The 72,089-nt window shown below is 33.3% G+C and overlaps 3 protein-coding genes and 1 long non-coding RNA gene across 34 annotated transcripts; 2 read left to right on the forward strand and 2 right to left on the reverse strand.

Moving 5' to 3' along the window:
* Window positions 1–3,030: 3,030 nt before the first annotated feature.
* Window positions 3,031–7,421, reverse strand: LOC118051831 (uncharacterized). 3 transcript variants are annotated; one of them, XM_035062570.2, is made up of 8 exons: window positions 6,876–7,416; window positions 6,639–6,789; window positions 6,345–6,524; window positions 5,969–6,103; window positions 5,714–5,796; window positions 4,561–4,654; window positions 4,360–4,462; window positions 3,031–3,546 (listed from the first exon to the last, which is right to left on the reverse strand). In XM_035062570.2, exons 1-7 carry the CDS (start codon window positions 7,241–7,243, stop codon window positions 4,373–4,375), a joined length of 1,101 nt encoding a protein of 366 aa, XP_034918461.1. In that variant the 5' UTR covers window positions 7,244–7,416; the 3' UTR covers window positions 3,031–3,546; window positions 4,360–4,372. The 3 variants fall into 3 exon arrangements, 1 of the variants encoding a protein (XP_034918461.1); XR_012171157.1 differs by lacking the exon at window positions 3,031–3,546 and adding an exon at window positions 4,793–4,832 and having other exon boundaries at window positions 4,437–4,462; window positions 6,876–7,421; XR_012171156.1 differs by lacking the exon at window positions 3,031–3,546 and having other exon boundaries at window positions 4,407–4,462; window positions 4,561–4,832; window positions 6,876–7,421.
* Window positions 7,422–9,634: 2,213 nt separating this feature from the next.
* Window positions 9,635–18,008, forward strand: LOC118051834 (uncharacterized). 28 transcript variants are annotated; one of them, XR_012171232.1, is made up of 5 exons: window positions 9,635–11,282; window positions 11,375–12,002; window positions 12,299–12,399; window positions 13,253–17,767; window positions 17,849–18,008. It is a non-coding gene; the product is annotated as an uncharacterized lncRNA (long non-coding RNA). The 28 variants fall into 28 exon arrangements; XR_012171230.1 differs by having other exon boundaries at window positions 9,636–11,497; window positions 11,587–11,627; window positions 11,934–12,002; window positions 12,299–17,767; XR_012171229.1 differs by having other exon boundaries at window positions 9,636–11,282; window positions 11,375–11,627; window positions 11,934–12,002; window positions 12,299–17,767.
* On the reverse strand, window positions 15,380–31,971 carry LOC118051832 (MADS-box transcription factor 23). Of its 2 annotated transcripts, none has more exons than XM_035062575.2 (9): window positions 31,845–31,971; window positions 31,202–31,444; window positions 17,791–17,869; window positions 16,993–17,054; window positions 16,626–16,725; window positions 16,499–16,540; window positions 16,332–16,412; window positions 15,861–16,027; window positions 15,380–15,760 (listed from the first exon to the last, which is right to left on the reverse strand). In XM_035062575.2, the coding sequence occupies exons 2-9, from the start codon at window positions 31,381–31,383 to the stop codon at window positions 15,742–15,744; spliced, it is 732 nt and encodes a 243-aa protein (XP_034918466.1). In that variant the 5' UTR covers window positions 31,384–31,444; window positions 31,845–31,971; the 3' UTR covers window positions 15,380–15,741. The 2 variants fall into 2 exon arrangements, with proteins under 2 accessions (XP_034918466.1, XP_034918464.1); XM_035062573.2 differs by having other exon boundaries at window positions 31,202–31,456; window positions 31,845–31,955.
* A 9,311-nt stretch (window positions 31,972–41,282) lies between these two features.
* Window positions 41,283–43,759, forward strand: LOC118051837 (L-type lectin-domain containing receptor kinase IX.1). The gene has a single exon (XM_035062579.2). It carries the CDS (start codon window positions 41,527–41,529, stop codon window positions 43,594–43,596), a length of 2,070 nt encoding a protein of 689 aa, XP_034918470.1. The 5' UTR covers window positions 41,283–41,526; the 3' UTR covers window positions 43,597–43,759.
* Window positions 43,760–72,089: the final 28,330 nt, after the last annotated feature.

Genomic DNA, 72,089 nt, shown 5'->3' on the forward strand with positions numbered 1-72,089 from the left:
TGAAGGGTTTGCCTTTTCCATTGCACTCATGAGAACACTCGGTTTCTAGCAACTTTTTGTTTGACTTATGGTGATCAGAATTCCCAGTTTATTTCATTGATCTTTGTCTTTCTTTTTAGCTGCTCTTTTTAATGTTGTTTTTTTTCGATGCACATAGGTTGTTCATTTAGTTATTGTTGATCAAAATTGCCTGCTTATTTCATTGCTCTTTGGTTTTCTTTTCATTTGGTGTTTTTAAAGTTAGTTTTTTTCTTCTTCTTCCTGGTTTTAATGGACTCTTCATATGTTTTGCAAGGCTGTTTTTTTTTTCATTGCACCTTAGACAATACTGGATTTTGCTCGATCCATTTTGGTTTAGTCTGTGAATAATCTACACTACCAGGTTTGTTTTTCACTTCTGTCGAGTTCTTTTACTTTACAGACAATAAAATGCAAAGTTTCAGGAATCAGTATGTAAGCATCCAGCTACGCCTATATGCTGCTGGATTTTGCAAAATTGACCTGTGAACTTAAAGTCTCAGGAATCATAGAAAATATGTAGATAATTAACCATGGTTACGAGACTTAGTCTGGCCTGGTCCTGTAAGTTAACATGGTGATTATTAGGGGTGTTCAAAAAAACCGACCAACCGATTAAACCGAAAAAACCGAGAAAAAATTAACCGAAAAAACCGAACCGATAGAAAAAACCGAATAAACCGATTAAAAAATTTAAAAAACCACTAGGTCCGGTTCGGTTTCGGTTTAAGAAGGCTTAAACCGATTAAACCGGACCAAACCGAACCAGTTTAATTGAATTTAAAAAAATATATAAAAAGAAACACTAAACCTAATAATAAATTAACCCACCCCCCACTAAACCTAATAATAAATTATTCCCCCCTCCCCCCAAAACTTTCCCGCCCCCCTCCCCAAAACCTTTCCAGCTTTTCCCCATTTCCCTTTCCCTTTTCCATGATAAATTAAACCCCCCCCCCACCACCACTAAACCTAATAATAAATTATCCCCCCCTCCCCTCAAAATCCCTTCTCTTTTCAGCAACCCCACCCATCCCTCCCTCCTTGCTCTCCCCCCTTCCCCGCTCTCTCCTTCCCTGCTCTCTCCCCCCCATTTTTCTTTTCCAGTGGCCTTACCCTTCCCTTTCTCCCTCTCCCTCTCTTCTGTGCACAAGAAAGACTTAAAGCAACTCATTTTCTCTTATATTGTTGCCTTTCTATTCTCTACTTTACGGGATGCTATTGAAATCTTTGTTAACATGTAGTTGTTTTAATATGGATAAATTCAGTGATTATGATTCAATTAAGGGAGATTTTTCAGATCTCAACCGGAGAGCTTGGATTCAAAGGTTTCAACAAGGATTTTTTTGAATGTGATTCGGCCAAGTTTGTCAAGTGATTGTGATTGGACCAAGTTTTCTCTTATTTAATTGATTTCGGTTTTTCTGGTTTCTAAGGCTAAAAAACCGAGCCGAACCGAACAAAACCGGTTCGGTTTGAACCGGTTCTCGGTTCGGTTCGGGTTATATTAACAAGTTATAGTATTTTCCGGTTCGGTTGAATTTTTATGTTAAAACCGGACCGAACCGGACCATGAACACCCCTAGTGATTATTGACTTATGACCACGTCCGACAGATGAAAAATCTTTTTTTTTTTTAACCAAAACGAAGCTGTTTTAAGTTTTTTCCAGGAAAAAAAATAGACAAAGGTTAGGTTAATCCAAAGTGCTTTTTATATATATCGCGCGGACATGCCGCAAGATATTTTTGTTTTGTTCCTATTTCATGCCTCTCTATATAAACTTATTTTTCAATGCTGTATTTTACAAGTTTTAATCCTGCATTCCTACACTTTTCCTTATAAACTCTTAACATTTCTTATAATATCTTAACATGCCAGCTCTGTTGTTTATATTTGATTTGAGATGATATTGATTCTACACCAGCACTTCCAAAGAAGCAACGCCTCTTCATTTCATCACCTGAAAAGGTTTGCATCTACGGTATCATTTAGTTATTTGTATTGCTCCATCATCTCTTTGTTTAACAAAAATAATTAATTCAATTAAAATCAGCTATATCATTCTCACTTTCTAATTGCCTTTTTTTTTTTTTATGAACTTATACACTTAGCAACAATTACATCTTTATTTCTCATTTCTTATTTATCTTCAAAAATATTTGATGTTTATTGTGTTCGGAAATATTTATAGCTTACAGTTACACTTATTTTTTGTTGTAGGAAAAAAACTAGCATTCAGTTAATCAATGCTTTCTTATCCAACATCGCAAGCTGATTGGACGTTAAAAATCATAAAATATTTAGCTGTAAACACTTTTATTTTACTTGGATTTAACTTTCTTTACTTAACTGTTATAATAGCTTTTATGATTTACCAATAACTTAATGAATATCATGTTTTTGCTGTATAATATTTTTGATTATCTTATCACTATTTATTATAATAATTAGAATCACATTTTACTTAAAACGTATGAAGCATTGCGCGGGTATCAAAGGTAGTGAAAAACTAAGCCTTGTTTTTTTTTTTTTTTTTTAAATTTAGTGGGCCGGGAATGGAGTCATACATGTTCTACGTTTTATTTCACCTTTCATCGAAGCCTGAATATCGAATTGGTTCTCGATAGGTAAAAAGCTCTATTATTGGGTCAAAATAGGCCTAGGTTTTTTAATCAGGAGCTTATTGGGCTTAGTGTTATTTGTTGGGACACTGATTGAGTTGCTAGATGAGGGAACATGATTGAAGAGGGACGATAATGGAAATATACTAGATGAGATATTGGGAATAAATGAGATAACTGCAAATACTAGATGATAATTAATTTTTGTTAACCTTGTCTTTCTCTACAACTCATCCTTCCTTTTCTTAGTGATGTTGAATTAGTGATGTTGAATATGACAATGGTTGTTTTTTTAAAATATTTTTCGTCTAAAAATATATTAAAATAATATATATATTTTTTTTTAATTTTTTTTCTAATATCATCACATACATCAAAATGATCTTGAATTGACAAAGCCAATTATATTGAACAATCTAAAGTGATCAACACATTGTTTAATTGTTTCCACTTGCAGCTACTGATATATCTATTCGCATGTTGCATTTCAATCTGGGAATGCCTCGTTCACAGGAACGATTCTTGCTGGAACCATCAACCTTGCAGCGGCACTGTGGCTGTTGAACTCCATTGAGAACCTCTGCCAGGATGATCTACTCCCCGCTGAGTCCTTGGACATGCCCAGGTGACCGAGTCTTCTTCAATACTTCTGTCATATGGGGTTCGGAGGGACCTAAGCGGATCTTTGGAACACTTGGAAATTATCAGGCCATGAACTGGTTTTTCCTTGGAGGTGCAGGACCACTTATAATTTGGCTGTTGCAAATCATTCCCCAAGCAATCTTGGATTTCCTTGGAGGTGCAAATGGTGAACACTGTTAACTGGCATCTTGTCCAACAGCCAAGGGCATAATAGTTGATGGTTGTCCAGTAAACTAACTTTGTTGCTCTTCTGATGCAAGTTTCTGTTTAAAAAGTTACAAGGGGTAGAATTAGCAGGTATTCAACAACATCCACCAAGCCATAGTGGCAAGGTCTCGTGTATTATAGTTTAGTTAGAAAGCCAGCTTCATGAGTGCATTGTTTTTAACTAGAAATATATTAATGCAAGTCTAGAAATATCCAAATAAAATTCTAGCCCAAGGAAATGAATCATTTCTGAATACCTTCAGACAAAACCATCTCACTTCACATTGAGTCACTTGGAATTTGGCCAGGATGCCTTTTTGGCACACTATATTAGACTGGTGGAAGGAATGACAACAAAATATTGTTAATGCCGGTGCATGGAAAGGTGCATTATACCTGGCAGATGTTTCCTATCATAGTGGAAGCCATGCACAGCATTGACACTAAAATACACTCATGCCCTTGAACCTGGTATGTGATAATATGCCACTCCATATTTTTATCAACTTCATGCCACCCTATAATCAAGGACTATTTAGCTTGATTTGACTAAATCTATAGCCACACATAAAAAACCAAGCCATTCATAATGATAGACACACAGAAAAATGCTGAACCACAAGTGACTAAGCTATTTCATTGAAATAACATGCATGTTTGATGTATGGATACCCTTCGCTGTTATGAAATAACTTGCATATGGTATTATCGTCATTGAAATAACATGTATATGGTGTTATCGAGAATAACGTAAAATAGATAGAAAGAAAGTGAAAAGGTACATGGAAATGTTGAAGGCATGATATTTTTTGTGCTTTAGCAAACTTCAATTGACATAATGATCAGAAAGTCCTAATTCTAAATCATACCAAGTGAATGTGATCACGATGCATTAACTGAAAGCCACTGATTGTACTCATCCATCCTTATTATAAAGGAACTGGAACTTGGTGAGCCACCTCCTCCATATGCCTTCATGTTCAGAAAGCCAAAGAAAAATCACTTTGAATGTTCTCCCAAAACAGTCAATACAGGAAGTAAGAAGATATTCACTAGTCAAAATGCACAACCTTTGCAACTTCAGAGGTATCGGTAGCACTATCAATGCTCCTCAGGCACATCTTAAGATCATTTCGTAGCATGTACACAACAGCTCCTATGGGCCTGAAATCATTAATGCATACAGCAAAGATGATGCACAGTTTTATTATAATTAGCTACAAGCTCAGGCAACCTTGTGAACGAGTAAAAAAAGCTTTTCCCATGGTAACTTGGCCAACATATGGAATTCTTATCACTCACTTAATGTCATGATGATGTATTGCATCACCGAGTTGTTCTCCTAGTCACAACATTGTCAAGAAAAAGCCAGTTATATAACATCATTTTACTTCTATCCATACCAATTTTTAATGCAAGAAATTCACTTAATGCACATCTGATAATACGCCAAAGAAAATCTGCAGTGTTTATACAGCTATCCTTTTTGAAAAACTTGTGTTGCTTAAATAACCCAAGGTTGAGCTTATTGTGTTAAGTTCCAAGAACTACCCAAGAAAATTATGCTGACACAAATTAACACATTCCACCCCCAATCCACCAATCATTCTCAAACTAGGGCCCAATACTATGATGTCCATCAATTGTGAAAGTTCCACCAACTCTTCAAAATAGACCTTCTTCTAACTTTGTTCACTTCAAACTAAAGGACAGATTTCAAGGTCAACAGCTGGTGACCAGCTATTCATCAATGCCACTTCTATCCAGTCCAAAGTTTTTGACAGCACATGATTGACAAACTAAAATTCATATTGTTCAAGAAATCCATAACATCTCATAGAAACTTTTAAAAAATTCTGAAGGAAATTACTTTCAACACTTGAGTCCATGACAACATGAGATACCAAATCAGGGCCGTGGAATATGGAATTCATTAACTTTGAAACTACAGTATGCCGAAGAGAAGGCAACTAAGATGGTCACAATCTTGGGCAGAAGAGACCTCTTGCACTGCAAACCCTACCCCCCAAAACCACCCCTTACCCAGGAAAAGACAAGAGGTCCCCAATCAGCTACATGAGCAAAAAAATACTCCGGATGTTAAGTCAGGTTCATGTTTAATATTTTAACCACCATAGTAGAAAATTAGAAATACTACTCTATATCTAGAAGATAGTGCCAGAGTAGAAGCGAATGTCCACATACAAACTACAGAAAAATTACCTAAGACCAGCTGCAGCACTTTTTACACTAAGTTCCTTGCCGATTTCATCACTTAAATGAGAATTGCCATCTGCTCTAACTCCCTACAATAACAGAACAGAAGCTGATTAGGCCAAAAAAACTACTGAGATGAGAAACTATAGCCTTTACATTTCACGTCAGTCAAATCATCAGTTGAACCCCAAATCCTATAAGATGAAGTAGAAAAAGTACAACACAAAAAGATTTATCTGAGAAATGATGAATTCTGATTACCAGGCACTCTCCATAAACTCCTCGACCCAATCGAACTTTAAAAACCTTATCCATCAACTTACTAGCAGCAGTCCATCGTGATGAAATATATGAATTTCCTTTCTCAATTATATCAACAGGACTTATCTCCAGCAGCTACTACAAATGCAAGTTAAATAAAATTCAGCAGTTATCATCATTTAAAGGAAGTATGAATGTGAGGTAAGAGCAAAGACAAGAAAAAGGCCATTTTAGTAATTCAAAACATCTTCTAACAATCTTCAAGCTTTAAACCAATGGCAATAAAATAAATTATCTCAACAATTACAACACGGATTCGAAACACCAAAACAGCAATCCACGACAAAAACAAGATGCCAAAATCCAAAGCACAAACCTCTTCAAACATGTACGGGTTGGTGACATAATTAAACTTGGAGCGCCATTCACCAATTCCAACATTAAAAGCTCTAATATCCGGTAAAATCCGCCGTCGAAGGTCCATATCTTCAATGTACTTGAGAACCATTTCAACACGATCTTGATCTTCCGCTTTCAATAATCCCTCAACTCCCCCCTTATTTTAATCAAAGAAAAACAAAATCCCGATCTCAATAATCAAATTAACCCTAAAATTATATTAAATTGATAATAACTGAAATCACCGCTACCACCTACTGCTACTACTTACATTGTTATCTAGAATCTTCTTCGAGAAGTACTCGTAGACAGAAGTGGAGCTACTCTTCTCAACGTCAACAGAAAAACTAACTTTCTCTCCACAATCCTCTTTCGATTGCACCCTTGAAATCACCGATTTTCGATGATCAAAACAAATTACCCTGCCAGGAAAAAAAAAAAGACCTAAAACAAACCAATTCACATTCTCGATAAAAAGAGAAAAAATCAATGCGCTATTTTAGCTTACTGGCAATTTGATTGGCGGGAAAGAGTTGAAGCAAATCCACGTGGACCGATAAAATCAAGAAGGTAACATCTCTCAAGCCCTTCAATTCTGAAATCTTCAACCCTGAAGGGTTCGACGGATGAGAAAGGCAAGATGAGGCAAGGGAGATTGAGACGAGAGTGAAAAAGGTGAGCAAATAAAGCGGAGAAAGCACCGGAGAAAGAGGGGTAGTTATAGAGCACAGCGATTGGGGTTTTTTCTTCATTTGCTTTTGATATGGCTTCTAGAGCCGCATCTGAACGGAATTCTCGAGCTGCGGATGGTGAAAGAGGAGGTAAGCGTGAAGAGGAGAAGATAAATCTCCATGTTTTCCGGAGTAAGAGAGCCATAATTTTATGTCAAATATTGGAAGAAGGAGAACTGGATTGCTGCAGCAGGATTGTTCAGTTGTTGCTGTGCCTGTTGTCTGTTGAATCAGCGTTATGACCGGGGTGCGCTTGGTCCGTGGTGAGGTAGAAAAGTGGCCGTTAGGCCGACTTATTTATAGGGTTTCAAGGCTTGAATATGTACTTGAATGTAAAGAATATGTTAGTAAAAATTTAAAAAGTTTATGTGCATTGACATTGACGGTTCGAGCTCTATGTTTTAACTCATTAGAACCCAGGAAAAATATGTTGAGATGCATGCAGGAGTTTAGAATTTTTAGGTGTTACTACTTGGAGCCGATGTGGAGATTCACCCGGCTGCTTCGTTATAAGTTATATGGATTGATTTGAGTTAACTTGAATTATCCTGAAAAAATTAAAAAATATATTTAAAATTTTAATATTTTATATAAAATTTATTTAAAAAAAATAATCCATATGAATATAGACTATACATATTATTATTTCAAAATATTTTTTATACACATTGAAAAAATATAATGTTAATATGTTATCTTTTTAAATTAAAATATTTGAACTAAAAATATTTTTTTTATTTTATATTGAAAAAACATAACTTTTTTATTATGAATTTAAAGTATATATACTAAAAGGCTTCAAATTTCACATTGAAAAATATAATTTTTTTTTTGTGATATAGAGTAATATATTAAAAGGCTTCAAATCCCGTATTAAAAAAATAAAATATTCTTCTAATATTTATATGGTAAACTTTGAAGATGATGAATAACCAACTAAAAATATATATAAAAAAATAGGGGTTTTTAGTTAGGAGAAAAAAACACTTTTGTAAAAAAAAAAAACAAACCGAGTCTCAATTGAATTTTGTTGGATCGCTCGAGTCCCAGTCAACCCAACGAGTCAACTTGTTTTTGCTTGATTTTTGCTCATCTTAATCTTTTACCTTATCTCGACCAATCCAACTATTAAATCAACTAAGTTCCTAGTTAATATACCAGTTCGGTTTGGATTTAATAACTATGTTACAAAGGTTATTATTTTTTGAGCTACATGTCCAAACAAAAGAGCATATTATTATTATTATTATTTTAAAATCCATATGCCATAAAAAAATTATAATTGTATGTTAGTATACAGAAAAGAACTTGAAGTTGCTAATATTCCTGCTCGGGTGTTAATTCATAGTTAGTTTATTAGCTCATTCCTTCGTTATATTCATGATATCTTAAAAAATCAAATAGTTTTAGGCAAAACTTATATATTAAATAATCAATTTTTTTTTTATATATAATCTAATCTATTAATCTGATTTATTATCTCTATTTAATGCGGGTCTCTATCTAATGTGGATGGTGCATCTGGAGTCTCCCTCTAATTTAAGTCTATAAAAACTAGGTCGGACATGTTGTTAAAAATCAGTAATTTCTAGGTGTTTAAAGGATTTTTTAGACCAATTAAATTTAGATTTATTAGATATTAAACCAAAGCCCTAACTCTTATATTTTTATAAAACAAGAAAGGAAATGTTAAACAATTGACTATTGATCTTAAATGGAATGGAACGAGTGTGATAGATACGTAGATAATAGCCATGTTATTAGAATTGATTAGCGAAAAATAATGGCAAGTCAGTAGATTAATTGTTTGTCATTTCAAGTTATAAAATCATACATAAAAGAAAAAAGGCAAAATAATTCTAATAAATATTTCTAATAAATAACTTGCCAGCTGTCAAGTTTTTTTTATTTGATAGTAAAAGCATCTTTAACTTAGGGACCGTTTGGTAGTGCGGTCGAAACTGCGTTTCGTCAAATTTCAATTTTTTTTTTTTTTTTTTTTTGCTAAAATTGAGTTCGGTTTGTACTTTTTGGATCGTTTTGATGTGCTGATGTCAAAAATAATTTTTAAAAAATAAAAAAACATCATTAGCATGTATTTCGGCACGAAAAGCTATTTGAAAAGCAACCGCTACCACACTACCAAACACGCTCTTAGTACATAACACCAACCCTCTGAGATTATCGCCATTCAACAATTCAGAAAACAGATTTTCATCACTTCAGGAGGATTTTTTTTTAAAAAAAACCTTGTGAGTTTATTAACTCCTGATGGGCCGCTAGTGGCTCAAAGCTTGTGTCAAGCTTAACGCCGAACTGTCAAATAGGTGGGCTCAATCATCTCATATACTCGGCCCATTAAAAGGCAGAAATCAACCTAGAATAGGATTAGGTTTTAAATTGCTATCTAATAATCATAAATTTAAGTTTTAATTATTAAAGATTTAAATGATGATTAATCTGTGAGATTAACTAAGTGATCCGAATACGAAAAAGAAAAAGAAGCAGAAACCTGTCCACGTGCACTATCAATCCCAAATGTAATTTTTTATTAAAAAAACCTCTCAAAACATGAAAGTTGGCCGAGATATTTTCTTCTCTCTCCCTTACACGTACACAAACTGCAGCTTTTTATGTCCATATCCAACAACATAAACAGACGCCATTCTTCCATTTTACTTCCGGGGAATAATAATCAGATCCCTCTCTCTTCTCTGTTACTCTCCATCTTCTTCGTTTTCTCTCCCCTACTGATTAAGTACGTGAACTTCCTTAGCTATTAAAGAGCCTTCACTCTCATGTTATTTTCAGTTTTTTTTTTTTTTTGCATTTGCTGGCTGGTTAGTTACTTTCAATTCTTTGCAGCGGATTTGATTTTTGTCGGTAAATGAGCAATCCTACTAGAACTATGCACATACACATTTCAGTAATGTTTTGTTACTGCAACTTCTTCTTCTTCCTCTTCTTTTATTTTGCGTGTGTGATGGGTTATTGTTGCCTGACTTTATATTGACGTGTTCGTTGATTTCCTGCATCAAATTTATAGTCTATCTAGCGATTCTATATGGTTTTTGGTTTTCTAGGTTTTCTTGGATGGCTGTTTTTTCTTTGTCTGACGTGGTCTAGGGTTCCTTTTCCTTTGTTGTAGAAAAGAATTGTTACAACGTAGTGGTTTCGGGAACTCTATAAATGCAAGAATTTAATTTGTGGTGTTGTCTTAATAATTAACACAATGGTGCGAGAGGGGTTTCCTTAGGTTATGTGAGTGGGTGTAATTGAGTTTTGGGATTGAATTTGAAAATCATACTCAATGGTCGTGCTGTATTTATCCCTAATAGCTAAGAGTTTCATTTCTTTTTATCTTTTTTTTTTTTTTGCTTACGGGAGTTGCCAAACCGCTTAAAAAATTTGGGATTGAGTTTCTCTATTTTGAATTTTCTATTAAATGTCATGCCCGGTAACTGGTTTTCATGCAATCCTGACTACATGAACAAGTGGTAGTGGGGATAACCAATCGGCTTGGATGCAATCGCAACTATTGGTATTAAAGCTTGGTTGATTTAGTTTGAGATTCAATACGTGGTCGAGAAATTAATAGAAGAAAATGAATATGACAGAAAACGAGGGGGGTTTGGCCCTTCTACTTCATGCTTTGATTTGTTTTGTAATGGGGAGTTTGAGCAGGGATTTGCTTTCTTCTTCTTCTTTTATTTTTTGTGATGACTAATTGCCTAATGAATGAATCGTGTGCTATAAGAAACTGCATCGTGGATGTTTTTCTATTTTTTGATTAGGTTAAAAAAAAGAGAGATCTGTTGTATTTTTTTTCCTGCCTTCTTTAATTGGTGGTTATTACTTATTACTAGTTTGCTTGAGATTGCACTCTGGACAATTATGTTGTGTACTGTGTTATTGTCATGAAGTTACAGAAACTGTTTATTAACGTGAAACTGCCTTGACAGTGACTGTTAACCTGTGCCCGTGGTCCCTTATATTGAGCCCGGATTCTCTCGCAGATAATGTATTGGAAGAGATATTGCACACTATACTTCTAGTGAAGATTAAAGTTTATCTTCAATGAACTTGACATCCAATGTAAAGGGCAAAAGGAAATGCTAGTCAAAATTAACATTAAGGACGTGTTTCTAGGTGGCTATGTAGAACAAACACGCAAACATTACGAGGTGAATGCAAGGTTTTTTGCTGATTGAATACACAGATTCTTTAATTAGGTTTGGTCATCAGTATGCTGAATAACTGTAGATGGTGTTTGAAGTTGTAGGTATAGATGATTCTGGGTGCTGCCATGTCCAAGTTCGTGCTACTTTCTCTATCCTTTTAATGGATCTTTTAGTATCCAGAAAGTACAGAAAGGAGATTTCAGGATTCATTTTAATAGGTGATTTCTCAATTGAAAGATAAATTTTTATTGGGACAATGGAATTTGATTTCTTGCTTCTGATTTTATATCTAAAACTCAATTTGCAGTAGGCTTACTGTGTCATTTCCCCCCTCATGTTGTAGTAAAGGTAGAGCTTTCTTTCTTTTCTTTAATTTTTCTGCTCAACCTAATGATTGCCTTTTCTTTCAATGCTTAAGGACAAATTTGTTCCTGAGTTTATCAAACCACCCATTTAGTAGATGTTTTATACCTTATGTAGAGGCCAATATCACTTCAAAGTTAGAATTTGGTACCTCTATTTCATGATTTCTATTTTCGCTGGTCTCAGTTTTATTTTCTTGCTTATGATCATGTCCATTTATGTTTCTAGAAACTAGTTCAGGGCATGCTACTAGCTTCCCATTATTGGTTAACAAGATATGCTTTTATTCAGGAGACGTGATGATTGATTTTGCTAAGTGCAACTACTTTCTGGCAAAACCTCTACATAATCTTCAGAAAAGTATAGTAAATATTAAATTTCCAACTCATGTGTCTCTAAATTAAATATATCAAACTCATGTGTGTCTAAAACAATGTACTTCTTTATAAATTAATGTAAGAATACATGGTTTGATGAGTTGCTCATCCATTTACTCAGTTTAACAGATGGAGGTAAGAACCTTTCTGCCACTGGTTTTATGACACATTACTTCCTAATCAGTCATAGTCTTTAAGTTTTTCATGAATTAGTTGTCTGATAGTAGGCACATGCACTGTTAACATTTGCTCATGTTAGTCTAGTGGTCCTAACTGCAGAGAGCCATCTTACTCAAGGGAAATTGCCTACAAATGGGCTTGGGTTGCAGAGATGCTGATTCAGATATTGGATAAAATAACTTTATGGAATATGTGAACGGGTAATTTCTCTAGATTAAAACCACTTTAGTCCATAAAAGGTTTAGATTTTGCTGATGCTTGTTGAAATACACAAACTTATGACATGATTACCTAAATAGAAGTTAATTTAGGTCCAAAATCACTTTTGACCCAACTTAACAGGCTAAAAGAAATTCCTCTCCATCATGTGTTGCCAGGGGCCTCACTTAGGAATCTTTAAGTTGCAGAAATTTAAAAATTCCCTAGAAGTAAATCCTCCCTTTTTTTCATAGTTGCATCATTATACGAGGTAGTGGGTTTATATAGTCACCAGTTAAGACCAGGTTAAAATCATAAAACCTTTAACAGAACAGAGGCTCAAAGAGAGACTGTGTGTGACAGAACAGAGGCTCAAAGAGAGACTGTGGTCACACACACATGTACTTTAAAAGAATAATCATTTTAATCTTTTCAGTTCATCTTTTTATCATGAATGGAAGTACAAATATATTGGTTATTGAAAAGGTAGCTCAGTTGATGTTGGAAACACAGATAAGTGTAAGTTTTACTTTTTATCAGTGTTTTTAGTCTTAATCTGAAAATCGATATCAAAACAATACCAGTTCCAATCCCTTCCCATATCCTTTGTTTAATGCATGTAGACAAATGTGAGATGTGAGTAAAGCATAGGTTTGTCGAAGCATGGATATTGACAGATGCATCAGCATGTGTATGTGATGCTTTGCAAGCATGACAACAGTGGTTGTACTTGCTAGTTCTCTAATTTTTCTACTAATGTACATCTGAATGTCCTTTACAGTTGTGTTGCTATGGTTTTCATTACTTGCTTCTGTCACTATTAATTCTCACCGCATGTTTTCTCATGTTTTGAAGTTTGATGGAACACGCTTAATAAATTGGAATGTCACTTCTGAAGTGGAGAATCTATTGTTGGCTTCCCATAATATATTGATGGACCATTTCTGAGAGGTAATTTTTAGTCTGTGTTAAGAATTACCTGAGACTTGGAAAGGTCTGCCTACAAATGGCAAATTACACTCTTAGAAGCTGCTGTAGATGAGGATTATCTATTTGTTATTTTAGGCAACCCAAGTTTAACTAAAAAAGAAAGACTTTTATTGCTTTGTATAATAGCAGCTCAACGACAGGCTGAAAAATCTTTGAATGACATGGTAGATGCTCTGCCCTTTATTTACTGAATTCCTTTAAGCGTTCACAGGCAAAATGCTTTTATATTCTCTTCCTTGTACTTTAAAGGATCCTGACTGGTGTTGAACTTCAGATATTGGATTTTGTCCACTGCATTTACCAAGGAGTCCTGTCTGCTTAGAGCTTGTCTGCCGAGTTCTATGCGAGACCTGGAAAAGGGAAATGAGGTACGAACATCAATTCTACAAAGCATTCTTCAGACGGTTTCAGATTTATAACTTGTATTCTCAAGATAGTGAGTTTTTCTTTCTTGTACAATATTACTGCACAAACTGTGACATGATGTTCAATTAAGTATTTATTCATATCTGACAAAATCTATGATAGAGAATATAAATTTGTGGCATCGTTAAGCACCTTTTCCCTTATTGCCTAGGTTTTATTTCTTTTATCATTAGGTTTTATTGTGTTTTTGATATGGGACAAAAGATATTTAAAACTAAAGAAGAGAGAAGAAGCAGCTATGAAGAAAAAACTAAGGGAAGAGAAGAAAAAGCTGAAGAAGAGAAGAGGGAAAAATCTCGAACTATGCAATTTTTATTCAATTCATCAACAACTTGTCTAACATTTAGAAAAATAGAATATAAATACTAAAACCCTAACCAAAACAAATAATACAATAACTAGAACAAGCCTAATAAATAAACCTAAATACAAACAATCATGAAATTAAGCTCAATAAATAAACCCAAATAAAATTCAATAACACAAGGATTGAGCTATCAATGATAATAAAAACGACCAATGACAAAATTTGAATGGCAATAAATAAAGTGAGCAAATAAATTAGGGTGCAATGCAAGGAAGGTATTATTTTTTAGGCACATAAGGTACTATCAATGATAATTTGAATAATAAGTGTAATGCCACAGTAAAATTCTACGTATCAAAAGGTAAAGTGATTTATTGTTGGGAAGATGCTGGAAGCTACTGCTGCTGACATGGTGAAGAGTGCTGACATGGCATTGGGTGATAATGTGCTGCTGATGCGGTGATGACGTGGCAATGCGCTACTGACGTGGCAGTGCGATGATGACGTGGCAGTGCAGCGCAGGCGTGTCCATGTGCTGCTGATGTGGCCGTGTGCTGCTGACGTGGTGAAGCGAGGGCTTATTATTTTTTTTTTTTCAGAACTGGGTTATAAAACAAAAGGAATTTTTTTTTTTTTTTTTTCCAAATCCGGGTTTTAAACAGAAAGATTGATTTTTTTTTTTTCAATCGTTGATAATGATTCTACACAGTTTCTAGGGTTTAGGAACTATGTTGAATTTTAAGGATTTTCACAAGCTCTAAGAGATTGATTATCTGTAAATACAATTAAAAGTCTGTGCTCTGATACCAAAGTTGATGTGGGACAAAATAGATTTAAAGCTAAAGAAGAGAGAAAAGAAGAAGCTTAGAAGATAAAGGTAAAGAAAGATAGGATATAAATACTACCTAACAATAATGAAATAAAGTCTAATAAATAAACCTAAATAAAATCAAAGAACTTAAGGGTTGGACTATCCTCCATCATCATAGATCATACGAACATGTGAACCATGTCTCGGGTATGTTGTCCCCATCAGTTTTACTACAAGGATTATGTATTGTTAACTATAAATCAAGCTTTCTGATTTGGTAACTATACTTTATCCCATTGGAAATTGGTATCTTGTACGATTAGGTCAATTGTTATTATTTTGTAAACTTCTTATTCATTGTCTTCTTTCATGAATTTCCATTTAAAGAATTGAAGAATGTATACTATTACAGAAAAGAGCATAGAGATCAGAACATCCAATCAAATAATGATCAACAAACGCACAAGTCTGTTCACTTAGATTTTTATGAATCTTTCTCTCTAAGAAAAGCATATATAGATACCACATTTCATTTAGCAGTTCATTTCCATTGAACACATTTAAATTTTTTAGACATCTATTAACACCTGGCTCACATTGAGCTTTTCATTATTGCATATTTGACATGGATAGCTGGTCTGGCGATTATTTACACGAACCTCTAAATTTAGTATTAAACATATCATACCAAATAGGATGGTCATGTTGCCGAGCATCTTTCACATGATGCTTGAGATCTCATTGTTAAGCTTGGATCTGTGTGGTGGATGATGACTGATAAGTGATAAACATCCACAGGCATCAACTGCTTTAATATTGGAGTTGCAACCTTTTGCAAATTTTGAAAAGAATGTCATCAGATTTTTTGTTAAGTCAATTGCTCTGATAAAGATTAGTATACAATTTCTCATATTGTGAAGAGAACTTACCCCAGTTTCATTGAGCTTGCTGGTGCTTCACTGTTATGAGGCTGAGGCTGGGGCTGGGGCTGGCTCAATTGGAGACGGATTGGGGCATGCAAGTCATATCCATTTTCTACTGTGTAGGGTGGCCGGGAAGCTCTGTTTGCTTCATCCACATTCCGTTCTCCATAAACCTGGGATAAGAAACTTCTAATTTAGGCTTTTAGCTTGTTGATGAATGTTCACTTTCTAAAATCTCAAGTTCAGGTTCTAAAGGCCTTTTAGCTCACTGGTATATAGGTATGGTTCCCCTACACTAGACTTGAATTCTAGATTTGTTGTTTAAGAGCTACCTGATTGTAGGAGGGAGTGCATTCTATGAAGAATGTGTGTATAAATTCTTTGTAGGTTCCTTATTTCGTGGTAAAAAGTGAAACTCAGAGTTGAATGGGAGATGGATAAAATTTTTAGTGATACATGTGTTGCCAAGACTAGTACCTTACGCAATTCTGCATTTTCTTGACTGATGAGGTCAACCTTCTTATGCAGTTCTTGGTTTTCTTGATAAATTAGATTACCCTGCAATGAAGCCAATCAAAGCCAGTGAGCATGAGAATGTCTTCACAATCAATTTGGGAAATATTGAAGGCAATAGTTCAGAAAACCTTTTGGCTCAACTCTTTAATTTCATCAGTTAAAATTTGATCCTGTATGCAAAAAAAGGCTGCATTAGCATCAAGTGCATGCTGCATACATGTACAAAAAGTGATCTTGAGATCAGTATAGGCTTACCTTTTTAATTCGAACACCTTTCATACTCTTCTCCAGCTTGTTTTCTAGATTTTCTAGATTTTTGATGCTCAAACCAGACAGTTCTTCTCCCATCAATTGCCTGCAACATCTCAAGGCAAATGTTGGGTATGGTGCCAGAGTTTTATACTTGTCCATTAATATAGTGTTAGAAAGAAAACTTGTCCATGGATGCATAAATCTATTAGTTTTTCTCGTGGCAGATGTGGCTACAACCGCGATCCATGATGTGAAACAAAACATGGCCGTAAATTTTTTTGACCACATAGCCTACACCATTATTTTAAGGCCAACGGTGACGTGTTGTTGAGATTCTCTATTGAGAATATTCAGTGATAATTAACTTTACCGATGATATTCTTGCAAGCACTGCAGTTCCTTCCTCAAGCTTGCTGCCTCCCTTTTCCACAACTAGTGAGCAGAAAATGAAGCACATCATATAACAAGCAATAATTTGGAGTAGAATAGAATTGATGAGAGCTGCTTGAAGAAGTGATTGCCTTGTAAATCTGCATGTTCATGCTACAGTCTACAGAGAACACTTAATGAGATGGTCGTGTATTCAGTTTTGCACAGAGGAATTTTGTTTATGAATATTGTAAATGTTACTGTATGGTGACGTTACTATTGTGTTTGGTTGCAGGATAAAATTAAATTGAACATGGCTTGGCATAATAGAAAATCATTGTGCATAGCGCATGCACAGATTTTGAGTTAATGAAATGCTGAGATTGGTTCTTGTATTGTATCATTTCTACTTGTGTGTTCTACTTGTCTTATAAAAGGGAAGAGTGTTGGGAAACTTTTTGGTGAGGAAAAACACTAAGTTGTTAGGTAAAGACGAGTGGATTGACAGAGAGAAGGCTGAATCTGACAATGAACTGGGCTACTGTATAGGGCTGGAAGATTTTGACGAGAACCCAGTGACAATTGGTTGGTGTTCATCATACATGATATAAATCTTTTTTTTAGCACTCTGTTTTTTAGTCAAAGGCAGGTTCAAACGTGGGAGCGATGAAAAACCATGAAGCTGCTTATAAATCTAGATGCTTTTTCAGAGTAAAAATGCAATCACTTGAGTGGATATGCCTCAATGCATGCTGCAAATCTCGCAAAGCAAATATGCAAGTGTTTGTTGAGTGCTTACCTTCACTTCTGAAGCAGGATTTAACAGTGGCTGGCACTCCTCTTTTTGTTTGCTGTAGCGTTCAATGATGGACTTCATACTGAATCAGGGCAGGGAGTTCAGAAAAATCAGGGTTTCTACTCTATGGCGATGCAACTTCGAAGTAAGTAATGACACTAGTCAGGTGTAATTTAAAAGCAAAAGCAGGACAAATGCTCTCAATTGCAAGAAAATTCAAGCATATCTTTAGCTAACTGATGCCTCTCCTCTATCAATGCCTTTTTTCTGATCCTTTGCTTTGACATTGGTCGCGGTTACAAGCAAAGAGAATTGCCCTCGATTATTTGTTTTTGAGGTAGAAGAAAAGTGTTTTCATAAAAATATAAAATTATATTTTGTATTTTAAGACTATTTTGATATAAAAATGAATTTTTAAAAATAAAATAATATTATTTTAATGTATTTTCAAATAAAACTATTCCTAATAAATAAATAGCTTTTTTGGTTTGAATTGATTCCCTGAGGCCACAATTAACGTTTTTTTTTTTGTTTTTAGAAGAAACTAAGGGTTGCTCGTAAACAGGTAAAACTATAGTTTTTATTTATTTAAAAAGACTAGTAGAAAAAAGAAGATAACTGTAGTTTTCAATTTAAATGCAATTTTTTTTTCATATTTAGTTAGTGTAATGAATTTAATTCTTAGTATAAATCTAGAGGTTCTTCATGGTTTTGCACTATTTTTATAAATAAAAAACATATACAATATATTTTTTCTTTTATATACAAACAACTTTTAGTGTAAAAGATTAAAACTGTTTTTTTTTTTTTTTTGTACTTTCATGTTTAGTTAGTGTCATGAACTTGATTCTTATTATATATTTAACATAAACATATATCCTTCTTTTTAAAGTTAATTATATATAACTTCTTCATAATATTTTTTAATTTGAATGAAATAAATTTAATACTGTTTTTTTATTTTTCATTAAAAAAACAGAAAACTGAAAATCAATGAAAATGAAAAATAATTCTCTATTAATAAATAGTCTAAAATTTCCAACTGTTCACCATAATTTTAGAAATAAGAGTAATTTTAACGATGGCACCTGATTTTATCAATATTATTAACTGGTGACTGCCACTGCCACCAACAGTGGCGGAGCCAGAGTTTTTTTAATGAGGGGACAAATTATTAACAAATACTAAATTATATAGATATACATTAGAAATCAATTCAAAGCATATATACTAATTCATATCAAGTAAAATTAATTTAAAAATACTTTCAAAATAAAAGAACTTACATTATAATTGTTCTCATGATTAGTGTCTACATAATAATTAACACAACTACATAATAATTCACTGTTAAATAAAAATCAGTTGAGTTAAACAATAATTCTAAATCTTCCATATGAAATTCATAGCAAAATACATATCAATTCATCAAAATCAAAACCTATTTCAATTCATATCTATATACATATAATAAGTATGTTGATTGAATTATACTTAATTATTTCTAGATATTTAATTGAGGAGCAATGCCTAGTATATGGGTAAAAGAAACAATTCTTGAAAAACATGTTTTCTACTTGATATTTTACTTACAAACAAGTCATATGAAAATATTAAATTTCAATAAACTACTCTGCCAATACAAGAAATGTCAAGAATAGTGGTTTTACATGAATATTAATCTATTCCTTTATAATAAGAAAAAAAATATTTAATTGATTAAATTAGTAAATTTAAACATTTATTTTGAACATATTTATATCAAAATCTATAAATTATCATAAACCCAAATATTTTTTATAACTAATTATAAAAGAATAAAATTAAAATTAAACAATGAAATAAATAGAAAAAATAAAAAAAAAATTACCTAAAATATAAAGCAAAAGACAAAAAAAATTAATTGATTACCTATACTTGATGAGAAATTTGCATACGAGAGAGGCAGAGAACAACAACTTATGAAAAAAACAAAACGGCAGAGCAACTCATGAAAAGAATAAAATAGAAAACAAAAAATAATTTTTGATAGCTAGGGATTCTATATTTTAAAACCGGTACCCTCAATTTAATAGGGAAACAAAAGGAAAAAGGAAAAAAATTATGCAATGAGCTATGTATATATATTATATTATATTATATTACAAGTCAACAATTATAAACAATTGACAGCTTTCCTTTTTCCTTCCTGCAATAAAACATTTCGTAAACTAATATATTAATATTAAAATAAAAAAAAAAAAGTTAAGGGGGCAACCCCTTTTGTCCCCACGTGGCTCCGCCACTGGCCACCAACGTTTCCAACGGCCACCATGACATTGCCATGATTGGCTGGTTGTACCAGCTAAACTGCGACCTCCTATCACTATTTTCACCGCGGCCACCTAGCTCATTGTCATCTATGGATCATCAATAGTGAGCTAATAACCACACCAAAAGTGCCGCTAGCAATCCAAGCCAACAGAGCAACCCAAAGTTACCATGGTCAAGTGTTCGCTACCGCAGCTAGTGGTGAGTGCTCGCCGCCATCACCACCATCACTTGGTGACCACTGCGATTACCGTGTTGTAGGCTTGTCTATTGTCACTACTGCTAAGATTCAGTGGCCCATGGCCCGTGCCCTTTATTAATATTTCTGCTGACTAACATCAACCACCGGTGCCACCACCACCTTTGGCAACTATGCACCACCGTGGGCTAATTAATAAATAACTAGTAGTTACCATCACTTTGAAAGATTAAAAGCAAGAAATCAAAACCATAGTACTAACACTAGCTGCTATATTTTAATGGACAAAAAACGAAACGGGAAAAGATCAATGTACGAAACGAGGGAAAAGGTCAGAGGAGGTATTAAAGCGGGCCGTTCATGATGTCATACAAATGTAATAAACGGTGCCGTAGATAAAATATAATGAGAACAGAAAGGATATTTTTATGTGCTAAAAGTAGAAAAATTCACGACCAACGAAACAGATCGATGGAAGTGAAACAATGCACTAAACTACGTCCAAATGTAAAAACCCTTTAATTATTCTTCTGTCTATCTGGATTCTAATTAAAAAGTTTCATATTGATGTTTATTAATTTTAAGTTATCGCAATCCCTTCAAAATGAAAATGAAAATGAAAATGAAATATATATATATCCTTTATTTTTCCTATGGTATGGTATAAACTACAAGGATAATTAAGTATTCCCAGGTGAGATACGTGTGGCAGGATCTGAAATTATATTTTATGTTTTGAATCTATAGGTCGTAGTCAAGATATGGGTTAATTATACTAAAATGCCTTACCGTCCGCTAATAAGAACATATTGTGGTAATTATATATATATGCCTTTACATCTTAAGGAGGCGTTTTATATACTTAAAATATTGCACGGAAAATATTTTTGTAATTATTTTGTATTTGTTATGTGTAAAATATTTTTATAGAACAATTAATACAAAATATGTTATCAAAATATAAACATGGTACATTCATTAGTTTTTTTTTGTATAATGAAATATTTTCTAAACAATAATTAATTTAAAATATCATTCAACATGTCAACCATCGTTATTTTATTACCAACATAATCAGGATCTCACCTCTATCACCCAACTCCATATCAAGAAATATATAGTTATTTTTATTTATTTATTAACTATAAAATAATAAGTTTATTTTCCTTTCAGTTTAGTCTATCTATAATTTTTTTATATTTAAGTTAAACCTATTCCTTTATATTATTGTGATCACATCATGCAATATCAATGAAACCCTAACATTTTCTTCTCTTATTTTTGTATTTCTCTTTATTTCTTTGGATTGTTTCACATGGTATTAGAGCATGGTTTTATGAAACGAGACTAGGGGTTTTGCAGGAGGCAACACGCCCCTACCAGGGTTCGAGGTGGAGCCTTGATTTTTTTTTAGAGCGATCGTATAACTTCGAGAAGACATTTGTTCATATTCTGTAATTTGATATTTCATTTTTTTTTTATGTTCTAGTTTTCTTTGTTTGTTGATTATGGCTACTAAAAGAGATGATTCAGTTCAATCTGTGTGTGTGAGGTTGGATGGAAAGAATTATTCATATTGGAGTTATGTAATGAGAAATTTTTTTAAGGGTAAAAAGATGTGGGGATATGTTAATGGAACTTTTGTGATACCTAGAAATATCAATAAGAGTTATACTACTTTGATAGATACATGAGAAGCAAACAATGCAAAGATTATTACTGGATTAACAATTATGTTGAGCATTCTATAGATACACAGTTGATAAAGTATAAGACATTAAAAGAGGTTTGAGATCATTTGCAAAATTTATTTGCACATTTAAATTTTAAAAAGCAGTATCAATTAGAGAATAATATATGAGCTCTTCACCAAAAAAATATGAGTATTCATGAGTTTTATTATGCTATGACATATTTTTAGGATCAATTAGCTTTTGTAGAATCAACATAATTAAAGGCATGTTGTACCTATATTACTCGTAGAGAGGAGTAATGATTGATACAGTTTTTAACGGCACTTTGTAATGATTTTGAAGGACTTAAACATTCAACTTTGCATTGTTCTCCATTATCTTTTATTGACTTAGTTGTCAATGAGTTATTGGCTGAAGAAATACGTCTTCAATCTTATTCTGAAAAGAAAATTCTTTATACTTTTAATCTTTCTATGCTAGCAATACCTTCTAAGCTATTCTCTTATAATTAAAATAAGTCTTACACAAGGGTTGCTTTTGATGAGTGCAGTTTTTGTAGGCATAAAGGTCATTGGAAGGCTTAGTGTTCTAAGTTGAGACAACAAAATCAAGCTTGAAAGCCTGATAGCTAGTCATAATCTAATGTTCATATACCATTTCGGGGCAATAAACCACCATACCACAATACTACAACAATAGTTTTATTAGGTTCTTTCACCAATCTTAGTATTCTGACTGAGCAATTTCAGAAGTTTCTCTTTTTACAGCCACAAGTTATGTCACTTTTTTTTCTTCTTCTATAGGCCAGTTGCCTCATAGTTATTTAAGTATGTCACATTCTGAATGGATCTTGAATTCTAGTGCTTCACATTATATGCCTCCAGATTCTTCATATTTTGCTTTTGTGTCCTTTTCACCTTTTATTCCTGTCATGACTACTAATGACAATCCATGCCCTTAATAAGTGTTGGCTCTGTTGTCACATCTCATTTGTCCTACCTTAATGTTTTTCTTATTCCAAAACTCACATTAAATCTTGCTTATATTGGTCAGTTATGTGATTCTAATGATTATTTAGTCATCTTTTCATTTTTTTATATGTGCAAGATCTGCAGTCTTAGAAGCTAATTGAGACAGGCCGTAGGAAGAATGGACTATAACATTATTTACTGCTGCTGCTATTAGTTTTAATTTGTCTTCTTTTCATTTGAGTCCTTCTTCTAGTTTTTATTTATGATATTCTTGTTTAGATCATGTTTTTTCTTCTCATTTGAGATTTATGGTGTCCATAAGAGCTTTAGAAAATTCATAAACTTTTGATATTTATGATTATAATAGATGTAAATTGGCAAAATTTTCTGCTTTAGCTTTTAATCAAAGTATTTTTGTTTCTTCATTTACATTTGATTTGATTCATTCTGATATATAGGGACTTCTCACATTGCCACAAAAGAGGGCCTCAATATTATGTTTCTTTAATTGATGATGATCATACTCATTATTATTGGGCTTATTTAATGAAGCAATATTCTAAATTCTTTAGGATATATACATCCTTTCGAGCTCCTGTCAAAACTTAACATTCCATTGTTATCAAATGTTTTAGGAGTGATTTGGGTGAGAAATACAGTTCTAAAAAATTTTATGAGTTTCTTTCCTTAGATGAAACCATTCACCAAACTTCGTGTACAGATGCTTTTGAGCAAAATGAAGTTGCTAAAAGAAAACATATGCATATTATTGAAACTGCTTATTCTCTTTTGTTGTACGCTTATGTTCCTGGTGTGTTTTGGGGAGAAGTTATTCTTACTGTTGTAGGTTTGATTAATACAATTCTATTTTATTATATTTAGATTTTTCTCCTTTTGAAAAGTTGTATGAGTATGCCCTTAATTATTCATAGTTTAGAGTTTTTTGTTGTACTTGCTTTGTTCTTTGTCCTTATATAGAATGCAGTAAGTTGTTCTCTCAATTTGCTATTTTTATCTTTTTGGGTTATGGTAAATGTAAAAAAGGATATTGTTGTTTTGATCCAATAACTTAGAAACTTTATGTCTCATCATGTTGTCTTTCTCAAGCATATACCTTTCCTTTTTATTCTATCCACTACTTATAGCTTGACTAGATCTGATCTTATTTATATAAATCTTTTTTCTAAAGATTCTGATAGTTTATCATCTTAAGTTCCCAGTACTTCAAATACCTCTTCTCATGTTCGAACAATTCATATTGATTATTCTGCAGGTATTGATAATGTATTCTCTGGTATATCTGAAGCTTTTTTTTTTTTTTTTTTTCCTATAGTCTCTCAAGCTCCATTTAAGAGTATGAATCCACCTCTATGTCAAACCATATGCATTCCTAAGTCCACAAAGTTACTAAATTTTACCTATTTTTGTTATTCTTCATCTTTTATGTTTTTTTTTTTAGCTTATATTTATTGTCTCTTTAAGCATTCTTCCTATAAAAAGGAATTATTGATCCTCTTTGGCAGCAAGCTATGGATGAGGAGCTTTCTGCTTTGCATAAGACAAATACTTGAGATTTGGTTCCTCTACCTTCAGGTAAGAGTGTTCTTGGTTGTCATTGGGTATATAAGATAAAGACTAATTCTAATGGGTCTACTGAGCGATACAAAGCTAGATTGGTTGGAAAATGATACTCTGAATAGTATGATATGAATTATGATGAGTCATTTGCTCTTGTTGAAAAAATAACTATGTTTTGTACTTTTATTATAGTAGCTTCGGTTTGTCAATGACATATCTCTTAATTTAATGTTAAAAATACCTTCTTTAATAGAGATCTTCAAGAAGAAGTTTATATGACACCCTCTCCTAGTGTTTCAGATGACTCTGGGTATGTTTGCAAGCTTAAGAAAATGTTATATAGTCTCAAACAAGCACCTCGTGCTTGGTTTGAGAATTGTTTTGTTGTGATCTCTTCTTTTGTATTTGTTTCTAGTAATCATGATTTTGTTATTTTTGTTAAGTGCACTGATACAGGTTGAAATGTGTTGCATATGTTCTTGAGCAAGCTAGATTTACTGATAATAAGACTGTAGATACTCTCATTAAGTTTAACACAAAATATTCTTCTTGTGATGATTTATCTTTGTCAGATCCCACTTTATACTGTATTATTGTTAAGAGCTTGATATATCTCACTATTGCTCGTCTAGATATTGCATATGTTGTTCATATTGTTAGTTAATTTGTTGCTTCTCCCACCACTGTTTATTGGACAACTGTTCTTTGTATTTTGCGATATCTTCAGGGTATAGTCTTTCATAGTATTTTACTTCCATTCACCTCTTTCTTGTAGCTGATGCTGATCATAACAATGATCCCACAGATCGTAAGTCTGTTACTAGTTTCTGTATTTTGTAGGTGATTCTTTTATTTATTAAAAGCAATAAATAATTTATTGTTTTTCAATTTTCATCCAAAGTAGAATATTGTGTTATGACATCTATTACTAAATAGATTATTTGGTTATGTTAGTTACTTGCAGACATGAGAGTTTTGTTTTCTTATCTCACTCCTATGTATTGCTTTGTGACAACTAAAGTTCTATTTAAATTGCTAACAACTCAGTTTTTCATGGAATGAACTAAATACATTAAGATCAATTGTCATCTTACTTGTTATTATCTCAATCATGACACCATTACTTTGTATTTTATTTCTTTTTCTTTACAAATTACAGATTTCCTTACCAAGTTGAATTCTGTTTTCTATTTTTTTCTTGTTGGCAAACTCTCGATACTTATAAATACCGCATCATGAGTTTGAAGGGAGATGCTAAGAAATATAGGGTTATTTTGTTTTATTTATTAAGGGTAAAATAATATTTTTTATTTTCGTTTCAGTTTAGCCTATATATAATCTCTTTGTATTTAGGTTAAACCTATTTTTTTAGATTATTGTGATCACACCATATAGTATCAATGAAACTTTAGCCTTCTCATATCTTATTTTTTCATTTCTATTTATTTATTTGGATTGTTTCACACTCCACTCATGTTACCATCCACCTCCACCACTATCATCTTGCCACCATAAAACCTTTACTTTATTATTAATTATGTGTTTGATAATGCAATGTATTATGTTTTTTTTTAAGTATTTCTCAATTGAAAATGTATTACTTTTTTTTTCAGATTTTTTAATCTTTTAAATCAACTCATTAAAATCAACGAAAACATCTAAAAAAACATTAATTCAATTCTTTTTCAAGAGAAAATTACTTTAAAAAACAGAATTTACACAGTGTCAAACATGCACTAGAAATGATAAAGTGACAGGTAATACTTTTTTCATTTCGATCTTATATATATTGACAACGTTTCGGATAAGGATTTTTTTTTTTTCATCAGATATGAGATAAATTTAAAGATTTTCATTAATTAAAAAAAATGATATAGTATCTTGAATTGCAATATAATATTTGATAGTTGATACATAATACAAAAATAAATATTAAGCTCATATAAAACATTCATATAAAACATTGAATTTTATCTCAAATCTAATACATTATTAAATATAAATAATTAAAAAGTAAACTCGACAATAATATTAATTTTAAAAAATAAATTGGTTTCGAGTTCACATTATTAAATACATTCAAAAGGAAAATGCCTCCATGCTCATCCTTACTTGGATTTTGTTAGATATCCATTAATTGTACAAGTAATTTTGTCATTCCGGCGGCACCACCTCATTATCTTTATCTTTGATTCTTTATCCCCGTGGGCTCCACCACCACCACAATTACTATCCCCTCATGTCATCATCATCATATTTCTTACATCATTAATTACTTATAAAATTTGTTCCATAAAAAACAAATGGTATTACTTCAAATAATTTGTTTATGGGAATATGATTATTATTTAAAGTTTTTTTAGGATCTAAATTCTAAATATTTAAATTACGTATTATCTAGAAATGTCAAGAAAAGGATTATACGTACCTTCTTAACCACTAAGCTAAACTATATTGAGGTTATACATTTCTTTCAATCCCATGCAATTTGTATACTATTTAAGAGTTTAATTGCTTCTGTTAATGTGTGTAACAGGTGCATATCAATTGATTCCCAGGTCGCAACATAGGTATCGATCGATGCCTTTTCCTTTGAACCTCGCCTGTAGATTAATTCCTATATATGAGCTCATGTAAAAACTTCATTCTATATATACCTCAATACTAGTCAGGCTAAAAGGTTCGAAATCCTCATTATCATCAAGATTCTTCGCCGTGGTGCAAGTTTTCAATAGCAATTATTGACAAACCTAATGCCATGCTTTGCTAAGAGTATTGAGACCATGCACATAACTACTCAATCACGTTGCAAAGCGGACATTACTCTTCCAAGGAAGCTTCTATGTTGCTTATAAATTATCTTGGCATGAAAAGATCATTGCTGAACGTCGCAATAGTACATAGAGACGGTACGTACTGGTCAGGAGAAAAGAGAGGTGGAGAGGGAGAGAGAGGTGCAACCTAAATATCCAAATAATATATACTAATGATTTTGTAATTTAGTAGTGCTCTTGCAAAAGCAAGTGAAGCGAGCAAGTGTGGAACTAGGGTTTATAGGCATGCATGGAAAGCAAAGATGAAAACGCTATTTTGTTAGGTATATATTTAACTGTAGTAGATCAAAGATTGGAACAACTACAAGATAGTCCGTGTAAACGATAATTTCATACATACACAATCGTAAAAAACTATAGTGTAATTTATACTAAATGGATGGATGGACAATTTTCCAGAAAAAGAAAAAAAAGAAAAAAGAGGGGTGAAAATTTAGAAAGAACAAGGCAAATTCAAACTTTAAAGAGCTACTATGAATGTGTATGGGATTAGGTCTTGATTTGGAGTCTCATCTTTAGCGATCTAAAGCTAGTTTGTGTAGAATTATACTATATATGATTCATTGAGAATGCAATGTTTCACAAGATAATATAAAAGAAATTATTTCTAGATGTTCCCTCGAATTCTATATTCTATATGTATAGTTAATACAAATTGCTAGTACTTAAAAGACCATGCATTTAATGCCTAAGTTTAAGAAACTCCAATAATGATTTTATATTATATTAGCTTTTATCCTCTTCAAGTAAAATATAATTGAGGATTGAGACTTGCAAGACCAATATATCTTACATATATATTTTAAATTAAAGAAAGATCATTCGGACTATATTCAAATCCTGATTTATGGCTGAAAATTTTAAACAATTAGATAAAAATCCAGAATGATTTTACTAAATACTAGTTATATTTGTATTCTCTTAATGATTTAGCCATATCTTGAAATATGCATCAGTATCTTTGGACAGCTAGCTTGTTATAGTATAAAAGGTGTGAAAGAGGGATTTCAAGAGGGGTGTTTGAGAATTTAGCGGAGATTGTTTTTTATAGTTTTTTTTGTTTGAAAATATATCAAAATAATATATATATATATTTTTATTTTTTAAAAATTATTTTTAACATTAGTACATCAAAATATCTGAAAATATTAAAAAAATATTAATTTAAAACAATAAAATAAAATAAAATTTAAATTCTTTCAATAATATTTTTAAAATCCAAAACGTTGTAATACAGTTGCCCTAACTTACTATTGATTTATCTGACCAGACTGATGATCTTGTAAGAATTGAAGCGAATATATACGTTATATGTAAAAAGTAAGTGTTAAAACGTACATGATAAGTACTACGGCTACAATATTATCCAGTCAATGCCTATCCATACTGGTAATAAGATTTTATCTTATGTTTGGCCTAAACATTAAGGATTTCCCATCCTAGCCAGGTAAGGTGTGCAAACTAGATGCTATAAGCTCCTTGTTCTTACAGACTCCAACTAAGCAGCCATTACCATCTGCGCGCAAGCTGCTTTATTCCATACCTAAATAAACTGACTATTACCAGACCGATCACCTTCAAATCGCTGATGAGAATGGTGCCTGTCGTAATTAATATATAACATGCATGCATATGAGAAAGGTCTCTGCGGCTGGAAATTAAGCCCTAGCTATCAGCACAAAGCCGTAACTTGATTTTATGTAATAAAAACCTACTAATCCCATCTCTCAGAACCATATTTTGGAAGCTGTACTACTTTTATGTAAAAATAAAAAAATTCTAATCACCGGAACATGGGAACTACTTGTTTTGCAATACAAATTATAGGAAAAGGGGAAAAAGAGATAGAAGACGGAGGAGAAAGAGCAATTACATCTATCATCTGAACTAACTATTTATTCATACTGTATACACCAAAATCTATATAGAGAGAGGAGAGAGAGAGGTCTGACCTAGTATCTTGAATTGCAATACCATATTTGATAGTTGATACACAATACAAAAATAAATATTAAGCTCATATAAAACATTGAATTTTATCTCAAATCTAATACAATATTATTAAATATAAAAAAATTTAAAAGTAAACTTGACAATAATATTAATTTTTAAAAATAAATTGGTTTCGAGTTCCTTATGAGAGGTGGAGAGGGAGAGGGAGAGGTGCAATCTATATATATCCAAATAATACTAATGATTTTGTAATTTAGTGGTGCTATTGCAAAAGCAAGTGAAGCGAGCAAGTGTGGAACTAGGGTTAATTTATAGGTATGGAAAGCAAAGATGAAAACACTATTTTGTAAGGTATATATTTAACTATAATAGATCAAAGATTGGAGCAACACAAGATATAATTTCATATATACACAATCATAAAAAAACTATAATGTAGTTTATACTATATGGATGGATGGACAATTTTTCATTAAAAAAAAAGAGGGTTGAATATTTAGAAAGAACAAGGCAAATTCAAACTTTTAAGAGCTATTATGAATACATACGGGATTCGGTTTCGAGTTGGAGTCTCATCTTTAGCAATCTACGGCTAATAATTGAAGATTTCATTGATTTTTCCACACAATAGAGCTACTTTGTGTAGAATTGTACTATATATGATTAATTGAGAATGCAATGTTTCACAAGATAATATAAGGAAAATTATTTCTAGATGTTCCCTTGAACTCTATATTCTATATGTATAGTTAATACAAATTGCTAGTACTAAAAGGACCATTTAATGCCTAAATTTAAGAAATTCCAATAATGATTTTATATTATATTAGCTTTTATATTTTCAAGTAAAATCTAATTGAGGATTGAGACTTGCAAGACCAATATATCTTACATATATATTTTAAAGTATTAATTTAGTTAATTTGAAGAAAGATCATTCAACTATATTCAAATCCTGATTTATGGCTGAAAATTTTAAACAATTAGATAAAAATTCAGAATAATTTTACTAAATACAAGTTATATATGTATTCTCTTAATGGTTTGGCCATATCTTGAAGTATGCATTAGTATCTTTGGATAGCTTGTTATAGTATAAAAGGTGTGAAAGAGGGATTTCAAAAGGGGTGTTTGAGAGTTTGGTGGTGGTTGTTTTTTAAAGATTTTTTTTTTAAAAAAATATATCAAAATAATATTTTTCATAAAAATATCTAAAAATATAAAAAATATACATTAATTTAAAACAAAAAATAAAAATAAAATTTAAATTCCTTCAAAAATATTTTTAAAATCCAGAAGGTTGTAATACAGATGCCCTAACTTACTATTGATTTATCTGACCAAACTGATGATCTTGTAAGAATTGAAGCGAATATATACGTTATATGTAAAAAGTAGGTGTTAAAAATTACATGATAAGTACTACGGCTACAATATTATCCAGTCAATGCCTATCCATACTGGTAATAAGATTTAATCTTATGTTTGGCCTAACCAATAACGATTCTCTCTTCCTAGCCAGGTAGTATATAACATGCATGCATATGAGAAAGGTCTTTGCGGCTGGAAATTAAGCCCTAGCTAGCAACACAAAGCCGTAACTTGATTTTATGTAATAAAAACCTACTAATCCTCTCTATCAGAACCATATTTTGGAAGCCGTACTACTTTAATTATGTAAAAATAAAAAAATTGTAGTCATTGGAACATGGGAACTACTTGTTTTGCAATACAAATTATAGGAAAAAGGGAAAAAGAGATAAGAGACGGAGGAGAAAGAGCAATTAATTACATAAATACATATGAACAAACTATTTATTCATACTGTATACACCAAAATATATAGAGCGAGAGGGGATCAGAGAGAGGTCTGACCTAGTGTTTGCATGATCATAGAGCTTGCCTGTGCTGGAGAAGACAATTACTCCAACTTCCGCATCACAAAGGACTGATAGCTCCTTAGCCTTCTTAAGCAGCCCACTTCTTCTTTTGGAGAAAGTAACTTGCCTACTTGTCGAATTGTCGATCCTGCGTATCACAATCTTCCCTCTCCCCATCTTGCTATTTTGGGATTTCCCCCCTCTTCTTTTTTATTGCTAGACTAGACAGATCCAAGATCTGAATTCATAACTAGTTAATTATCAAAAATATTTAAGCGAAAATCCTTATTGAATTAGCAGTTAGATCAATAATCCCTAAAAAGCAAAGTAATGATATATAATAATAAGAAGAGGAAAGTTGGGATCGTTCCAAAAAATAGAAGAAGGTAAGTAGCTGAGAATCACAAACTATAGGAAATGTAATTAAAACATGAATTTTTTTTTTTTATGAATAGAAAAGAAGACACGATATTAATTAACCTAAGTCCTAGGAGAATATGTATGTAACTGGCTAATTAATATGTAAGAATAAAATAAAAATAACTTCATATAGATAGCTAATGAAAGAAAAGTTTACAAGTAGAGAGCCTAGTTATTTATCAAACAAAAAACCAACAGAAAAGTAGAAAGAAACTTACTTGGTTTAAGGTAAGGAGTTTGGAAGGAGGAAGAGCAGCCGCTATCCTTTTGGAGAAATGTTTGGGATGCCAATCTTGTGTTTTGTCAGGAAAGTAGAGTGGTTGATTTGTTTTGCCCAATCAGATGTTAAAAATATATTTTTTAAGAGAATATCTAAGAAAATAATATCTAGGAGATAGTGGTTATTTATTTTTAATATATTAAAATAATATTTTTTATTTTTTCTAAATTATTTTTAACATCAACTTACCAAAACTATACAAAAACATAAAAAATTAAAAATTAAAAAAAAACCTTCACTTTGCAAACTGCCTTTAAACTGAGGTGTCCTAAAAGACCATTGCTTAGGGTCAAGAGAATCAAATATAGGGTTGAGAAGGAGAGAAGAGATTGTTATGGACAAATGTCAATAGCTGAAAGCGAGTATTCCAACAGAGCTACACTAGCAAGTGGAGAAAAAAAAACATCATCGTACCTTGTTCCTGGATTCAATGCTTGGTGTGTTTATAGTAGCAGAGATATTAGCTATCTATCTAATAGGTTATCGACACGTGCTGTCACAAAAACACGGCGACTTACTTGCTTACTCTTTTTTTTTTTTTTTAATTTTATTTTAGGATGACAAGTTGGCAACTGGACATGCCGATTTTTAGACCCTGTGTTTGTTCCCAATCGGTAAACTAGTCCTTGCAAAAAACAATTTCGTTGATTTGACTCTGTTATTGTTATATCCAGGCAGATGGACCCATCTCAAAAAATTCATAACATATGCTCTGTTAAAATAATAATAATAATATCTTTATCTAGAATATTACTGGTTATTCACTAAATCTTATAATATTTCTCGTTAAAACATGCTATAACGTGATATAAGTGAAATACATATTGAACTTTCGATAATATTAGTGATAATTGGAAAGTTTAATTAAAGTAAAAATTAAAAACATAATAATGATAAGCACATATCAAATTCTTTAGAGTAAACTAATTAAATATTCTTTTTGGAAAACGTAGTAGATCAACTCTCAAATAATTTTTATTTCTGGATCTTATTAGTTAGGGTTCAAGAACGTACTCTCTTGTATATATTGATGTGACTTTGTCCATATATTTTATAATAGTTTATCCTTCAATACCATAAATTGCTTGCACATGAGTAAAGCTTCTCTCCCACTCTATATCGGCTTGCGGATCGGAATTTCACTGTATTTTTATGTTTTAAAAATTGTTTTTGAAAAAAATTAAATTTTTTTTTATTTTTTTAAATTAATATATTTTTTAATATTTTTAAATTATTTTAATACACTGATTTAAAAATAAAAAAAACATTACTTAATATAATTTTTAAATAAAAAATATTTTAAAAAATAATTATAATCACGTTACCTAACAGTATTGTTAATTTTTTTTGCATAGGTTTTTTTTTTTCTTAAGAGGGCCCTCTCTCGACATTTTGCCCATGGGGAGGTTAGGTACACGTTTTTCATAACCCCTCTTGTTAATTTATATTACCTTTACGTCAAAGGAGGTATTGGTAGTGTTTAGTTTAATATATAAATTTCTCTCGTTTTAATGTTATTACAGTAGCTTAAAGTATTTAAAAATGTAATAATAATTATTTTTAAAATATTTTTTATTTTTTAAAAATTATTTTTGATATTATCATATAAAAATATTAAAAAATATATTAATTTAAAAAAAATAAAAAAATATATAATTTTTTTCTAATTTTTTTTTTTTTTTTGAAAAACATACCCTTAATGGATGACTTATAATCAATGCATTTGTTATTCACATCATCATCTTTTATTGGAATCCAAATGGATGATTGCAACCAAAAAAAAAAAAAACCATGAAAGCATCACCTATTCAAATATGGATAATTTACCTAAGTTTTAACTAGAGAAAGATATAGTTTTGATATGAGATAATTGATTAAAGATTACAAATATATAATTTTGATGTGCCCGATCAAACAATACAAATATAATATAATTTATTTTGAAATAAAAAATGAAATAAAAGCTTTGTTCAAATATTGTAATTTTTTTTATTAATATGTATGCCCGGATTAGTTTATGCGTATTTTGATTAATTTTACGGGCTCTAAAATTAATGATCATATAAATTTCCAGTGGTCTTGAGATTTGTGAAACTTAAATTAATAATTTTTAAAAAATAAATTTAAAAACTTATCAATTGAGTTATATCCATTAATATTATAGAATTTTAATCTGATAAGACATATGATCTGACCAAATTATATTCTGCTTGTATGATTTGTATTGATAATATGAAGTAGAAAACACAAAAGGGTAGATAAGCTTGAACTGCTAAGCCAGTTCACATCTTGATTACTAAAATGTTTTTTTAAAAAATCACCCAATAAGAGAAGGAAAACAAGAGAACATTATCGCACAGGAAACCCTTTATTAAAGCAGCCTCGTACTATCAGGTAATTGTTTACACAAACCAATACGCTAAAATTAAAATGATTAAATATGGGACTTTGTGCCTAAACCTGTGATCGGGAGAGACCACGTGAAGGAGATTCTGCTGTCCAATGGAGATAAAAGATGTTTCCTTAATCGCCAATTAGGCCCTTGGATTAACCAACCATTTAGCATTAAAGTAATATTTAAAGCTCCATGCTTACTTGTGGGCGAGAGCTTGGCCAAGTGTCAATCATCAACACAATCATTGACCTGTGAATTCATCAACCTGTAGAGACCTCAAACATTTCCTGGGATTTCTAAAACAAGTTTATTTCTTGCCAGTTCTGGTTTCCATTTGGCTGATTTCTCAAATTGTTCATCTAAGTAAAATACTCTCTCTCTCTCTCTCTCTCTCTCTCTCTCTATATATATATATATATATATATATATATCATTCAATGATGAATGGATTTTATATGCGACTTTTTTTAATAGAATTTTATAAAAAGTATTAGTAAGTTCGTTCTTGAAAAATAAATTATCTTCAAGTCTTACGATTTTCTTAAAGATTAACAGGTTCAATATTATAATTTATCTTACAAGAAAGTTTGTATTTAATTATAATACCTTTATTAATTAGTCTCCATGTTTATCCTAAGCAAATGCTATTAGGATGGATTTTAACTTTTTCTTATTTATTTTAGTCTGTTTAAAATAACTTTTATCATCGTTGTTTAGATATTTTTTCTTATTTATAAAAAAATATGATGATATATAAGTTTTTACAAATACTGTTATCAATAAAACTACAACAAGATTCAAACAAGTAAATCATATAGTGATGTGGTAGTAATACCGACAAAATTATCAACGAAGTTATCATCAGAATAATTTTATAAAAAAAATCCTTCAGTAATACTTAATATATAACCTAATATTTGACCATCCTCTCCCTCCTTACATATTTCTACTTGCTTCTTAATAATTTTCTGCAACAAAACAGTCCCTGATCCCCCCATATTCCCCCTCTCTTCTCAATAAAATTCATCCTCCCCCAACCTTTTCAATCATAACAACACCATGTTTGACAACATTCATATCTTGATTGAAATTTTATGAAATAAATCTATTATTTTTTTTTTAATATGAACACAATTTTAAAATGTTAGTTTTATTTATTGCATATTTTTTAGTATATATATTTTATTTGGGTGTTTATTTATTTTATTGTTTTTTCTCAAACAAACTTGTTCTATGGATTTGTGATTTAGTACATGTTATGGTTTGTTTTAGATATTTTTTATAAATTGTTGAAACTTATGTCGAATTATTAACTTAGACATATTGTGATAAAATAAATAATGAATTGTTTAACGAGTCTGTTTTATACTTGGTTAATTTTGTTGCCGAGTTGTAATTTTTGTAAATATGTACAAATTTATATCTACATAGATAATTGATAATGAATTATGAGAAGTATTAAAGTTAGTTGAATAATCTTAAGCTAAACCAATATTTTTACAAATTTATTTAGTTAATGTAATTAATTAATACATGTTGTTATCGTTATTTGATATAGGTTCGATAGAAGTGATAGATGATCGTTTATGAATATATCGAGATTCACTCAAGGATTGTGAATGATGAATTATTGTAATGGGGTTCAGGGTTTTATTAATTATGCAATATCTAATCCCATAAATTCTAATGGAGACGATATTAAGTGTCCATGCACGAGGTGTAAAAATAAAAGGTTTCTCGATCCAAATGTTATAATGATGTATTTTCTATAAAAAAGATTCATGGAGAAATATATATGTTGGTATGCACATGAAGAACTATTTATTTCTCACAAAACCATGCTAGAAAGGATTTTTAAAAATATCAATTCAAAAAATAAAGATTAAAATCACTATCACTAATATTATTAATAAGTAATACCATCATCATCATTATTGTTGTTGTTGTTATCACCACCACCACAACTATTGTTAATATTATCATTATTAGTAATAATAGAAACATTCTTATTAATATTATCATTATTTTAACAATCATTACCACAATCATCATCACTATTATTATTTTTGTTGTTGCTATTACCATTATCATTATCACTATCATCCCAACAACTACTATTAATATTTTTATTATCATCACTAATTTTTCTTCTTCTTCTCTCTCATATTATTATTATTATTATTATTATTATTATTATTATTATTATTATTATTATTTTATCACTTATATCATTAATAATATTATTACCATCATCATTATTATAATTATCATTACTATTTAATTGTTGTTGTTGTTGTTGTTGTCATCAATAATATTATTATTTTCATTACTCTTTTTATAATTATTATCACAATTATTATTATCATCATTGTTATTATTATTATCATCAATAATATTATTACCTTCATTATTATTATTATTGAAAAAAATAAAAACTATAAACTTGATTTGAAAGATAAAATTGATAGCCATAATAACTTTGATAAAAAAGCAAAGGAAAAAAAATAAAAAATTAAAAGTAGAAGAACCAAATCGAAATACCTTATATATACAAATTAAACACCAAGGGTTAAATTGAAAACAAACAAAACTTCAACAAAATGAAAAACAACTAAAAATAGTAATCAAAGCTAAAAGGTTTGAATATGAAATAACAGTAACAATGAGGACCATAATATATTTACTGGGACAGGAGAGAAAAAGAAAAAAAGAAAAAAAAAGGGTTATTGGTTATACACTGACCACATTTGAAGAACATACTCAACCTAAAATGAAAGAGAAGATGACAAGGAATAAATTGAGATGATGGAAGCCTATTTTTGACCACCAAAAACCACTGCATGCGCTCTCCAAAATGTGCGGTGACTCCAACGGGTGGGCACATATTCTACAAGCGCCAACAACTTTTTAAATATAAAATTATTATTTTAATTATAAATTATGTTACTACCCTTAACCAAACTTATAATTAACAAAAAAAATCAAGGCTACAATTCCTAAATACTCCTGACAACAATGAATTCTACATCCTGCATCCAAAGGTACATATGTAATTTTACTATGTATGAAATACAAAAATATCTAAATACCTTTGCCAAAGACCACTTATTTTTTCTAACTTTTAGAGGTATTTTGGTTATTTTACTGTTCAATAAAACATTGAATAAATGAAAATACCTCCAAACAAATCAACAATGACTAAACTAATGCACCATGTGAAAAGATTCAAATACTCCTTACTGCAACGAATTCAATGTCTTGCATCCAAAGGTATATGTGTAATTCTATTGTGTATGAAAAAAAATATACCTCAATACCTCTGCCCAAGGCCACTTATTTTTTATAACTCCTAGGGATATTTTGGTTATTTTACTCTTCAATAAAACATTGAATAGATGAAAATATTTATGAACAAATCAATAATGATTAGTGTATCTTATGAAAATACCAAAATAACCCTGATTTAAAAGCATGAATTTTTCAATAGGAAAGACGAAATAATTGAAAAATATGAATGGAGTTACATTGATTCCACGTTTTGTTTTGATTGTTTTTCAACAAGGATGTATCATAGAAAAAGTCGAAATAATAGGTAAGCGAGAAGGAGAAATAAAGGGGAGATTGAAAGGTTATCTCAGTGAGAATGCTGTGGATGATAGATGAACTTCAGATATTGTTGAATTCTACCACCAGTTTGAAACAAAAACCTCAACATCCATTGTTCTGTAAGAACTTGGATGATGTTGAATAATCTAAAACAAACCTTAAAAGAAGCAATAATATTGTTGGATAAAAATGGGGTTAGGCTAAATAATAGTAATTGTTGGAGAATGCCTGATACATAAAACCCCTTCCTCCTTTAGTTTTTTTTTTTTTTTTTTGTTAATTTTGTTAATGTTAGTAAATTTTTTGGGTATGGAAACAAATATAAAGCTGGTTTCAAGGTGTAAAAAATATTATTTTTAAAGTGTTTATTTATCTTATATAAATACAGCACCTTTAAGATATAACTAAACCTTCTAAACATCTGAAAGAATAAAAAAAAAGACAAACAAAGAAAATATGTTTGTTTTGTATATATTTTTCTCTTTGTAGTAAGAGGTTCCTATAGATTTAAAAAATTACAATAAAACATTATGATTGTTAATAAAATTATATGACTGTTTAAAAAATAATTATATATTGAATTAAATTAAATAGCTCGTTATTCAGTTTTATTTCAAAAATTATAAATATTAAAATTAATTATGAAAATTAAAATAAATAAGTTCAAAAAATAATTAATTTAATAGATATAATTATAATATCAAAAGTGCCAAATATTTTATTTAAATATTATAAATATTTATATAATTGGATTAGGAAGCAGATTTGAAGAGTTCATGTGCTTTTTTTCATTTAATTTACGTAAGAACATATAATTATAAACACTTAAAAAATAATATTTCTTTTCAACGTTGAATAATTTTATTATTATTATTATTATTATTTTATCACTTATATCATTAATAATACTATTACCATCATCATTATTATAATTATCAATACTATTTTAATTGTTGTTGTTGTTGTTATCATCAATAATATTATTATTTTCATTACTATTTTTATAATTATTATCACAATTATTATTATCATCATTGTTATTACTATTATCATCAATAATATTATTATCTTCATTATTATTTTTATTGAAAAAAATAAAAACTATAAACTTGATTTGAAGGATAAAATTGATAGCCATAATAACTTTGACAAAAAAGCAAAGGAAAAAAATTAAAAAATTAAAAGTAGAAGAACCGAATCGAAATACCTTATATATACAAATTAAAAACCAATGATTAAATTGAAAACAAACAAAACTTCAACAAAATAAAAAACAACTAAAAATAGTAATCAAAGCTAAAAGGTCTGAATCTGAAATAACAATAACAATGAGGACCATAATATATTTTCTAGGATAGGAGAGAAAAAAAGAAAAAGAAAATAAAAGAAAGGGTTATCAGTTACCATATTTGAAGAACATACTCAACCTAAAATGAAAGAGAAGACGAAGAGGAATAAATTGAGACGATGGAAGCCTATTTTTGACCGCTAAAAACCACTGCATGCGCTGTCCAAAATGTGTGGTGACTCCAACGGGTGGGCACATGTTCTGCAAGCGCCAACAACTTTTTAAATATAAAATTATTATTTTAATTATAAATTATGTTACTACCCTTAACCAAACTTATAATTAACAAAAAAAAAATCAAGGCTAAAATTCCCAAATACTCCTGACAACAATGAATTCTACGTCTTGCATCCAAAGGTACATATATAATTTTACTATGTATGAAATACAAAAATATCTAAATACCTCTGCCAAAGACCACTTATTTTTTATAATTTTTGGAGGTATTTTGGTTATTTTACTGTTTATTAAAACATTGAATAGATAAAAATACCTCCAAACAAATCAGTAATGACTAAACTAATGCACCATGTGAAAAGATCCAAATACTCCTTACTACAACAAATTCAATGTCTTGCATCCAAAGGTACATGTGCAATTCTATTGTGTATGAAAAAACAAAAATACCTAAATAGCTCTACCCAAGGCTACTTATTTTTTATAATTCCGGGGAATATTTTTGTTATTTTACTATTTATTAAAACATTGAATAGATGAAAATACTCATGAACAAATCAATAATGATTAATGTACCTTATGAAAATACCAAAATAACCCTGATTTAAAAGCATGAATTTTTTAATAGAAACGGCAAAATAATTGAAAAATATGAATGGAGCTACATTGATTCCACGTTTTGTTTTGGTTGTTTTTCAACAAGGGTGTATCATAGAAAAACTTGAAATAATAGGTAAGCGAGAAGGAGAAATAGAAGGGAGATTGAAAGGTTATCTCGGTGAGAATGCCGTGGATGATGAACTTTAGATACTGTTGAATTCTACCACCAGTTCGAAACAAAAATCTCAACATCTGTAATAAGCTGGTGCATAATGAAATGCAGCCCATCATTGTTTTATAAGAACTTGGACGATGTTGAATAATCGAAAACAAACCTTAAAAGAAGCAATAATATTGTTGGATAAAAACTGGGTTAGGCTAATTGATAACAGTAATCGTTGGAGAATGCCTGATAAATTACACGAATTGGTTTGAGCAGCTGCATTACATGTGCCCATATAATGACATTTCCTTCATTGCCTCAGAGCAGTTTTAGAGAGAACTGGCAACCTCCTCCTACCATGGTTATTAGCAGCTATTTTGTATTAATCATTTCTGATTTCCTGTTTGTAGCGAGCAGGACAGCACTTTACTAACCTTTTGATACGCTTATACTGTGTTATTTTGTGTCTTCAAGTGCTTCTCTGTTTTGTTGTTCTCTAAGAAAATTTCCGTTCCTAGCTAGCTTGCAGTTGCTGCTACTTCTGCAGCCCGTCTCCTTTCTTTCTAGCAAGTGTATCTGTTTAGCTTTCCCCCCAGAACAATAACTTTACGTATTAATTCAGTGCGTCACTAGATCATTTGACCCATACACTGTACGGGTAGGATATTATATGATAAATGGTTGTTAATAAAATTATATGACTGTTTAAAAAATAATTATGTATTGAATTAAATTAAATAGCTCCTTATTCAGTTTTATTTCAACAATTATAAATATTAAAATTAATTATGAAAATTAAAATAAATAAGTTCAAAAAATAATTAATTCAATAGATATAATTATAATATCAAAAGTGCCAAATATTTTATTTAAATATTATAGATATTTATATAATAGGATTAGGAAGCAGATTTGAAGAGTTCATGTGCTTTTTTTCATTTAATTTACGTAAGAACATATAATTATAAACACTTAAAAAATAATATTTCTTTTCAACGTTGAATAATTTTTTTATTATTATTATTTACAAACGAAACAAAGAAATTATTAATTAATGACTTGGTTTTGACTGCAGAGGCGGCAGAGACAAGTGAGTTGCCAAGAAGGTTTCCAGTAATTCAAACGGCAGCCTATCTTGAAAGTCCTACAACTCTAACTAATGCTAATGAACAAAGGCTCCCACTTGAGGCCACAGCAAGAACAAGAATAAACATTTCATTACCGTGCAAATTAACGCCGCAGACACGCTTATACCTGCCCTTGTCAACAAAAGAAATTCTGCAATTTTCCTAATCCCCAAGCATTGCAGCACTACAATTTCAACTTCCCTCATGGGAAAGCTTCCTCTTCCATTTCTTCCTTTTGTTTTCTCAACTCTCTTCACACTAATAATCCCTTCTGCGAGTGGATTATCTTTCAACTTCACCAGCTTCATTGTTGGCGCCGATCAAAACATCTCATACGAGGAAGCATATCCCGCAGATGGAGCTATTCAGCTCATCAAAAATCTAAGAAATGCTAATGTAACTAATAGTTCCGGTCGAGCCACGTATTACAAACCGATGCAGCTTTGGGACGAGGCCTCGGGGAATCTTACAGACTTCACTACCCATTTCTCTTTTTCCATCGATTCGCAAGGTCGACGTGCGTACGGAGATGGATTGGCTTTCTTTCTTGCGCCAGAAGGATCAAAGCTTCCGCCTAATCTCTCTGAGGGTTCAGGTCTAGGTCTTACAAGGCGTGACCAGCTACTAAACACAACGGCTAATCATTTTGTTGCTGTGGAGTTCGATATCTACAAAAATTATTTTGATCCGCCAGGCGAGCATGTAGGTATTGACATCAACTCTATGCAATCTGTAAATAATATTACTTGGCTGTGTGATATTATTGGAGGGAGAAGAACTGACGCTTGGATTAGTTATAATTCAAGTACACATAATCTGAGTGTCGCCTTCACTGGTTATAGAAATGACACTGTAGAAATGCAATTCCTTAGTCGAATAGTTAGTTTGAGGGATTACCTACCAGAAAGAGTTAGTTTTGGCTTTTCGGCTTCAACAGGTAGTGCATCTGCCCTCCATACCCTTTACTCGTGGGATTTTAGTTCAAGCTTAGAAATTGATGATAATGTTACCAATCCAATAGATCCAGCTACCAATCCACTAGATCGGAAAAAGAACAGGACAGGACTGGCAGTTGGATTGGGTGTTGGGGGTGGTGCTATAGTTGTTGGGGCCGCTTTGGTTGGGTTTGTTATCAAGTTTATGCGTGGGCACGAAGAAGACGAAGAAGGTGGTCATGTCGCTGAAGAGTACATGGATGATGAATTTGAAAGGGGAACAGGACCAAAGAAGTTCTCTTACCAGGAATTGGCTCGAGCTACAAGTAACTTCAAGGATGAAGAGAAGCTAGGTGAGGGTGGGTTCGGTGGTGTCTATAAAGGTTTTTTGAAGGAGATTGATTCATTCGTTGCCGTGAAGAGAGTATCAAGAGGTTCTAAACAAGGGGTTAAAGAATATGCAGCAGAGGTAAAGATCATTAGCCGATTGAGGCACAGAAACTTGGTCCAACTCATTGGTTGGTGTCATGAAAGAAAGGAGCTTTTACTTGTTTACGAATTCATGCCTCATGGCAGCTTAGACTCCCATCTTTTCAAAGAAACTAGCTTGTTGACATGGGAGGTGAGGTACAAAATCGTGCAAGGCTTGGCATCGGGGCTGTTGTACTTGCATGAAGAATGGGAACAATGTGTGGTGCACAGAGATATAAAGTCCAGCAACATTATGTTGGACTCAGAATTCAATGCTAAGCTCGGGGATTTTGGTCTGGCTAGGCTTGTGGACCATGGAAAAGGTTCTCAAACAACAGTTTTGGCAGGGACAATGGGCTACATGGCTCCAGAGTGTGCAATGACAGGCAAGGCTAGCAGAGAGTCAGATGTTTACAGTTTTGGAATTGTTGCATTGGAGATTGCTTGTGGAAGAAAACCTATCAACCCAAAGGCCAGCAATGAAGATCATGTGTCCATGGTGCAGTGGGTTTGGGAGCTCTATGGTGAGGGAAAGCTACTTGAAGCAGTTGACCCAAGACTATGCGGAGATTTTAACAAGACGCAGATGGAACGCTTGATGATCGTCGGCCTTTCGTGTGCTCATCCGGATGAACATCTTAGACCCTCAATTCGGCAAGCACTTCACGTTCTTAATTTTGATGCTCCATTGCCTATTCTCCCATCAAAGATGCCCGTGCCCTCATATTTCGCCCCGCCAGTATCTGCATCTTCACTTTCAATAATGTCCTATGGCCTTACAGATTCTGAGGGAGGGATGAACAAATCTTCAAGTTATAGTTACAACACTAATTCTTCCCAGCTCACCGCATCTTCTTCAGCTTCTTAATTCTGCATCTGCCATGCTTCCACACGAAGGTTAAATTGATGACCAGTGTGATTCATTTGAGATTCTTATCCTGTTAAAACATTTAATTCCCCCCTGTTTTTTTTTGTACTGATCAATTTTTACGTCTTTTCTGAAATTGATTTTCTTTTAAACTGAGTACAAATTCATGTCCAATTGAACATATTAAGTTCACTCTGTTTAAAGATTTATAAATTAGCCACCCCGCTCAATTGCTAAATCTTAGCCCTTCCACGTACTAAAATATATTGTACGGTTCTCATAATCATGTCAACTACATTGTCACCACTGTCACTAGATATACCATTGGTATTCTCACAAGCAAGGGAAACAAGGAATCTGATGTTATCATCTTTGGGGTGCTGGCATTAGAGATTTGAGTGTTGCAGAAAAGTAGTAAAGCCTCAGGCGTAAGTGTTAAAAATGAATTTAGTTATCGAATTCGGGAGCTATACAAGGGAGGAGGAAGGCTTCTTCAAGCTGCTCCTGGAGTTTCGCGTGGAGACTCTGATACGGTGAGATGACATGTTTGATGACTCTGGCTGTGGTGTGCTCATATGAAGCTTCATCTAATACCTTCTGCAAGAGAGCAATTCAAGTAACTTGTCCAGTCTGGCACACCAAATGCCAACGCGGCAGAACCAATCTGTGTGCTTTGATAATATGCTATCTCCATCCAATGATGTGCGGGAGCCACTTGCTACAAATTGCACACCAAATGCCAGGGCGGCAGAGCCTACTTGTGTGCTTTGATAATATGATATCTCCATCCAATTCACATGTGGGGGAGCCACTTGCTACAAAATCAATATTTTTTGTCGCTTGCATTGTCCAAGTTGCTGAAAAATAATTTATTATTTTAAAGAATATCTTAATTAAATTTATTGAGCTAGTTTAAAAATAGATTTATATTATTTGAGTTGAAAATGTTGTTATTTGAATTGAAAATATTAAATTTGTTAACAAGCAAACAAAATAGTAATTATCCTTACATTTGATGGTTTTTGAGATAATTGTATTTACTTACTAATTATTTCTACTTAAGTTTCTTATTTTAAAAAATATAAAAATAAAATTGATTAAATAAATGATTTTCTAACAGAAATTAAATAAGGATAGAAATTCATGGTCCTTCCTCACAATACATTGCTAATTTAAATTGCTTTGTTATTTGTTTTGCTATTTTTCAAGGAAAATTCAGTGCTACTCTCATCACAAAGCATTGCTTACTTGAACATTATTTTTTTTAAAAAAAAATTTTAATTTATCATTTAATATTAAGTTTTTTTTATCCCGATTTCATGATCTGGGTCACAGATTTGGCATGTTAACTTATTTTTTTGTCATGTTTCATCATTTTTTTTTTAATTTTATCTTTCAATATTTGGTTGATTTAGAATTAGATTTTATAATTTTTTTGGTTTTCTTTCTAAGGGGTTATCTTGGTTTCATTACCTCAGTTGTGGGTTTGGCGGTTTAACTGAGGTTGACTTGTGTCTTTTTTTTCAATTTCATCATTTAACATTGGTTTGATTGAGAATTAGGTTTCATAATTTGTTTTAATTTCCTTTCTACGAGGTTGTCTCAGTCTTATTACTCGGGTCGTGAATTTAGCAGGTTAATACAGGTTGACCTAGATTGATCCAATATATTTTTGTCTCATTTTTTTTTTAAAAAATGATGTCTCGAATGTTTTTTAAAAACTATATTTTAAATGGTTGTCCGGGTTGTCTTTGGAGCCGTCAAGTTGATTGAGTCACATCGGGTCAACCCTTACACGATATGATTTTTTTTCCTACTAGAAAACATGCTAGCAATACTTGAACATTTTTCTATATTAAAAGAAAATTAATCCAACTCACAATGCAGCATCAACCAATGATATAGTAAGTTTAACTAATTAAGGGAAAATATTAGATAAAAACAAAATAGAATGTCATTTTATATTAAAAAAATGATAGCATATGATGAATGTGGCATGCTCTTATTTTAACATAAGAAGAAAGCGGTGTTGTATGCGTGTTTATTGGGCCAGAAGACCCACATGTATCTAGTGAGAGGGTAAATAAGTAAAAGGAAAGTTACGCTTAGTATCCCAAGGTTTTTTTTTTTTTTTTTTTTTTCACTTTGCAACAATATTTTTAAATATTACATTTTCCATCATGCATTTTGATGGCAGGTAAAATTTTACATCCTTAAAAGTTGGCTTAAAAAACAAATCAACAAAAAATATATATTTATTTACAAGAATATCATTATATTATATTTGTGGTAAAGACTAAAGAACCTTTGAAGGTTAAAAATAACTAAAATGCCACTAGAGCAGTTGGGTTTTTTTTTTTTTTTAAAAAAAAGTCATTGGTAGTTTTCATTTAGTTACAAAAATACCATAAATTATAGTATTTAGCATCAATTTCTAGCCATATTCAAGCATGGATTACCAAGCAAAAAGTCCAGCATCTTCCCCAACATATCCTCCCTCATTTTCACTATAATTCCATCAAATAAACCTGTCAAGCCTGGTAAAATTTAACATTTCCTTTTCCATCAAAACAACCCAACCAATATTCACCATAAATCATAAATAAGTACATCTCAACAATTACAATTTTTTTTTAATAAATTACAGTATTTAGCAATAGTGTAATTTGAGATGACATCCATCAATTTCAATGAATAGCCTACATTCAGAAACAAAGTCTCCTTCATCATTTCTAAATAAACATACATGCATTGAAACTTTCAAGGTTGTGAGGCCTATAAACTTTTTAAAGTTTTATCCCATGTAATTTATTTCTTTATGTGCTTGGTACATATTTTTTATAGCCCATAAGTTTTGCCCAAGTCTTAATATACATATATGTGTGTGTGTTTTGTGGGCAGCCCATACATATTTTTTATAGCCCCCAAGTTTTGCCCAAGTCTTAATATACGTATATGTATGTGTGTTTGTGTGCAGCCACCTCTCCCATATTTTCTTTGTTTTATTTTCTTCTTATTTGATCGAGAGCTTCTTCTTCTTCCTTTTTATTTCTGCAACTTTCTCTTATAACCCATACTAGCTATCAACCATATAATAAATATCTTTTGAGTAAGTTTTTTTTATTTCTTTCCTAAGTGTTTTATAACATGGTTATGGGTTTCTTTTCTTAACATATAGTTATTGAAAATATTAGGGTTTATATTAGATTAGTTGATAAGTTAAAGGATTATTGAATTATTTTGTGTGCGGGTGGTAATACATGCATATAAACTTGGATTGAGATAGATTATGAATAATTAGTATGTGATTTCGATATTTGATATATGTTGGTATGATTAGAGCAAAACCTAAGGAATTTCGATATTAGAAAGAAAATATAGGATTATTGAAGAATTATATAGAAAGAATCATGCTAAAATCTTGAAAAATATGTTTAAAGGTTAAAGATGATATAATTTCAATTTAGTCCTTGAATTTTGGAAAATTAGGATTTTACCTCTAAATTCCAAAAAAAAAATTAGTTTAGTCCATGGTAATAAATAATAGTTATTAAGATAGATTTTGATAGATAATTGAGCTTTATTTGTGGTGTATTATCAAGTTTTTATGGTTTCATTTTGAATTGTGAATTGATTATATTTTACGATAAAACATGTTTAGGTACTTTGAAAGCCCCTCATACTGCACTTATGTGATTGGTGGATGTTGATGTTTATCTTGGTTTGATCATTGTTATATATTGTAAGTAAATAATATCAAATATAACTATAGAAATAACACTAATAACTATAATCAAGAATATGAATAGTATTATATATGAATAAAATTAGTTGACTATCTGCCTTTTGTTATTGTGTGATTTTAGAATATTAAATGGATATGGATTGTAGAGTTGTAGAAGTTAGAATACTTACGCTAACAAACAAGACAATGTTAGCCTATGTGCATATAGTAGAATTTCATTACACTAGCTAGTTGGGGATGACATTATCCTGTGTAAAAGACCATTGCACATATATGTTATGATGCTCTACCATTTTTATATTTGATTTTCTAACTTGTAGTACTCTTATATTTATATCTAATTTTACTTATAGTACTTTTAAAGAGTGACAAGGCTTGAATTATGCTTATGTATGAGTGGTTTTCTTAGATATACTTTTCTCATGTATGGACTTAATGAATTAATCATATTATAATTTGGTCTTTTATTTGTATGCTTGGTATCCTTTATTAACTGAGTTGTGAAAAACTTATCCTTTTGTCATTATAATCTTTTCAAATCTATAATATGTATTAGTTGATCCAACACTACTTATTAAAAAGGAGTTCTTGTTTATATTTTAAGTTGGTATGCCTAACACTTCTTTTTCACGTGGGCTTTGTCATTTTATTACCTATATTATACATATATGAAATTTGATATTGTGTATAGCTTGAGCTCCACAATTATAATAGTTTTCGGGTTATTTTTTTGGGATGACATACATGCATACATACATCCATGTGTGTGTGTGTGTGTGATCTAGTATTTTAGAAGGATGGTTGATTATTATATCAATGTCTATTTTAGTTTTGGATAGAATTATGTTAAGGTCTGAGACTTGGCATAGGTAAGGCGGTGGTCCTAAGAGTGCCTTGACCTATATGTGGTCATGTTCTTAATTTTGGATGTGATAATGGTGAATGCATATTTGAATTATAATTAGGATCAAATCCTAAATATACATCAAATCTTTGCTTCAATAGCTGGATATATCTAAGGAGTCTTTTAAAAGACTCATTGTGACTTTCTTCTTCAAACTCTTTAACCTTTATCCTTACTTTCTATAATTGCATATGGTATGACTTAATATCAAATTTATCATCCAAAATCATTGAAAGTGATTCATGGGAGATAGATGGGTCAACACTAATTATTGGTAGCAATATCTTTGTTATCCATGTTGAAGTTACAACTTTTATACTTTTAGGTCAAATGCAATTGTGTTTGTTCCTCAATGGCTTTATCATGAATATTTGACTACCATAAACAAGGGAATCATATATTCGTTAATCATAACCATCACCCATACATATGTCACCAACCTTAACTATTTGATTAATGTATCTTTTAACATAACATCCATGTTTAACCTCGTACTTTCACAATACATCTCTGAAAAAAATTAACATTCTTCACACTTTATTGATCCATCAACTACAAATTTAAACCTCTTACATTAAAATCAATAGTTGGATCCATATTTGTCTTCTTGTTTTTCATTTTCCTCTCATTACCATTTTCATCCTCATTGTCCTCATCACTAAATTGTTCTCTAAACTCTACATTAATATGATCTTTGTCGTTACTCATCTTCTAGTCATTATCAGAACTAGAAGCATCATTCAATGTCTACATCAACATATTTTTATCGTTACAGGATCAATAACTGGATTGACATTAATATATAGATACACCTTCTCTTCACCTTCATGCATACTTAATACCTTTAAGATTGAAGCATCATCATATATTTTATTTTCTCTATCAACCCTAATGCGAATGCCATGCAAGTCCATATCAAAGACTTGCTTGGATATGAATAGTATATTTATGTAAGATATATTCAAAGCCCTAATATTTGTTGACATATGATGTACTCCCATAATGCGTAAATATATCTAGCATTTTGATTCTTGCATGGCTTGTACAAGTTACAGAATTATTACAAATAAATTGAATAATAATTTAAAATTAGGATTTTGAAAACTAATAACCCTAATTTTTAAATTTGAGTTTTTTTTTTTTGTTTAAGTACAAATTACAGATTTCCCATTATAAATAATGTGTCTGGGAGAATGAAAATTATGGATTCCACGTAAAAATAAAGTAAAATCTATAATTGTTTAGGGTATCGTAAATTTGGGGTTCCCATTTTCAATTTTAAACTTCTAATAATGTTAAGTTTTTGTTAAAAACGAGAAAACAAAACCTACATTCTAATGATTTAACGCGCTAACATTTTTGAAATCTTGTTTATTGAAAACAATTCAAACTTGCCTTTTATTGTTAAGTTCCTCGAAGAAATTGATGCCAACAATAAAGAGAGAGTGTGTGAGAAAGGAGATGAGAGAATGTGACATGTAAGGTAAATCTTTCTTTGACTTTTTCTTTAAAGATTGATATGTGTTTAGGGTTTTTCTTTTTAATTTTGTGTGTAAAAGATAGATTAGGAGACAGAGAGGAGAGAAGCTGGAAGATGAGGAGAGAAAACGCGATGTGTGGTCGTGGTTAATTACGATGCTTTAATATATATGAGAGAAATATTAATAGTGTCATTTCATTTATTTTGAAAATTAGCTTTGATCCAAGATGGAAAGTGTAATATTTAAAAGTATGGTGACTGTAAAGTGAAAAGAAAAAAAAAAAACCTTGGAGTGCTGTGAAATACATACACATATGTTACTGTTTCGATCATGTGCATCACAGTTAGAAAAGGAAAATACTGTGAAATATATACACATATTTCATGCAATTAGCTCGTTGTTCCTTGCAAAATTAATTGTTTTCTTAGCCAAACTATCTATAAATTGATCACTGGTAATAAAATATGAGATATCATTATTCTTTATTATGCTTAAATAAAATAAATAAAAACAATATTTACACTACCAGAAACTCGCTAAATACCAACGGAATCCCCAACGGAATAATTCTGTCGGTATTTTTCGGTCGAAATTACCGACGGAATATTTCCGTCCGTAAGTCGGTCGGTACTTACCGACGGTTTGATTCCGTCTGTAATTACCGACCGAATTACGGACGGAAAGTTTAGAATTAATGAAAAAAGAGTGGGTACCTGAGATGGAGGTTTTGGCGGGTGATTTTTCCGACAGAATCACCGACGGATTCAAAACCTGGGACCCGTACGGGTGACGTGACCGGTTCACCGTTAAAAATACCGACGGAATCACCGATGAATTTGAATGCCAGATCCATACAGGTGACGTGACAGGTGCACCGTCCAAAAATACCGACGTATTCACCGACGGTGTTATTCTGTCGGTGAGTCCGTCGGAAAAAGTGAATTTATGGCCGCTCTGCCGACACTCTCCTCTCCCATTTCTCCTTCTTCTTCCTAATCCTAAGTCTCCCCATCTGCAAATAACCAGCCCCTCGCCCCCAAACAAAAATCTTTCTCATCTCAGTAGTTGTATTTCTTGAAGTTTTGTGGTCACAACATCCGTGTTCTGATTTATCGACGGATTTTATCAATTTTTGTAAGTAATTCTATCTGTTTAAATTTTAACATTTAAATGTCAATTTTATTGTTTTTTTAGTATATGTATTTTTATTAGTAGATGTACATGTTTTATTGTTATTTCTCAAACAAACTTGTAGTTTATGAATGTATAATTTTATACCTGTTATGGTTTGTTTTAGATTTTGTAAGATTGTATTTGTTTGTAAACTATTAAAACTTTGTGGAATTACCGAATATATATATATATATATATATATATATATATATATATATATATATATATATATATATATATATGTAATTTGTATGGACGTTGATAAATGATAATGAATATTTAATATTTATGAGAAGTTGTGATTGGTTTGTTGGATAATCTCGAGGTAAAGTAATATATTTACAAATTTATTTACCTAACTTAGTTAATTAATATATACATGATGTCATCATAATTTTATAGAGGTTCGATAGAAGTCATGGATGATCGTTCATGGATGTATCTAGATTCACCCCAAGGATTGCAGAGGATGGATTATTGTAACGGGGTTCGGGGTTTTATTAATTTCGCAACATCTATTCCCAGAAATTTTACTGGAGGCGGTATTAGGTGTCCATGCAGGAAGTGTCAAAATAAAAAGTATCTGCATCCAGATGTTGTAATGATGCATCTTATACACAAAGGGTTTGTGGAGGATTACCAGTGTTGGTATGCACATAGAGAGGTATTTGTTAGTAATAGGAGAATGAGAGAAACGGTGGTTGAGTCAACTTCTAGTGCTAGCAACGTGCATGAAGCGGCAAATGACAACATTAATCCTTACAGAAACATGGTTATGGATGCAATGAGAATGAATCAAGGTAATGTCAGTCAATGTCCAATCGTAGAAGAAGAACCTAATGCAGAGGCAGCTAGGTTTTTTGATTTGTTGAAAGATTCTGACAAACCATTATGGGATGGCTGCACAAACCACAGTAAATTGTCGGTTGTGGCACAGGTGTTCACCATCAAGTCAGATCACGGGCTGAGTGAGGCCGGGTATGACAAAATTATTGATTGGGCAAGAAGCATTTTACCTGAAGGGAACAGGCTGAAAGAGAACTTCTATGCTGCGAAGTCCATGATGAAACCCCTCGGTTTAGGATACCAGAAAATTGACATGTGCCCTAACTTCTGCATGTTATACTACCTTGAAAATGCTGAGATGACCGAGTGCATGACATGCGGGCATTCTCGTTACAAACCCAGAACTGGCAGGGGAAAGATTCTAGTAGCGTATAAAAAACTTAGATATTTCCCGATCACACCTAGATTGCAGAGGTTATTCATGTCTACTATCATACCCGGTCCAAGCAGCCCGAGACGTAATATAGATGTTTGTCTTTGACCGTTGATTGATGAGCTGACGCAGTTGTGATCCTTCGGAGCACTGACTTATGATATATCGAGGAAACAAAATTTCCTTATGAGGGCGGCTTTTATGTGGACTATCAATGATTTTCCAGCTTATGGAATGCTTTCTGGTTGAAGCACACATGGGAAACTCGCATGTCCATACTGCATGGAAAACAATAAGGCATTCATGCTATCAAACAGAGGTAAAGCTTCTTTTTTTGACTATCACCGTCGCTTCTTGCCACTTAATCACAGGTTCAGAAAGAACAGAAAATATTTCTTTGTTGGCAGAGTTGAAAAAGATGTTGCATCCCCGCGTTTTTCTGGTGAAGAATTGCATCATGTTGTATCAGAGTATGGTGACATTGTGTTTGGCCTTCAATCAGGTAAGCAAAAGTTTCCTGGTTTTGGTTTGACCCATAATTAGGTAAAGTGAAGTATCTTTTGGGAGCTTCCTTATTGGAAGACCAATCTTCTCTGCCATAACCTTGACGTCATGCACATCGAAAAGAACGTGTTTGAGAATATTTTCAACACTGTCATGGATGTGAAAGGGAAGACAAAGGACAACATCAAGTCTAGATTGGATATAGCTTTATACTGTAACCGTAAAAATATGAAGTTGGTTTATGAGGAGTCACGGGTCGCAAAACCAAGGGCAAGCTTCGTGTTAGAGAAAAACGCACAACTGCTAGTCTACAAATGGCTTAAGAGTCTGCGTTTTCTGGATGGACATGCATCAAACGTATCAAGGCTTGTTAACATAAAGGACTACAGATTGTATGGAATGAAGAGTCATGACTGCCACGTGTTTATGCAAACACTCATCCCATTAGCTTTTCGTGATTTGTTGCCAAAGGGAATATGGGATGCACTGACGAAGATCAGTCATTTCTTCAGAGATATATGCTTTAGCAAGTTGAATGTTGAGCACATTGAGAGGCTTGAAATGAATATCATCGATGTCGCACCCCAAAAAATTCAGCGCGCGGCATCAACTGGCGATTTTTCTCTCATTGTTGTTTGCTTGAATTTAGTTCGTTGGAGTCGCCACCTAGTAATTTATTGAAGGCTACTAGGAAACCGGATGGACTGGTCTTGTCAGAGATTCGCGGGTAAGGGACTGGTTGTGGTTAGGGAAGGTATCAGCACCCCTAACACACCCTACCTGAGGTAAGCTGCTTCGCGAATTTGACGTGTTAAAGAAGTTTTAATAATTGTCTTTTCGTCGGAAATTAGAAATATCACTTACGTATAAGTTAATAATTCTTAACCGTGATCCGATCAAAATATTAAATTCTTCTTTAATAAATTTGCAATTTTATCATTAAAAAATATATACAAATAAATAAAACAAAATACAAGCACACACATACACTTTCACTATTTTATTTTTGTTTCTTTTCTTTTCTTTTCTTGTTTTCTTTTTTTTTTGTTACATCAATAATACCAAGATACAAATAAAAAAGAATTCAAAACTAAATAAAAAAAAAATACATCAAACAATTTTAAATTACAAAAACCAGTCCTAAAACATCTCTAGAAAATGCAGGAACAGTGCACGGAACAGTGCTGGAAGATTTCTGGGGCAGCAAACAGCGGCGGCGCGTCTCCTCCACGCGCTACCGCCACTAGCAGTGCTGGAAGATTTCTGGGGCAGCAAACAGCGGCGGCGCGTCTCCTCCACGCGCTACCGCCACTAGCGGTGCGTGGGTTGACGCGCCGCCGTAAAAATCCAGCAGCAAGGGAGGGTCTGAAAACGTGTTCCTCCCTTCTTTCTCGCCGGCGGTGACCTGCACAAACACCAAAAGAAACGCAACAAAGCAGTCGATTTTATTTTTGTTTTATTTCTTTTGTTTTCCCGATCTGCCTCTATTCTCCTTCAAATCTGCTTCGGTTTTACTTTTTCTTGTCCGATCTGGCTTCTCCTTCTCTGTTTCAGGCGGCAGTGAAGAGGAACGACTGAGAAGAGGGCGTCGCCGCTGGGGCTGTTCGGATGTGGGCTGCTGTTTGGTCTCCACTTCTGTTGGTTGCAACGGCGGATGGCCCTGCTGCTGTTGTCTGCGTCCGGTTGAGCCGCTGTGAAGATGGAGGGGAGCTTGTCTGGCGGTGTGGCTGAGCTGGCGACGAGGAGGACTGCTGGAGGCGACCAGAGGAGAAGAAACCCACGGGTCCAAGCTGGGGAAGCGGCGATCGTCTTCAACAGGAAGCGCCGGAGCTGCGGGTTGATTTGGGTGGAGGCGCTGCTATTGAGAGGAGAAGAAGGCGCTGCTGAGGAAAGGGGTTTCGACTTGATCTGCTGCCGGTTCGCTGCAATGGGGAAAACCGGGAAGGGCTTGAGCAGCTAAAGCTGAAGATGGGGATGGTCTGAAAAATGGGGGCTGAAGGACGGCGCTGTGTAAGGGAGAAAGGAAGAAAAATCAAACCGGGGGTTTGGGGGGCTGTTTGGCCGGTGTTCAAAAATGCAAAAAGGTCAGGGCGGCTGTGTTTTGGCTTCAGGAGAAGAAGGCTCGGGAAACAAAATTCCAAGGGAGGGGGGCGGCAGGCTTGGTAGAGATAGGTTTAGGGTTAGGTTGTTTTTTTTGTATTTTTTTGATATTTCAAAATTGCCCCCCTCTTGAATGTGTTGAGGAAACCAGTATTTATAGGCAAAATGTTGCTAGGTTTTTCAACTTGGTCCCTCAACTTCTTTCTTTTTGTAAATTTTGATTTTTCTTATTTTTTTTGTATTTTTTGAAAACGAGCAATATCAACGTCGACTCAAATGCGAAAAATCAATGATTTAAAAATGACGCGTGAAAAGTCGAACGCGTTTGAAAATCTTTTAACAATTTAAATTCTTTTTTTTTTTTTAGACGACGTTAAAAATGCTAAAATGATGAAAATATATTAAAAAACATATTTTTTGGATTTTCATTGTTTTTCTCTATTTTTGGATTTTTTGAAAATATATCAAAAACATGGGTCAAAAATTGGGTAGCAACAGATGCCCCCTCTTTACAATGCTTACGAAGCAAAACTCCTCAAAATTTTGCATAGTAAGCTTTGTAAAGAAAACAAAAGGAAAATGATTTCATTATCTTGGGCGACCTGCCCACACACTCACACTGATATGTTTTCACGGGCGACCTGCCCACACATACTCACTCAAGTCTATTTTCACGGGCGACCGACCCACACATACTCACCCTAGTCTATTTTCACGGGCGACCGACCCACACTCTCCCAATAGTCTATTTTCACGGGCGACCTGCCCACACATTGGGTTTACCTGAGATCCCATCTGGCGACCTCATTCAACTGGAACGAAATATGCGTAACTCGGTTAACCTGAAATCCCATCTGGCGATTCCCTTTAACCAAAGCTACATGAGATCCCATCTGGCGACCTCATTCTGGAACGAAATATGCGTAACTCGGTTAACCTGAAATCCCATCTGGCGATTCCCTTTAACCAAAGCTACATGAGATCCCATCTGGCGACCTCATTCTGGTCTCATTGTACGGGTGACTAACCCTAGAAAAAAGCTGGTCTCATTGTACGGGTGACGAACCCTGGTGCTGCTGGTCTCATTGTACGGGTGACGAACCCTAGAAAAAAGCTGGTCTCATTGTACGGGTGACGAACCCTATGTTGGTCTCATTGTACGGGTGACGAACCCTAGAAAAATGCTGGTCTCATTGTACGGGTGACTAACCCTGGAAAAAAGCTGGTCTCATTGTACGGGTGACGAACCCTATGTTGGTCTCATTGTACGGGTGACGAACCCTATGTTGGTCTCATTGTACGGGTGACGAACCCTAGAAAAATGCTGGTCTCATTGTACGGTGACTAACCCTGGAAAAAATGTTGGTCTCATTGTATGGTGACCGACCCCAAATAGAAAAAGAATGTGATGTGCGGTCTCATTATAATGGGTGACCTACCCAAATGAAAAAAATATGATGGAGTGTGGTCTCATTGTAATGGGTGACCTAACCAGATGGAAAAAATATGATGAAGTGCGGTCTCATTGTCATGGGTGACCTACCCGAAAATGGAAAAAATATGAAGTGGGGTCTCATTGTAATGGGTGACCTACCCAGATGGAAAAAATATGATGAACGGTCTCGTTGTGATGGGCGACCTACCCAAATAGAAAGAATATGAAGTGCGGGTCTCATTGTAATGGTGACCTACCCAAAATGGAAAAAATATGAAATGTGGTCTCATTGTAATGGGTGACCAACCCAGATGGAAAAAAATTATGATGAACGGTCTCGTTGTGATGGGCGACCTACCCAAATAGAAAGAATATGAAGTGCGGTCTCATTGTAATGGGTGACCTACCCAAAAATGGAAAAAAAATATGAAAGTGTGGTCTCATTGTAATGGGTGACCAACCTAGATGGAAAAAATATGAAAAACGGTCTTATTATGATGGGCGACCTACCCAGATGGGAAAAAAATGTGATATGACAAGTGTGAAAAATAGGACTTACCTGGTGAAGTTCTGAAGGGATGACAGAAGAAAGGGCTGGAAAACTTGGTGCTTCCTGATAATTCCCGATCATGGGGTTTGAAAACTCGGTGTTTCTTGACTGCAAGGGTTGAAAACTCGAGGCTTCCCGGTTGCAAGGTTGATCTATTCATTTCTTTGGGATTTTCCTAATGGTAGGGTTCATCCCATCGTCCTTTTATTCCATGATCAAAACTGATTCTTTATTTATCATCACCACAATGCTTCTTTCTCTTTCCACCATCTTGCTGGACTTCATTATAGATTTTCCTTTAACAATTCAAAAATATGTGCAAATGTTTTTTTTTTTTTTTTTTTTTTTTGAGGTTAGATGATATGCATGCATCCTTACCTGATTTGAAATATAGGTCCCCCCTCTTTGATGCTCCATCGTCATAGGGTGCCCTTGTTTGTATCCCAAAGCTTTCTTTGTTCTTCCAAGGCATTGACTCATTCATGTACTAGCCATCCACTCAGCTGTAAACGCAGTGCCCATCCCGGGCTGTCTTTGACAATTACTGCTTGCATCGTTCATCAAGCTTGACCCTGCCCCCAAGTGTGGTACTGCTTGATTCATTATGAAGGATTTTCTCTCTTAGCTTCTTCTAAGAATTATCCTCTGATTGATTGTGTACATCATGCCAATACCCATCAAGATTGTTAATCAATCATGAACTTGCCTCTAGTTGAAACAGTACTCTTCAAGTACATGTTATCATCAGCCTTCTTGGAACTCATTCAGTCATCCAGTCATGCATCTCTTAGCTTGCAGTACAAAGGCTTATGGTTGTATGCTCAGTGCTCTTCTCATAGATTCCTTTCAACTCTTCTAATCAGATTGTGAAAAGTAATGTCTCAGCCTCATCAATGATGCTGCTTTTTATCCCCCATACTCATGCGGTGAAGCACTCGTCTGGCTTCAGAACAAGTTGTCCCACAATCAGTCTTCGAGGTGGGTGCCTTTCCGACATTCATTCAGTGCAGTTGTGTGATAACATCTGTCTATAACCATGTTTCAAAGAATGACAAAATGAGATTGTCCTTTAAGTGCGGCATTGTTCCACAATTAGTCTTGGTGGTGTGCATCTTTTCACCATTCAATTACATTCATCTGTGTATCTTCATCGATTGCTAGCCATGTTTCAAAAGATGATGATATGAAAGTGTCCTTCAAGTACATCCTTGTTTCTCCATTGCCGACAGGGTTCACTGGAGCATGGGCCATTTTGGAATGACATTGCCCCCAGGATGATCTGAATGTGCTCGTTCATTGATTATCTGTCTTTGAACATCATTGTCTTCCGTTCACTGATTCATCATTTAATCATTGCCTCATAGCTGATATGAGCACCGCTTGTTTTTCCTTTTCAAGGTCTACTGTATTGCCCCCCAGCTGCTCAACTTTTCAAGGAGTATCGAGGAATGTTGATGTCATTTTTGTCGAGGATTTTGCAAACTCAATTGATGTTCTTGCTTGAAAATCTTTCTTGTTCTGGAATCAAATCTCACATTTCAACGATCATGTCTATTCAAGTCTAATTGTTGAAATGAAATCAGAGAGATGTCTGTTTTTTTTTTTAATTATTTTTTTCTTTTGAAATTCAAACTTCTTTGGTCAAAGACCCAACACACTATTCAATGCAGTCCTTTGATTGTCTTGTATTTTGAAAATAGAAATGACCCAATGTAGGATTAAAATAGCTTTTTCCATGGTTCTTTGTATCAATTTGAATCCTTGATATTAGGTATATCATTTGACAGTCTATGATGAGGTGACCTTTGCGTGAATTTCAAAAGCAAGGCAACCAAGTCAACACTTAGGCTTTATCAAGAAAGGTTATTTCTTTTCTTAGCACTTGTTTTATCAGCATGCATAATAACCAATAGCTTAATTCATGAAGTCATGACCCTTATGGAAAAGCTCTTCAAGTTTTGATAGCGCCATTTATCGGTTCAAATTGCTTACTTGATTAAAAAGGGCTTTTAAAAGCACGTAATGCAGGCTATGGTTCATGGCTATGAAAGAAAGGAATTTCACAGGCTCAAATGGTGTTTGAGGGTTCAAAGACCTAGGATCAACATCAATTATTCATCAACTTGTTTTCTATTGTTGTCTTTGTAGAGGAGACGACATATAACCTTGTTAACCTCAAAGATCAGACTTCGCTTAACATAAGTCATAATGCAAATCCACCTTTCCTTGATGAATAACCAACCTTAATCACCTGATAACATCAGAGACTTTATAATGGACACCAAAAGTCACGTTTACACCTTAGTCTTTTTTCTGGTATTGACTTTTGTTGTGTCTTTCCTTGATTGAAATTTCTTTTGCTCTTCATACACTTGATAGGCGTTCTCCTTCCTTTATCTTTGACTTGTATTTAAGTGAGGGAAATTTCAACTTCTTTTTTTTTCATTCTCTTTTTTTTTTCATAGCCTTCCTCAAAATTTTCTTATATGCCCCCACCAGTCTATGCGTTTTCTTCTAGCGCTCTTTCAATCATTGGACTTTTGTTCTAAGCCTTCCTCTTTATCCATTAATTATATCAATGTCTCCAACATATCTCTCATCTGCCCCCAGTATGGGGTGTGATCCTAGTCAGGGTTTTCATGAAAAGAATATTCTATTCAGCTCAAAATGGAACTACAAGGGATATAATTTTTAGAAAGTGAAGGGATATCAAAGATGGCCTTTTCTCATTTCAAGCAAGGTCGGTTAGAACCGATAAATTTTGACCCCATCCAGTGTAAAGATTTGGACTTGTAAGAATCATGATTCACGAGTCCATAACTATTGAATCCACTACATGTCATTATGCATACTGCTAAAACTCAGCTATATGATGTGTGGTTCAATTTTAAGTGTGAGCTCAAAATTTGTTCGGTCACCTCATGTCATTTCAAACAACAAGCGAGTCATTTCTACAATCAAAACACTTTAAATCTTCAGGATTAATTAACCTTTATCGCATGTTGGAGTTTGATCAAAATATTTTGTCAGAATAAAATGTTAAACATCTGTTGATTTCAAAACAACAAAGAGACAAAAGCCAAACATGTTTCGTTGAAGGATGAGATGTGATATCAAAACAAGAATGCAAAATTCCATAACAATATGATTGGCATTGTTGGCGCCATTCATCACCATTCTTGAATTAGCTGTTCTGGCTATATCTGTGTTTGGCCAAGCACTTTTGATCAACATGTCATTCTGAAGATTTTTGGAGGCAATATAGCCAATGACACCCTCCTTCACCGACTCCACTTGTCTCTTGCTCACCAACTTTCAGACTCAATTCTTGCAATTGTTCACTTGAAATGGTTGAGGACCCCATAATGACATCACATCTCTTATCTGGATTATACCACCTAGAAATTGGTGGTTGCATGGGATTTGTCGGAGTCAAACAAAATTCTGGAATCTGGCAGATGCTGGTCAACAAACTTAAATGGCAGAGGAATGTTCCATCTTGGCAAAGACATTTGAGCAATTGATTCTACCGTGAGACTTGGCTATACCACATAATTAAGGGTTCACACTGTCAAAGTGATCTCCTGATTCGCCTCTCATCATTGTTCTGGAATCCATGGCAGATCCTTCAATCTTTCCTCTTTTCATAGCTTGTTTAATTCTTCGGCAAATCCTCACAGCATCATTTCAATCTTCCAATATTGTTGTGGTTGGTTAAGGATTGTTAGAAAACTTTCCAACAGCTTGGTAATTTTGGCAGCACCTAGAAACTTGTAGTATCGCCACTACCGACGTGTGGAATCACACATTGTCTCTATTGGAAGAGTACCTGATGAATCTGAAAGTCCTTTGTCCCCTCTTTGATTTCTCACTGACAGTGCAGCAAACAAACACCTATAGAGGAAGTCCTGCTCTGTTGAAGTTTCAGTATTCTTCATGTTTTTTTCAGTCTAGGCATGTCTTTTCTCTCTACTTTTGCGTTTTAATACTGACACTGTTGGAGGAAAATCATAGATGACCTGAAACTACTGCATTCCTTCTTGGACTTCCCACTTGCGGATCCACAAACAGATTCCTGCTGAGAGAGCTCTACTACGTTGAAGTTTGATGTCTGCTCATATTTTCCAGACCAGGTCTGGCTCTTCAACCTACTAAGAGGTCTTCGTGCTGAAACTAATGAGAGAAATATTTGTAGCATATGCAACTTATAAATCCCCTCTTGCCTTCCCAATTTGCAGAGCCATAAATTGATTTTTGTAGAGAGAGCTCTGCCACATTGAAGTTCAATGTTCAATCATGGTTTTTCAGACCATCTTGTGCTGCTGAACTGCAATTGAGCTCGTAATCGGGGTAACTTCAAAGCAGATTAATGCACCATGTACAGGAGACCAGTAATTGTTTGGTTCCATTAGATGATGTGGAGGCGATGAACATTTAACAATGCAACTGGATAAGAACCAGAGTTGTCATTAGTTGATGACTGAAGGCGTTGTTGCTTTTGTTCATGACGAAAAAGGAGAGATACAGCTTCAATTAGATGTGAACAAGCAGGGTTCCCACAAAAAACTGTGCAGATATTCTCTTTCCATTTGATGCTCAACACTTGTTCGAGCAGATCTGAGTGTAGCTACTTCACATTTAATGCTCTCAACCTTAATCTGATAATGAGCCTCTATCTGACACCTTTCATCACCTCCATCATTTTTCCCCAATCACGTGCAGCACAACTTGTGTGGGGGACCTACCTTTCAACCCGGTACATGCATGATAAATGTATGAACATGTAATCTATATGATGAACTCACCCTTCGAGAGGTGACAATATGGTCGTAACTCTTGTATGATGGACAAGAATCATGATTTTTGCCCAAACTCTACAATGAAAATTTTCGGAGCAACGGCCAATGTGTCACCCACAAGTCTTGAGTTCAAGATGCTTCAAGAAGGGTTTGCTCGGATGCAAATAACGATAGCACATACAACCTAAGGACATGTTCTATTTAATATGTGAACATGGGTAGGTTTTCTATCTGGCCTCAAAAGGGTCTCATATCTGCCCAGTGACGTTCTTCGTAAAGATAGTATGGGGGCGTTGCAAGGAATGGTTAAGGCACGTATACCCACCATTACCAAGCAGGCACTCAGATATGAGTTGGGTGTTTCACGCATCTGAACCCTGACCAATAGTCTTAGGGCAGATCGCTAGTTCCCCACCTAACCTACAAGCTTGTGTGTGCTTTTCAAAATAAATACAAGTGATGCATGAGACAATTATAAAAAATGCATGGAAAAAAATATTAACAAGATAAAAATGCAAAAATTTAAACACGTCAAATACACAAAGCTTAGTCCAATAATGTCAGAAACAATACCTTCCCCAGTGGAGTCGCCATTCTGTCGCACCCCAAAAAAAAATCAGCGCGCGGCATCAACTGGCGATTTTTCTCTCATTGTTGTTTGCTTGAATTTAGTTCGTTGGAGTCGCCACCTAGTAATTTATTGAAGGCTACTAGGAAACCGGATGGACTGGTCTTGTCAGAGATTCGCGGGTAAGGGACTGGTTGTGGTTAGGGAAGGTATCAGCACCCCTAACACACCCTACCTGAGGTAAGCTGCTTCGCGAATTTGACGTGTTAAAGAAGTTTTAATAATTGTCTTTTCGTCGGAAATTAGAAATATCACTTACGTATAAGTTAATAATTCTTAACCGTGATCCGATCAAAATATTAAATTCTTCTTTAATAAATTTGCAATTTTATCATTAAAAAATATATACAAATAAATAAAACAAAATACAAGCACACACATACACTTTCACTATTTTATTTTTGTTTCTTTTCTTTTCTTTTCTTTTCTTTTCTTGTTTTCTTTTTTTTTTTGTTACATCAATAATACCAAGATACAAATAAAAAAGAATTCAAAACTAAATAAAAAAAAATACATCAAACAATTTTAAATTACAAAAACCAGTCCTAAAACATCTCTAGAAAATGCAGGAACAGTGCACGGAACAGTGCTGGAAGATTTCTGGGGCAGCAAACAGCGGCGGCGCGTCTCCTCCACGCGCTACCGCCACTAGCAGTGCTGGAAGATTTCTGGGGCAGCAAACAGCGGCGGCGCGTCTCCTCCACGCGCTACCGCCACTAGCGGTGCGTGGGTTGACGCGCCGCCGTAAAAATCCAGCAGCAAGGGAGGGTCTGAAAACGTGTTCCTCCCTTCTTTCTTGCCGGCGGTGACCTGCACAAACACCAAAAGAAACGCAACAAAGCAGTCGATTTTATTTTTGTTTTATTTCTTTTGTTTTCCCGATCTGCCTCTATTCTCCTTCAAATCTGCTTCGGTTTTACTTTTTCTTGTCCGATCTGGCTTCTCCTTCTCTGTTTCAGGCGGCAGTGAAGAGGAACGACTGAGAAGGGGGCGTCGCCGCTGGGGCTGTTCGGATGTGGGCTGCTGGTTTGGTCTCCACTTCTGTTGGTTGCAACGGCGGATGGCCCTGCTGCTGTTGTCTGCGTCCGGTGGAGCCGCTGTGAAGATGGAGGGGAGCTTGTCTGGCGGTGTGGCTGAGCTGGCGACGAGGAGGACTGCTGGAGGCGACCAGAGGAGAAGAAACCCACGGGTCCAAGCTGGGGAAGCGGCGATCGTCTTCAACAGGAAGCGCCGGAGCTGCGGGTTGATTTGGGTGGAGGCGCTGCTATTGAGAGGAGAAGAAGGCGCTGCTGAGGAAAGGGGTTTCGACTTGATCTGCTGCCGGTTCGCTGCAATGGGGAAAACCGGGAAGGGCTTGAGCAGCTAAAGCTGAAGATGGGGATGGTCTGAAAAATGGGGGCTGAAGGACGGCGCTGTGTAAGGGAGAAAGGAAGAAAAATCAAACCGGGGGGTTTGGGGGGGCTGTTTGGCCGGTGTTCAAAAATGCAAAAAGGTCAGGGCGGCTGTGTTTTGGCTTCAGGAGAAGAAGGCTCGGGAAACAAAATTCCAAGGGAGGGGGGCGGCAGGCTTGGTAGAGATAGGTTTAGGGTTAGGTTGTTTTTTTTGTATTTTTTTGATATTTCAAAATTGCCCCCCTCTTGAATGTGTTGAGGAAACCAGTATTTATAGGCAAAATGTTGCTAGGTTTTTCAACTTGGTCCCTCAACTTCTTTCTTTTTGTAAATTTTGATTTTTCTTATTTTTTTTGTATTTTTTGAAAACGAGCAATATCAACGTCGACTCAAATGCGAAAAATCAATGATTTAAAAATGACGCGTGAAAAGTTGAACGCGTTTGAAAATCTTTTAACAATTTAAATTCTTTTTTTTTTTTTAGACGACGTTAAAAATGCTAAAATGATGAAAATATATTAAAAAACATATTTTTTGGATTTTCATTGTTTTTCTCTATTTTTGGATTTTTTGAAAATATATCAAAAACATGGGTCAAAAATTGGGTAGCAACAATCGAGACACTATGCAAACTTGAGATGATATTCCCTCTTTCATTTTTTAACTTAATGGAGCATCTCCCTATACATCTACCGTTCGAGGTAAAAGCTGGAGGACCGGTCTAGTATAGATGGATGTACCCATTCGAACGGTGAGATATTACAGTTGCAATGGAATTCATATCTAAAAGTTTTTTCTATGTTTTTCTTAATTGGAAATACTTGAATTGTAATTCAATGCAGGTACTTGTTTAATCTCAAGAAAAAGGTTAAGAACAAGGCGCATGTTGAGGCTTCGATATGTGAGGCCTATATTGTTGAAGAGATATCAACATTTATCTCGTACTATTTCGAACCTCATATGAGAACAAGAATCAATCGCGTTCCACGGCATGACGATGGCGGTGAAGTGCCTTCCAGTGGGAACTTGTCAATATTCTCCAAAACTGGACGACCCACGCCTAAAAATGCCATACGAGGAAGATATTTTTCGGAAATAGAATTCAAACAAGCACACAACTATGTTCTATTTAACTGTGATGAGCTGAGACCATTTATTCAGTAAGTTTATATATGTGTAATACTAATTAAACTTTGTCAGTAAAATATTGGTAATTATATATTATTAAATCATACACTCATTATCACTTGCAGGCAACATCGACAATATTTGCTCTCCAATAACTCGCAACTGACCGACTCCCAGATCTTTCAGTTACAAGATGAACAATTTACCACATGGTTCAGAACACATGTAAGCACTATCACAAACTCATTCTAACTTGCAAAATTACTGTATGTATGCATGCCATTACGAGATTCTCGTTCATTTACCGTTTATTGATGTACATTACATGTATACAAGGTTTATCAAATGGGAAGAAATGCGTTTAAGTCATTGTCTTCACTAAGCCTCCGGCCTGAAAGAAAAGTTAAGTGCTACAACGGGTATTTTGTCAATGGATATGTTTTCCATACTGAAGAATACAGGCAAGGAAGAAAGACATACAACTGCGGTGTTTGTGTTAAGGGATCCACAAGTAGTGAGTTAGAAGTTGACTACTATGGTAGATTAGAAGAGGTTGTCAAACTACAATATCATAGCAAGCAGAATACAGTGTTTTTATTCAAATGCTATTGGTATGACACGACGGACAGAGGAATCAGAGTTGATACGCACCATGGTCTGGTCGAAATCAACTCAAAAGCTAGACTCCGCAACATAAACGATGTCTTTGTTTTCGCTAAGCATTGTCAACAAGTTTATTACACATACACCCCTTCATTTAGAAAGGATCGATCAAGAGTTGATTGGTTGTCCGTTTTAAAAACAAAACGATTGGGTCGTGTCGAGGTTATTCAGGATGAGAACGAAGAAACAAATGTGCGAGATGAAGTCTTTCAAGTTAGTGAGTTGGTTGAACCATATTGAGTTGCTCCTTCGATTGAATTGGAAGAAAATTCAAATTTTCGTGTTTCCGATGATAGTCTTATTGATGTTGACGTAGAGGAGTAGAACGTTGTTTTGAGCTCTAGCGGACAAGCAAATGTTGATGAAGAAGATGATATCCATATTGAAGATTGCGATGAAGGTGATGGTTATTCAATTGATGAAGAAGAAGAAGAAGATAATTCTGACTAATTCTGTGTAAAATCCTTTTCTTAATGTAATTTACATTATGAATGATATATTTTGAAACATAAAATATATATTTATCATTTAAGCACTGTTGCTATTGTTTTATGTGATGGACAGTTTGTCATTGAATTTTTTGTAGGAAGGTAAACAAAAAATACAAACACAACACCTAATGTACATTGAAAATCACCAGCGTCCATACCATGTCCGTCGGCATCTCACAGAGAGTTCGAAAATAATTACACTGAAATGCCACAATCACCGACGTTCATACCGACGACTTTAGCGACGTCTTCACCGACGAAAATGAGTCCGTCGGCATCTCACAGAGAGTTCAAAAATAATTACACCGAAATGCCACAATCACCGACGTCCATATCGACGGACAAATGTCCGTCGGCATATCACAGAGAGTTCGAAAATAATTACACCGAAATGCCACAATCACCGACGTCCATACCGACGGACATTCGTCCGTCGGCATCTCACAGAGAGTTTGAAAATAATTACACCGAAATGCCACAATCACCGACGTCCATACTGACGAATTTATTGACGTCCATACCGACAGAATTTGTCTGTTGGTAAGTTGTCGGTGGCAAATTTTACCGACAAAAATACCGAAGGAATGCGCGAATTCCAAAGGGTGTGAATTGAATGCACCTCTGATCGTGTCAGCTTACTGACGGAATTACCGACGGATCGTGAAAAATTTGGAGGGCAATTAAAAAATTCAGTGCGAAATTCAAACTTTATCGACGGATTGTTTAACTTTTACCGACGGATTTAAAAAATTAATAATATTTTTTTAGTATCTGTGGGTAAATCTGTCGGTAAATCTGCCATATAACATATAACTTCTAGCGCCCGCCGCTTCCCCTCATTTTTTCTTCTCCTCCGTTTTTCTTCTCCTCCAGACAAGCAAATTTTCAGTTTTTTGTTCTCAATCCTTCAAGGCTTTTGCCTTGAATCTCTTGCAAGATTTGAATAAAGGTATGTGGTTTTTTCTATTTTATTTTATTTTCTTTTATTTTAGTTGTAGTTGTTTTTATTTTTGTTATTTTGTTGTTTTGGTGTATTTTGTTGTAATGTAGATAAAGTTTTGAATTGGACATATTATTAAGGTATGTATATTTCGTTCCTTTTATTGATGTAGGTTTTTTTTTTTTGAATTTTTTGAATATTTTTTTGAAATGTGTTGTTATAATTGGTATTAGTTAATTTATTGGATGTTTGTTGTTAAAGTTGAATCTAACTTAGAATTAGTAATTGACTATGTTAGAATAATTAGTAATTTTACTCTATTATTGCATGATTTGTATTTAATTATTTCCATTGATTTTAATTGTTAGTTTATATTTTTTTTAATTTATTGAATATAATTTGTTGTTGTATTGCCATATATAATTATTGATTAATTTGTTGAATTAATATTGTTAATGTTGAATTTACCTTAGAATAATTTTATTTTTGTATTGCCATAATGAATATTTAATAATTTATTGAATTAATATTGTTAATTTTGAATTGATCTTAGATTTAGTAATTGAATATGTCGGAAGAATTATTAATTTTACTCTAACTTGATGATTTGTTTTTAATTGTTTCTATTTATTTTGAATTTATAGTTTTGTTATATTGAAATAATTATTGAATAATTTGTTGAATTGTTGATGTTGAATTTACCTTAGGATTAGTAATTGAATATGTTAGAATAATTAGTATAGATTGGGTCAATTGGTTGTGGCTATTGTTAATATTTGTAGGTTTGTGGATTTGGGTAGTATCCAAGTATAAGGGAGGTGCTGCCGAATTTTTTTTAACATTTCAATTGAATTATATATTTATTTATATAAAATTGGTTAGATGCACAGAATGAAATCCAAAGCTTCACGTCCGGTCACATCAAGTTCGTCTAGCAGCGACGAAGACATTTCCTTAGGTGCCTCTCAAGAAGAGGCACCTACACCACTTGCGCCGTCAGCTGATGTTGCCTCTTCCAGCGCTGTTTCACATCGCAGAAGCGGCATGCCTTCGCAGCGGAATTGATGGACCCGCAAGTACGAGGCACAATGGAAGGACGATCTTTCAATGTAAGTTTGTTAAGGTTTTAATTTTTTTTTTTAAAAAACAAATTCAAAACAAATTTATGAAGTCACTATTTAATTAATTTCAATTCTTTTCAGGTTCACAAACATTGAGGCCGCCCGAGTAATATCATCGACGTTTAAAGCGTCAATGGAGATTCCATTGTTTCAATGAAGTCAGATATCCAGGCATCCTGAATGGATGCCTCAAATCAATGCATGGTTTTCCAGATTTGAGGTTCGTGTTAATATATAATTTCAGCTTATTTCTAATAAATTCTTAATATAATTGTAAATAAATTATTAACATTTTTAAAAATTATTTTTTATACACAGAATCGATTCTGCTGGGACGAGGAACATAACAATGTTGTGAAGAGGGTATGGGAAAATCACGCGGCAACTAGGTAACATCGAAAACAATACAACTTTTTTTTACAAAAAAATTTATGTTTTGAAATGTAATTTTTTATTGCGTTAAGTAGGTTGCGTGATTTTTGGTACAAAGCCCAAAAAAAGGCAAAAAAAACTGCGAGGGATAGGGGGTTCTAAGGCTAGAACGATGTTGCAGTTTGGAGGGATTTCAAACCGATATACATCCCGGAGGATATATGGCCGCACTATCTTGAGCACATGACATCTGAGCGGTTCACATGACGCTCACAGTCTGGCGCTGGCAACCGGAATCGGCCCATTCATGGCTCGGTGACAACACACACCGGCGGCTCCGTTCCGTTTGCTGCACATGCGAAACGGATGGTAAGATTAATTTAAATAAAATATATCGTTCAATTAATTTGTTGTTAATAAATTTTTTTCATTATAGGCTACGTCTCTTGGACGTGAGCCGAGCCCTATGGAGTTGTTTATGGAGACGCACGTGCGGAGTCAAGACCGCCAAAAGGGGGTGCAACAGTTCGTTGACAGCCGCGCTCAACATTTTGTTGTATGTTTATTTAACCATTTTATTTTGTAAGTTATTATTATATTTATTGAATTGAATATGATAATTACTTTTTTTATTTTCAGGAGACATATAATAATCAGTTGAGGGAGACATATGGGGACGATCCTTCGACCCATTCGGAATTCGATCCGGATTTGTGGATGGAGGCTGGATCATCAGGTGGACCCAATAAGAATCGGGTTTACAGGCTCTCCAACACTAGGGTCGACAACTTGCGGGCGACCCGTACTGCTTCAACCGTCGGGAGCTCTCAATCAGTATCGAGCTCTAATCTAAGGAGTTTGTGGCCTTGCAGCAAAGGTGCGACCACCTATCAGAGACGTACACACAACTCAAAGAACAATACACAGCAGAATCTGCACAACAAAGAGTAGCCTATGAACAGCTTCGTCAAATGGTCATCAACATGACACAAGGCGGAACATGTGCACCCAATCCAAGTTGGCCGCATAACAGCCATCCTCCTCCTCCTCCTGATCCTCCTCAACCTCTTTTATATTAATTTTGATAAACATTATTTATATTTAAAATTTCATATAATGTTTTTTTTGAACAATTTCATTTTGTAATGAATATTATTTATCTTTCATTTTTTTTTTATGCTTAATATAAATTTTATTTTCATAATTGGTTTTTATTACCATTAATTTATATCATTTTATATTATGTATTCTAAATAATTGTAAAAAAAAATAAAAAAAAATTACAAAGGTATTTACCGACGGACTAAATCCGTCGGCATTAGACAGTAGCCGCAACCATCACATATAAATTTCCAGACGGATAAATTCAGTCGGTGTTTTCATGACTCACCAACGGATATACCAATGGCAAAAATCCGTCGGTATTATAATTTATCGACGAACTTACTGACGGAATATTCTGTCGGTATTTCAACAATTTACCGACCAAATTACCGACAGAAATTAACCGTCGGTGAATCTAATATCACCGACGGAATAACAATCCATCGGTATTTGTGAAGCAAGAAAGTTTTTTTTTGGCGCGCAAATTCCGTCTGTAAAACCGTCGGTAAATGGTGTTTTTGTTTTTCCGATCGATATAGCGACGGAATGTGGAATCACTGATGAAAGGTAAGCCGACGGACGTATTCTGTCGGTAATGTAGTCGGTAAATAATTTACCGACGTATAATCAATCAAATACTGACGGAATATGTCCGTCGGTAAAATTGTGAATTCTTGTTGTGTTAAAGGTATCCAAATTTTTCTAGAATTAATGACGACGAACTTTACAAAATTAAACTTGATAAAAATAACATTATGATAGAATCATAAATTTTGATAGGGTTCACGACTTCACATATATAGTTATTTTTATTCCATTCATGCCTTCGTATGTATACTTGTCTTTGTATCATTAGAATTTTCTTAAAAAATAATAATTAAATACTAAAATATCGTTATTAACTTAGACTTGTAGATTTATAGATTTTTTTTTTAATTTCCTCCTCTCTCTCTCTCTCTGTCTGTGTAAAGATTATCCTTTTATCATCTTTGTTTTCCTCTCTTTCTTTCTCTCACAAGAACTATCCTTTTTATGAGCACCGGTAGACGATTTATTACCGGCAGCACCGTAGTTTTTTACTAATCATATTTTTTATAATTATTCTGGATCTAGTACTATAAATCTGATGTATTAGTTTTATCTTACTATTTATCCGATTTTCTTACTCCTTGTGAGGTTATTTTCATTTTTGTACTGATTGCATGGCCTATACATGGGTTTGTGGTGCCAGAGAGAAGGTTTTTTCAAACATGTCAGTACTTAAAAACTCAAAAACTAACATGACTGAGTCTTTTAGATCAAGATCCATTACTTATATTTAAGCAGTATAATGATTATTTTTCTATTCTATAAAAAGAATGAACTATCTATTTGAAATAATGTCTTTTCATAAGAATTCATTAGTTATTATTATATCAATAGGGAACATATTCATATTTTAATAATTTTAAAGCGCAGTTAAATGATTAAATTAATTTTTTTAAAAAATAAAATAAAAATAAACTATCATCCAGGGGTTTTTTGTATTTTTACTTTTTAAAACATAATTAATTGACTAAATTACCCTTAAAATCAAAATTTCTTTAACTCACGTCCATGGGTTCTTTTTGTATTTTTATTTTGGTTTTTTGATTATAATCAAGTAGACTAATTAATAACAATTTGGTAATTTAAAATAATAAATATTATTTTAAAAAATAGCTGACACATGCATTGCATGCATAAGCGCGTGAGTTATGGCTATGCCATTCTGGTGGTGTGTGAGGAGGTTCGACGACCAAACAATGGCTTATAGGATGGTGTATAATCATCTTAATGACCCCTCGATCCCTAGGCGATGCATGCGGGTTACTGACCTCTTGTTTGTTGTTAATGACCTTTTTCCCCCTTAGTTTCTCTCTCCTCCTCTATTTTATGCCTGATCTTCCAAATTTTTAGAGCAACCATTTAATTTGTTTTTTCTTCACATTTGATCATTGTTATTTTCATTGCTATTTGTTTTATTTGAAATAATTTATAAAATTAAATTGTTTTTTCAATTTTATCCTTTAATTTTTTATCTGTCTGAAATGATCTTTATCCGTTTGATTGCTATTTGTTTTATTTGAGAAAAATACTAAATTTGATTTTTTTTTCTTATGATTTCATCCACCTTCAGTTTTTTTCTTATCAGGTTTTGACCCTTATTTTTTTATTGATATTTTTGTACTTTGAAAATTTTGATACTTTTTTCTCTGGTTTCATCCTTCAATATTATTGGTTGAAAATTAAGCTTCTTAATTGAGCGCGGTCTAAGGTTTCATGGGTTTTGAGTTTGGAGATTAACTTAGGTTTAGGAGATTCACTAGGGTCTACTTGGTTTTTTTTTTTTTTTAAGCTTGTGTTTTTTAAGTTTCATTCCTTAACATTTATTTAATTGGAGATTGGGCTCCATTATTATTTTTTATTTTTTTATAGTATTTTTCACTATTTTTTAAAATAACCAAGGTTATCTTGTTAAATTATATTAAATTTAGCTTTTTTAAAAAATAAATGTTGTTTTTGAATTAAATTAAATTAATTGATGCAATATAAGCATGAGATGTTCTTTGCTTTGACAACATGTGCGACCTCTTTCGGTATTGTCGTGCAATATTTTGCAGCAGTGTTATAACTATCTCAGTGAACTTTTTTTGGTGATGATGACAGAGTGATGGTGAGTTTTCAATAAGGTCTTCTTTCTTCTCCTCTTGAGTTTGATATTGA

The sequence above is a fragment of the Populus alba genome, chromosome 11, assembly GCF_005239225.2.
Source record: "Populus alba chromosome 11, ASM523922v2, whole genome shotgun sequence".
In the NCBI taxonomy this organism is placed as follows: Eukaryota; Viridiplantae; Streptophyta; class Magnoliopsida; order Malpighiales; family Salicaceae; genus Populus; species Populus alba.

Coding starts and splice junctions, on each gene's coding strand:
- LOC118051831 (XM_035062570.2), bottom strand. CDS start 7,243: ATGGCTCTCTTACTCCGGAAAACATGGAGATTTATCTTCTCCTCTTCA. Junction 6,525..6,638: donor AGAAGATTCTAGATAACAAT/GTAAGTAGTAGC, acceptor GATTAAAATAAG/GGGGGAGTTGAGGGATTATT. Junction 6,104..6,344: donor ACCCGTACATGTTTGAAGAG/GTTTGTGCTTTG, acceptor CATTTGTAGTAG/CTGCTGGAGATAAGTCCTGT.
- LOC118051832 (XM_035062575.2), bottom strand. CDS start 31,383: ATGGGGAGAGGGAAGATTGTGATACGCAGGATCGACAATTCGACAAGT. Junction 16,726..16,992: donor TGCTTGCAAGAATATCATCG/GTAAAGTTAATT, acceptor GAGATGTTGCAG/GCAATTGATGGGAGAAGAAC. Junction 16,413..16,498: donor TTAAAGAGTTGAGCCAAAAG/GTTTTCTGAACT, acceptor GCTTCATTGCAG/GGTAATCTAATTTATCAAGA.
- LOC118051837 (XM_035062579.2), top strand. CDS start 41,527: ATGGGAAAGCTTCCTCTTCCATTTCTTCCTTTTGTTTTCTCAACTCTC.